Consider the following 68,354-nt stretch of genomic DNA (forward strand, 5'->3'; position numbering starts at 1 on the left):
ACTAGCTGTTCTTCCAGAGGTCCTGAGTTCAATTCCCAGCAACCACATGGTGGCTCACAACCATCTGTAATAGGATCCGATGCCCTCCTCTGGTGTGTCAGAGGAGAATGACAATGTACTCACATACATAATTAAATCTTTTTTAAAAAAATTATTTTATGCATGTGAGTACATTGTCTTCAGACACACCAGAAGAGGGCATCAGATCTCATTACAGATGGTTGTAAGCCACCATGTGGTTGCTGGGAACTGAACTCAGGACCTCTGGAAGAGCAGTCAGTACTCTTAACCACTGAACCATCTCTCCAGCCCCACATAAATCTTTTTTTTTTTTTTTTTTAAAGGTGGAGAAAAGATTGCCAAGGACACCAGAACTCAACCACTGGTCTCCATACACATGCAGGCACACAGTAAAAACAACAACAAAAAGAAAACCAAACATCTGTCCACTTCTTGAGGCCTTCAGTTTAACCTTTTATTGATACAAAGGAGAAAGGACTGGATCAGTTTAGCCTTTGAGTCCAAGACTCTGCCCACCTTCCTCCCATCAGATTAGCACCAAGTGCAGGTTTTTGAAGCCTTCAAGCCTGAGCAGGCTCTCCTATTACACGACCTTTCATTTTAGAGAAAACTTTTTATGATGAAAGACCTGACCTTGGTGGCTTGGGAGGAGACAGGGGAGAAGGGTGGCTGGCAGGATTATGTTCCTGGAGCTACCCCTTCCTGAGGAGCAGGTAGAGCTGAGGCAGGAGAATGCAGGCTCTCCTCACCCAGATTCATCATGCCCCTGCAGAGCTGCCGTGACAGAGGGAATGGGGACAGGCAGGGACGGGGAGATGGGACAGGACGGTACAAATAAAGGGCACATTTGGGGAAGTGAAGGACCAAGGAGCTCAGTCTTGCTGAGCCTAGTGACGGAGGATGGGAGTCAGCAGTGGCCCTAACCAAACCCCAGTGCCCCCTCCCTGAACTGGAGCTATCACAAGAACCTTAAGAAAGAGGCTTGCCGGGCGGTGGTGGCGCACGCCTTTAATCCCAGCACTTGGGAGGCAGAGGCAGGTGGATTTCTGAGTTCGAGGCCAGCCTGGTCTACAGAGTGAGTTCCAGGACAGCCTGGGCTATACAGAGAAACCCTGTCTCGAAAAACCAAAAAAAAAAAAAAAGAAAGAAAGAGGCTTAAGGTCGGAAAAGAACAATGCAGAGGTCTGTGCTGAGGACTGGAAGCCATGGCCCGTAGGAAGGTCACAGCAGTCTCCACTGACAACCAATGTCTCCCAGAGTTATTCTCACTGAGGGAGTGAGGGCTGTTGGCAGGCCAGTTCCATGCCCACTGCCCCCAAGCCTCGGGCCTTTGTGTCTGAGGTCAGACTTGACACTTTGGCCCTCAGAGTTCCTCATGGACCCGCTCTTGGTCCTCATCTGACTTCAGCTTGAGTTCCTCAGCTGTGATCTTGCCGTCCTGGTTTCGGTCCTGGTTCCGAAACATGTCACTTATGGTTTTGTCTGGGTCTTGCCCAGGCATGAGGCGTCCTTTGCCTTCATTCACTTGAGCCTTAATGAAGGAGGAGAACTGGGGGAGGGGAGAGCAGAGGAGGACAAGGCGGTAAGGACCATGGTCAACAGCTGTGGATGGCCTTGGGAAGGGGTCCCAGGTGCAGGCCCACATTGTTTCCCCTGGTCTGGTACCCAGAGGATTCGGGTCTAAGATGGAGGACAGGCTGCATGCACAGTGTGCAGGAGGGAAGGCACGGACCCACCTCTTCTGGGGGTACTTCTCCATCTTTATTAAGATCCATGTCTTCAAAAAGGCTAGCAGGAGGATCCTGATACCACACAAACAGGTAGCCTGTGGGCAAGCCATCCTCTCGGGATACCAGCTCCACCTCAAATAGCAGCACGGCACTGCCAGGGACACCCCGGGCTAGAGAGAAGGAGGAAAAAGAGAGCAGAATTCCAGTGAGACTTGAAGCTGAGCCTTAACGCAGGCCTCAGTGTTCTCTTATGGAAGGGGCATGGGGTGTTTAACCATCCTAAAGGTTTCCCTGATCCTACCCACCAGTCACCAAGGCCAGAGACGGATAGGAGCAAACCATAGGAATAGACATAGAATCTGAGTCTCTGTCTCTCACCTCCGCTCTCCCCATGGGCCAGGTGTGGGGGCACAATGAGCTGCCGCCTCTCTCCTACACACATGCCCTGCAGGCCCCTGTCCAGACCTTCAATCACTTTGTTGGCTCCAAGGGTGATCTCTTGAGGAGCCTCATAGTCGTGGCTGTGGGGAGAGTGGATTCCCAGGTCAGCAGCAGAGGCGACTGAAGGCTCATCTCTTTCAATAGCTCTATCATTCTAGAATGGCAGTTCTTTCTTTCTCCAGCTTTACACTCCCCTTTCTCTGCATTTTACACTATGGTTCCCTGAGGCTCAGTGAGATGGGGAGTAAGAGACTGTAAGACCCAGAGAGAGGAGGAGGAGCCTGGCAAGCCCACTCACACCTAAGCCCACCATCTGCCCAGCCCTGGCCCTGTCCAAGAACCCACGACGAGAAGAGCCTGGTGCCGTCCAGCAGAGAACAGTTGTAGTGGTAACGAATGAAGTCCCCTGTCTTGGATGTCTCATTGCAGCTCTCAGGAGGCCGGGACAGTGTCTTGATTTCCACAGGGTCCGCAGGGTTGTGGAAGTCAATGACGTGCACATCAAAGATGAGAACAGCTGAGCCAGGAATCTTGTCTCCTGAGGCCACATGGGGCACAGTTAGCTGTGGGCTCTGGGTGGGGACAACTCACTCACTCCATGGGGCCCAGGCTGGACACCCCTTTCCAATCTCAAGAAACCATGCAAGATCAGATGGCATGTTCCAGAATGAGAGCTCCCTGCTGCCTACATCTTACTGTTGGAATAATGGGACAGACAGGCAGGAAAACCCTTGTCCACACAACACCTTGCAAGCTCCCACTAACACCCTGCTAAGAGGGATGCCCAGTACATCAGTGAGGAGCCCGAGGCTCCCAGAATCTCCCAGGCCTCTTTGCTCAGTGGTGCTAGGCTGTCTATCCTTAACTATTCTGTCCCCAAACTCAGGCTTGCTGTCCTTCTTCACTATGGATGGGGGCTGGGACCTAGAGCAGAGAGTCTGCCTGGTAGGGATCCAATGGGTGAGCAAGTATAAGCTACATATGTTTGGCCAACAAGAGGGACAGCAATCCCAGGGGTACAATTCAAAGGAGCAGAAAGGTAGCCTGGGGACCAAACCCTACCTGTCCCATTCTCCCCATAGGCGAGGTGAGGGGGCATAGTAATTCTCCTTCGCTCCCCTATGCATGCGCCTTGGAGCCCCTGGTCCATCCCAGGGATGATGTAACCCTGCCCGATATAGGTATTGTAGGTGTGGTTGCGGGAGTAGCTGCAATACAAGGGAAGGGGTGGGGAGGGAGTCAAAGAGGCCCCACCCCTTCCAGGCAGTTCAGAGTGCCCCTCAGTCTCCACCCTCCCACCTCAGGACCCCCCCCCCCACACACACACACACCTGGAATCAAAGAGGGTGCCATCCATCAAAGTGCCATTGTAGTGGTAACGCATGAAGTCCCCTGCCACAGCTCGCCGGACACAGCCCTGGGGCAGCTCCAGCGTCTCCAGCTGGACCGTGTCCTTCGGATTGTGGACATCCAGCAGCAGGACATAGAAGACCAAGGAGGCCTGCGGGGGTATCACAGTCCCTGGGGAGGGCACAGGGCTTGAACCATACAAGTGGGGAGCAAGCCCAGGCACAGCAAGTGGGGGGAGGACTCATGCAAAAAGACCTACTCTGCCTTCTACCTCCTCCTCCTTTGGTTGTCCCCAGAGCCAGTTACCAACCCATACTGAGCCTCAGTGTGAATCAGAATAAAGCAATCCTGTATAAGGAGTGGAATTTCATCTCTACTTGTCCTTGGACAGTAAACAACCTGAACACTTCTATGTGGAGCATGGTCTTGTGGAGAACCCCCTCACCATAGCCTTTCTCCCCATAAGCCAGGAAGGGAGGGATGATGATCTTCCGTTTCTCTCCAGGGCACATGCCCAGCAGCCCCTGGTCCATGCCTTTGATCAGCCAACCAGAGCCGATGTAGGTATCATAAGTACCTCCCCTGCTGTAGCTGCAGAGAATAAGGCAGAGACCCTGTGGCTGGAGGTGAGAGAGGCAGGGTACACCAGGGCTCCCTTCTCTTGGTCACAGTTCCCATACCCTTAGGACTACCACCCCCCCACCCCCGGTTCTACCTGCTGTCAAAGGCAGTGCCATCCAGCAGAGTGCCGTTGTAGTGATAGCGCACAAAGTCGCTGTTCTGTACCATTCGGGGACAGTGGGGAGGGCGCAGGAGGATGGTCATCTGCACCGTGTCTGCCTTGTTCCACACGTCCAGCAGGACCACGTCAAAATAGAGGGTGGCATCAGGGGGGATGAGGCCCGCTGTGGGGAAGCAGTAGAGGCGGGGTTTACAGAAGTCCCCAGCCCAGTTGGAGGTCCCCAGCCCACTACTTAGCTGTATACCTCCTAACCTCCTATTCTACCTGCTGTGCCTCTGACTCCTCTTTCTTAGCCAAGCTGTGACTCTGCCCTGGGCTCTGTATCCAACTCTTCTCATTCCAGAGTGAACCGACGGCCACAGATCCCACCAATCAGATAGTGGGCATTGTGACCTTGGTCTAGTCACCCATAACCTTTGAGCCTCAGTCTATTCCCGCCTCCTGCCCCCACCTCCCACACCACATATCCATCCCCTGGCCTCTTACCCAAACCGATGCTGCCGTAGCCTAGATGGGGAGGCACAATGAGGCGGCGGCGCTCGTTGACACACATGCCCATGAGACCTCGGTCCATGCCAGTGATGAGGCGGCCTACGCCCACAACGATGGCCACCAGGGTGCTCCGGTCATAGCTGGGGGAGTAAAGAGACAGATGAGCACACGTGCAGTCACACAATGCCCGCCGCTCACAGTCTCATACACACACAGGACACATTGCAAACACATGAGTTTCTCACTTCCTCATTTCCCAACTCTTTTGGGCATAGCCCTTATATCCCTCTTAAGGTAACAGGCTGGCTGGGTATGGTAGCTCACACTTTTTTTTTTTTTTTTTTTTTTGGTTTTTCGAGACAGGGTTTCTCTGTGTAGCCCTGGCTGTCCTGGAACTCACTCTGTAGACCAGGCTGGCCTCGAACTCAGAAATCCGCCTGCCTCTGCCTCCCAAGTGCTGGGATTAAGGTAAAGTAGGAAAGTCCATTCTAAACTTACCCTGGCTTTTGTCCGTCTTCACACGTAAAGAGAGCGTTCTTTCAAGGAAAGAGAGATTTGTATCTGTGCGTGTGTCTATGAGTGTGTGCACACTTGTTTGTGGTGAATGTGTGCACCCCTGTGTGCATATGCAAAGGCACCTAAAGGGCATTGGGTCTCCTCATCCATCACTATGGCTAATCTTTGGAGGTAGGTTATCTCCTTGACTCGGTATGCACAGGATGCCCAGGTCCTCATGATGGTCCAGCAGGCGCCCTTAACCATTGAGCTATCACTCCAGTCACCCCCATCCCTGCTCTTTGAGTTAGGTGTCATTTGTAGTACTGGCTGTCTCGGAATTTTCTATGTAGCCAAGGATGACCTTGAATTTATGTTCTTCCTGCCTCTGCCTCCTGGATGCTGGGATTACAGGCATGTGCTCCCATTCCCAGTTTATATGGTTCTGGAGGCCCAACCCAGGACTTCATGCATGCTAGGCAAGCAATGCACTGGCTGAACTACTCTTCCAGCCCCAAGAATGGGATAGTAAACTTTTAAAAAAGATGTATGTATGTATGTATGTATGTATGTATGTATGTATGCATGTATGTGTATGTATGTGTGTGTATGTATGTGTGTGTATGTATGCATGTATGTATGTATGTGTGTATGTATGTGTGTATGTGTGTATGTATGTATGTATGTGTGTGTATGTATGTGTGTGTATGTATGTATGCATGCATGCATGCATGCATGCATGCATGTATGTATGTGAGTGTTTTGTCTGTATGTTTCTGTACCATGTGCATGCCATGTCTATGTACCATGTGCCTATGAAGGGCAGAAGAGGGAGTCAGATCCCTTGGAGCTGGAGTTACAGATTGTTAGGAGCCATCATCAGAAGAGTTCTCAGAATGAAACCCAGGTCCTCTACAAGAACAAGTGGTGAACCATCTCTCTAAGACCGGGAGATTCTATTTTGGTTGAAGATAGCCAAGGACTAAAAAAGTTTTCCAATTTCAACTTTTAGAAACTGTGCCCAAGCCAGGCTTGAGAAGTCCCCACCAAGGAAGATACCCCCAGCTCCCAGACCATCCCAGTTCATCACTGTTGCTGGAGGGCTGAGCATGGTGGTACACACCTTTAATCTTAACTTGGGAGACTTAGGTGTCCCAATCTTTGTAAGCTGGGACCAGCCTAGTCTACATAGCAGTTCTCAGGGCAGCTAGGACTACATAGTGAGATCCTGTCTCAAATAGGGAGGCTGGGGATGTCTCAGAGTTTAGAGCACTTGTTGCACTGGCAAAGTATGTGGGTTCAAGTCACAACACGTACATGGTGGCTCACAACCATCCAGTCTTTTTCTGACTTCCTTGAACACCAGGCATGCCCCCAGGGTGCATACATACATAGACACATAGACACATATATACATACATATATTCATACAGGCAAAAGATTCATAGACATAACACAAACCTTTCCCAAAGGCTACTGGGATGTGCTCCCAGCTCTCTTCCTCATCTTGCCCACAGCACAGGCTATGTCTGCTCTGTTTCCTTTACAATGCTATATAAAAGCCAATGGTGCCAGATGGTGGTGGTACACGCTTTTAATCCCAGCACTTGGGGGCAGAGGCAAGTGGATCTCTGTGAGTTCGAGGTCAGCCTGGTCTACAGCGTGAGTTTCAGAATAGCCAGGGTTACACAGAGAAACCCTGTCATGATCCACACACACACCCCCCCCCAACAAAACAAAAAGCCAATGCTGTGCACAGAATTTCTCTGAGTTAAACATCATCAGGCTTATGGTTCTGCCAGAGTCTAAGCCAATATGTCCTGAACCCACTGAAGGCCTGCAGGCCCTGTGGAAGCCACAGTCATTCACTGTCACCGTTCACACCCTGAGGAAGGAGGTCGTGTTCCCATTCCGTATTTCAGACAAGGAAAGTTAAGACTCCTCTTCTGTCACAGCCTGGATTTGAACCCAGGGCCTTACACTATGGAGAAGGTATTCTCATCCACTGTACCAAAACACTTCCCTCCAGAGTCATGACCACTAATTGCCTGTGGGCTGAACTGTATATTTCAGAGAGGAATCTGAAAGGCCACTTTTCTTTGTGGTGTAGAGTTTCAAGTGTGATAGGGCCTGAAGTTTACCTTATAGCCTGGAAAGAGGCTATCACGAAGTTCTGATCTGTCGTTTCCCCCCCCCCCCAAAACCAAAGGATGTCTGTCTGGCAGACCCAGGTCCTGGGTCAGAATGGAAGCCTGTCCTATCAAGCCAAGGCTAGAAGTGTTGGCTGCTAAAGCCAAGATGGAGGAGCTGAATTCCCAGAGGCTTGGAGAAGGAGGCACTAAGATTCTCCAGGATGGCATGTCAGACTTTGTGACACGTGGACAGTTTGGTCACAGCACCAGCTATGGTCTACCCCCAGATTATAATGCCCACTCTGCTTAAGGGCCTCCCTAGCTGCTCTAGGGCCCTACACCCTAAAGAAAATGTTATTTCTCTAGTATCCAACCACAAAAGTATAGAAAACTGGAGATAGAAATACACAGGGAGCCGGGGTGTGTTAAAAGGGAGGCGGCTGACCATCCATCCACTCACCTCAGGGTTTACATGTAGTAAACTTGCTATCGTATTATTCGTGTTTAAGCCATGGTAAGTAAGTGTGGCACTTCACCTGAGCATCAAGTATTCCAGAGAATTAGGAGGCAGCGGGGGCGGGAGTCTTTTGGGAGTTGAAAATTTGGTATTGATGACAAGAGACATCCTTTGAGGTGCTTTTCCCAGGATGCTGTTTGTGGCAGGATTATGGAAGGACTACTGGAATGCAACCCTTAGAAGGGGCAGCATTCTCTGGAAGCTCAGGAAAGCGGTGCTGAGTCCGGGAGTGTCCAGTCTCTTACCTGGAATCAAACTTTTTCCCGTCTTCGAAAGTGCCATTGTAGTGGTAACGCACAAAATCTCCCATCTGCACTTCTCGGGGGCAGACCCTGGGGATGTGGTATCTCTCGATGACTACATCCTCCAAGGGGGCTCCGGCCGGGCTGGCACGACCCAACCCTCTCTCCAAGGTCTGTAGAAGCAGCAGCAACGGCAATATGTGGAGCCGGTGGAGGGTGTGGCTGGGAGACCCTACAAGGAACATGGTGCCCAGACCCGGGACGCCGGCAGTGAGTGCGGACGCCAGCCACCAACCTTCTTCCCCCTCCTCTCAGAGCTGACTCCCCCCCTTCCTGTCCTCTCTCCCCACCCCGCCCTGGCGGGTCTACGTGGAATGGGGGCTGGGGAGACTGAGCTGGCCGGGCGGGATGATGTTTTATCGTGGACTAGAAGGAGGGGGCCAGGTTGAGAGTCTCTGAAGTGCCAGGGATTTGCCACAAAGATCTCTGGTTCTCCCTCCCCCAAAACTCCATCCGGGGTTGAGACCCGGGGCCAGGCCCAGAGGGAGGTTCGGGGAAAGATGAGAAGTTGGAGTGGACTTCCAAAATGAAAAAGTTTTTTTTTTTTTTCCAGAGTCTCTGGGTCCTAAAGCCGGTTGGATAAATCTCTAGCTTTTCCTGGCACCCCAAATCTAGGCCCCTTCTGGTGGCAGGTGAGAGGCTGTAATCTGAAGGCTATTTCAGTTCTCCGCCCCAAGTCTCTTCCGGCAGAAAGTTGGGGGGAAAGGAGTTAGGGAGAATGTTCTCTAGGTGAAAGGTTGTTTTTGTCCTGCAAAAGCTGCAATAAAGACACAGGAATCTTGCACAGTCAGGAGGTTGATGGTGTCCGCACTAGGTGTGCGGGGCAAACACGAGGTGTGTTCCTCCTCGGCTGTAGCGCGGGTGTTTACTAGAGGGTGCAAAGGGGACTCTGGGAGTAAAAGACCAACTTCTGGAGCTTCATCCTGAACGTAGGCAAAGTGGACAGAGGTAGCACTTAAGGAGGGGGACACTGCCGGTGGGGAGGGGCTTGTTAGGCGTGAAACGTAGCCCCACCCACCCATGTCTGCCAGGGAGGGATAGTGGTGGTGTAAGCATGGGTGGTGGGGGAGGTCCAGCCCACGTAGCGGACTCGAGCGTCAACTGACCGTCCGAAAGAGAGCGTCCCAGCCTCCCGGCTCTTGCCCGGGGCCCGGCGCTAAGACCCAGGAGGAGCTCCGGGGGGTGGGGGGTGGGGCGGGCTGGAGCCCGACGGTCTCCGGGTGCTCCGTGAGCCTCCGGGGCGCGGCGCGGGCATGGCTCGCGCGGCGTGGGGGCTGCTGTGGCTGCTGCTGGGCAGCGCCGGGGCGCAGTACGAGAAGTACAGCTTCCGAGGATTCCCTCCGGAGGACCTGATGCCACTGGCCACGGCCTACGGCCACGCTCTGGAGCAGTACGAAGGCGAGAGCTGGCGCGAGAGCGCGCGCTACCTGGAGGCGGCGCTGCGGCTGCACCGGCTGCTGCGCGACAGCGAGGCCTTCTGCCACGCCAACTGCAGCGGCCCCGCCGCCTCGCAGCCTCGGTCCGCGCCCGGCTCCGACGGCGACAACGATGGCGATGGCGATGGCGATGGCGAGGACTGGGCGCGCGAGCTGCGGCTTTTCGGCCACGTCCTGGAGCGCGCCGCCTGCCTGCGGCGCTGCAAGCGGACGCTGCCCGCCTTCCAGGTCCCTTACCCGCCTCGGCAGCTGCTGCGCGACTTCCAGAGTCGCCTGCCCTACCAGTACCTGCACTACGCGCACTTCAAGGTGGGCGCGGCCGGCCCGGGCCGCCGTCGAGTTTCCCTAGACCGTGAGGCCCGCGGTGCATCCGAGGCCCCACTGACCCACTCCCCACGCTCCTCACCAGGCGAACCGACTGGAGAAGGCGGTGGCTGCGGCCTACACCTTCCTCCAGAGGAACCCCAAGCATGAGCTGACCGCCAAGTATCTCAACTACTACAGGGGGATGCTGGATATCGGAGATGAGTCCCTCACAGACCTCGAGGCCCAACCCTACGAGGTGTGGGGAGAGAGTGGGAGGGATGTCTTGCCTTGGTGTGCCTTCCTACCTCTTCACCCAACACACACACACCTTATGAGCCTTCAGGGTTCCCTTGACACCCTCCCTTCCCCCTCCCCCCCTCCCATCTCATGCTCCTCTCCAGGCTGTGTTCCTCCGGGCTGTGAAGCTCTACAACAGCGGGGACTTCCGCAGCAGCACAGAAGACATGGAGCGAGCCCTGGCTGAGTATATGACCGTCTTTGCTCGGTGTCTGGCTGGCTGTGAGGGGGCCCACGAGCAGGTAGACTTCAAGGACTTCTACCCAGCCATAGCAGGTATCTACCATTCAGACCGTGTGGGTGTCCCTCACCCACAGTGCTCTGGCTTCCCAGATCTTCTAAGGTCTCTTAATACATGGCTATGTCTTGGCGACAGCATTCAGTAGATCTAGCAAAGTGCTCGGAAGCTACACACGAGTTAGGCCTTTTCTGTCTCCAGTCTGATGAGAGAAATGCTGGTATACATAGTAAATTCTGGGACAGCTATAAAGAGAAATAGATAGTCTCAAAAACAAACAAACAAACAAAAAACTGGGCATGGTGGCACATGTCTTTAATCCCCGAACTCAGGAGGCAGAGGCAGGCTGATCTCTGTGAGTTTAAGGCCAGCCAGGTCTACATAGACAACTAAAGCTATATAGTGAGACCTTGTCTCAAACAACAACGATGAAGATGAAGAATTGACACCAGGCAGGTGTGTGCAGTAAGCAGTTCTGGGTGGAATCATAGCTAGTCTTTGGATCCATAACCACAAGGCCCCCTCAAAGGGGGTAGAGATGAAGCAGAAAGAACTATTCTTAGGGCCCCATCTACTTGTCCAGGACTCTCTCTTTGGTGTCGGATAGGGGTTCAGTTATAGGAAGAGTGGGGAGCAAGTGCTTCTCAGCCCCCATGATATACTGTGTGTCAAGCATTTCATACATGTTAACCCATGAACTCTTGACAAGGGAAGCAGGCTCCATAGCCAATCTTGGTCTCCACAGGGGTTCAGGGTTAGCACACAGCAGTTCATAACGGCTGTATCTTTCCTAGATCTCTTCGCAGAATCCCTGCAGTGCAAGGTGGACTGCGAAGCCAACCTCACTCCCAACGTAGGAGGTTTCTTTGTGGACAAGTTCGTGGCCACCATGTATCACTACCTGCAATTCGCTTACTACAAACGTGAGCTTCCGGGGTGGGCTGGGTAAAGTGGGGTGAGGGGCTAGGAAAGAACAGTACATGGGGGTTCCCAGAAGCATGAGAATGTGTCTCTTAGATGGAAGACTCTGGAAAAGGGGAGGAAAGGCTAAGGGTGGTGGAGACATGGGAAGGAACCCAGGCAGAGCGTATGGGGCAGGTGAGAGACCTCAAGGAAGAATCAGAGTAGACTACTGGGTCAGCGACACTGCTCAGCCCTCATCTCTCCTCTTACTAGCATCATGCCAGTGGCATTCCTTAGACCCATTCTTCAAATGAAACTGAGGTTTCTAAAGGGCAAGGGACTATTACCACCACCACCACCACCCCACCACCCCACTCCCCCCCCAACCCACCCCCGTGACTAGGGATTCACAGGGAGGTCCTGCCATCCCCTGGGATTAGGGTGGGACAGTCCAGGGTTCCTACAACTCAGGGATGTCACACTTCAGGAGATAGAGCTGTGAGTGGAGGAGGGGCTGAGGTCAGGGACCAGGAGACTGACTCTTCCTGGGGGCTGTGGCAAAGATGCCGTCCCAGCGCAAGCTGTTTATCTAATCCCTCTGTGCTTCCAATCCTTTGTCTATAAAATGCAACTGATGGAGAGTGTCAGTGACTCACACTGCCTAGTACGAGGGCAACACCCTGGGCCTGCTGGGTTGTGTTCCCTTGGGCGGGGTAAGGAGCCAGCACATATTCTGGTGGGTCGAGGCAGTGGGTTTAGGTTGGAAGGTGGGCGTGGGGTGGGGTGAGTGGATTGCCTTTAAAGGAGAACAGGGTCCCCCTTTACTCCATCCTGCCTGCAGTGAATGACGTGCGCCAGGCTGCCCGCAGCGCTGCTAGCTACATGCTCTTTGACCCCAAGGACAGTGTCATGCAGCAGAACCTGGTATATTACCGCTTCCACCGGGCTCGCTGGGGCCTTGAAGAGGAGGACTTCCAGCCCCGGGAGGTGGGCACTGCTCTCATGTGCACTTTTGTGGTTTGGTTTAAAAAAAAAAAAAAAAAAAAAAAAAAAAAAAAAAAAAAAAAAAAAAAAAAACTTGGCATCCTTGGAGGGCTGGAGAGGAAGGGAAAGAATGAATATGGTCTGTGGCTAGAGTCTAGGCTTCGGCAGAGTGTCTGGGATGTGGAAGGGGTGCAGTTAGGTGCCCACACAAGCCTGCTTCCACCTCAATGCTGTCCTTTGAGTTCCCCACCCCGCAATCCCCCGGAGTCTGTTAGCATGAACCAGTGAGAAAACCCCTTGGGAGTTTAGAGCAAGGCTGGCTAATATGGGCCCCATAGTGGCATCCCTGCTACCATTCACTGCCTGTGGCAGACATTACTAATGTCATAGTGGCATCCCTGCTACCATTCACTGCCTGTGGCAGACATTACTAACTCTCCCTCCTGGAATCCTCAGAATCCTAAATCCAGTGTTCCTAGTAGCTAGGATTATTCTTCGAGCTGAGCCATTTTCTCCTGGGCCCCGAGTCCCGAACCCGGAGCCTACTCTCTGGCTGTAGGGTCCACCTCACCCTGTCCTTCCCTCTCCCTAGGAAGCTATGCTCTACCACAACCAGACCTCTGAGCTTCGGGAGTTGCTAGACTTCACACACATGTACCTTCAGTCAGATGATGAGGTGAGTGGCTCCCCGTAAGAGGCTGGACCATGATGGGGACACGTTAGGCTCTTTTCCTGAGGCCACTGTGTGTGACAGCTCCGGCTGTTGTGAAGGAGGGGTTTCCTGCTCCCATCTGTACCCCCTACCCCTTTCCCACTGCCTTAGTGTTCCCACAGCCCTTTCTCTGCTTGTCTCAGGCCTATGTTTCTTGGGACACCTCCCCCCCTCAAATGGTAGCTCCTCTAGGGAGCCCTTGCTGGATGCCCTGGCTTTCTTCTGGGCTTACACTGGCTTCTCCGCCTACCTGGCCTGAGACATGGAGTTACTCATAGTCCTCAAGCATCTTGCCATGGCCAGCTGGCTTCCTCAACAACTGCATCCTAGGATAGGAGACTAAATTATCCCCAGCCACAACACCTGGCATCTGCTCATGCTCAGAAACTGAGTTTGAGCCAGTGGACAAATGGCTGAATGAATGAATGATACTGGGGAGAACCAGTTCAGAGTGAGGGTTTGGCAGCCTGGGTATTTTATCATCATCATTATTATTATTCCATGCATTGGTGTTTTGCCTGCATGTGCGCCTGTGTGAGGGTTTCAGATCCCCTGGAACTGGAGTTACAGACACTTGTGAGCTGCTGCCATGTGGATGTTGGCGATTGACTTCAGGCCATCTCTCCATCCCAAGGCCTGGGTTTCTTAAGGGATTTCTGTGTGGTTTATTTATTCATCCCCTCAGTACATTCCCTGTACTCACATTCAGTGAACTCAGGAGCAGTCTTTGTCGTCACACCGGGCTGCCTTAGGTGTTGCTTCTCCCAGCTCTGTCATTTGCCAGCCGGTTGGCCTTAGCGTAGGTCTTAAGTAGCATAGCAAAACCCTGCTTTTTATGAGAAGAATGCCCTTTGACTTTTATTGTGGTGACAATTAAATGCGGTTATTTAAAGCACATAGTACATGCAGCTGGCACTCCATAGATGCTCAAAACCTGCAGTGACAGTGATGATTGTCACTCTGGGTCTGCTGTTTGCCAGATGTCAGGCTTGGGTTGCAGTAAGTGGCTCAGAGAAACAATTTCCCAGAGGTTCTCATGAGGGGGGCACAGCTACAGAGACCAGCATGGGTATTGGCGAGGGTAATGCTTGAAGGCTTCAGTCTAGAGTGGACATGTGGCTTTGGTGGAATCCACGGGTCCATCCAGGTCAGGGCTGCCAAGGCATTCCTGGCAGGAGAGCAAGAGCCAGAAGACAAAATGCACAGACTAGCAGTGTTCTCACCGGGTGTGGGGCCAAAGGTGGGGCTGAAGTGCAGGCGGTGCTGACGCTAGCACCCCGCCTGCCTCTGCTGGTCGAGCCCCAAGTGTCACTCAAGGAAGGAGTTTCAGAATGGAACCAGCAGGACAAACCCTGACATCCTGTTAGATGCTGACACTAGGGAGGGGAGAGGTCTCGGCCGTCTGGGGCCTAACTGTTCAACTCCTGCCAGGACCACACCAGGAAACCTGCTAAAATGGGTGGGGCTTGAAAGATGGGGTAAGGGGTGTTCTGATCTGAAGGGGAGTCTATTTGGATGTGGGTGTGCTGTGACTCAGTTTCTCCTCCAACCCTGGGCTACTCTAGATGGAACTGGAGGAGACAGAATTGCTCCCGGAGCCTGAAGAACCTCTATCTGATGCTGAGTTCGAAGGCGAGGGCGACTATGAGGAAGGCCTCTATGCCGACTGGTGGCAGGAGCCGGATGCCAAGGGTGATGAGGCTGAGGCTGGTCAGTATTGGATTGTGCTGAAGGGATAAGAACACAGCTTGTTATGAGCACTGGGGACAGGGGTTCTCTCTTGGCACTACAGTACCAGTGGAGTGCAGGCAGGTGCTGCCACCCTGCTCCAGGGTGAAGCCTGCTAGTGATCTACTCTCCTGTTAGGGTGGTACTCAGACAGCTGTTGGAATAGGCAGACTAACTCTTGCTCTCTCTTTCCTTTTCAGAGCCAGAGCCTGAACTGGCATAAGACGGTGACATGGTGCACTCTTCAAGCTCAGGACATCTGGCTGGGAGCAAGAACTATTTATTAAAACTTAAAATAGCCAGGTGTGGTGGCACACACCCTTAACCATGGCACCTGGGGGAGGCAGAATCAGGTGGATCTCTAAGTTCCGGGCCAGGCCGGCCTACACAATGAAATCCTGGCCAGTCCAGGCTACATAGTGAGATCATGTTTCAAAACAAAAACAACAGAGTGTGGTGTCATACACGTTTAATTCCAGCAGTTGGGAGGCAGAGGCAGGTGGATCTCTGTGGGTTCCAGGCTAGCCGGACATAGTGAGTTCCAGGCCAGTCGAGGCTATGTTGGAAGACCCTGTCTGAAAATAAAACAAAAGAAAAAACCTCAAGAGGGACATAGTTGGCCTAGTTCCCACTCAGATTCTACTTTACCTCTCTTGGTGCATCCTTGAACCACAGACTGGTGACCATATGGCTGGTTGGCAAGTTAGTCGTTGAGGTCCCTGTCTCCCTTTCTGCTCCTGCAGAAGTTTTCAGCTTCCGGCTTGAGTCTCACAGGACCAAGGCCAGTCAGGTGGCGGTTGTGTCTGAGCTGCCGAAAAACATTGTGAAAAACATTGGGCTTAGAGCTCTGGTGCTCAATAAATGTTTATTGTTGAATGAATCATAACACCTGAGGCCAGTCTGCAAGGTGGAGATGTGTGGGTAGAGATCCTTGCCTCCCTCTCTCTGCCAATCTTCCCTTATCTGTGCAAGTTGCCAGTTGGTGTACCCCATGGCCTTGGCAGGTCCTTTACTCCCCTGACATCTGATTGAGAGCTGGGGATCCCCATTAGCTGTGAGGAACCTCAGACCTGCCACCAGGGGGCACAAGGACACAGGATTCCGTGAAGCCTCTGGAAGAGGGTGGTTTCAGATTTCTCATCAGGGATGTCTGTATTTTTCTAGTCCCAGGCCATTCTTCTTGGGGCTTAGAAGGATATGAAGAGGGGATTAAAGACATTTACTACATGTTTTCCTTTCCTGGAATTTCCCTAGAATTAGAGCAAGCATGCCCAGTCTGGCCACGGTGGGAACCCCAGCTCAGTAGCCACAGGAGCCCCAGGGATATGGTTTGATGACTTTGGACTTCTTGAAATGCAGGACAGCCAGAGCTCGCTTGTCCAACCTTGCATTGGTACTGGGGGTCAGGAGTCTGGAGGAGTGGGTGCAAAGATGTTGCCCTAGTAACTACTGCCCCTACTGCCATTCCATTGCAGGGAGTTAAGGACAGAGGGGCACTTTCAAGAGGAACACAGGATCAAGGCCAAGAAGGTGACAGTTCTGCCTTACACTATACCTCGACAACTCTTATCGAGCAGAGGCCTCTGTGATAGAGAGTGGAGCTGACCCAGGGAAGGGCATGAAGTTCTCATAGACAACCCACTGCTCCCAGCTGCCAGACGGCCAATCCTGGGACTCACACACCTCTGTGTCCTACAGGACTGATGTCCCATCTGTCTCTCTCCTAGGCTCTACTCTAAGTTTATTGGCCTTTAGAGGTAGAACTGGGTTCTGGATAGGTAGCTTTCCTGTAACCTCCATCTCTATCATAGGAGAATCCAGAGTGGTTTCCTGACAGCTTACCAGGTACCAGGATGGCTCTGCCTACCCTCCCCTTCCCAGGCTGTTGCACTGTCAGCATCTAGTGGGCCACCCCCTGCTCCAGGGAGGGGCTGCCCTCCAGGGCTGGCACCACATGCTGCAGGGAGCAGGATGTGCTTGAACATGTCTGCACAGATGTGGGCTGCTGTGAGCACCAGCTCTGGAATCTGGACTGCAGGGTGTGGGTCTGAAAAGTGCCTGTGGGTCAGAGTGCAAAGACTGGTGTGTGTGTGTGTGTGTGTGTGTGTGTGTGCCCAATATGAGCATGCACTTGTGTGCAGAGGTTTGAGGGTGCCCAGAATGTCTTTCAGTGTGTATGTCTCTGTTCATATACATGTGTGCCCAAATGTGTTTGGGGAGGGCTCCATTGATCCACACATTTATTGAGTACCTTTTATGCACCGGGCATGCTGCAGGTTGCTGGCCACATGATCATGAGCAAAGTAGGCCAATCACCCCGCCCTTCCAAAGTTCTGTTCCACTGGAGGCAGATGGTGAGCAATAGATCTTAGATGAAGTGTTAGTATCCCAGGACTCAGGAGGCAGAAGTCTTACCACAAGTTCCAGGTCGGCCAGGACTACATAGGAAGACTCCATCTAAAAACAAAAATTTAATTATGCTAGATATATTAGGTAAGAAAATAGAGCCAGGTAAGAGGGACCCAGAATGCTGAAGGGTCTCAGATGATGTGTGTGACTATGTTTGAGTATGTATCTGAATGTGCATGTGTGGCTGAGTGTGCATCAAAGTTTGTGTGTGTGTGTGTGTGTGTGTGTGTGTGTGTGTGTGTGTGTGTGTGTATTCACATACCTATTAGTTTTAGCAACCCCTAGGAATCCTGTCCAGGCCCTTGGCCAGTCCAGTATGTCTCACTTAGCTCCCCTTTCTCAGGGAGCTGGCAGCCCCTCCCATCTCTCCCTAATGTGAGCCTCTCCCATTGCCAGGCCAGCTGGCTCCCCAAACCGGTGAGACAGAATCCCAGCCGGTCTCCGCGTGGGCCCTCCAGCCCATTCTCCCAGCCCCACCCAGTCCACATGCTCTCACCTCTCCTCACCACCCCACCAGCTCTTCCATTCTCAACAGTATGCTGGGTGGAGATGTAGGATGAGCAAAACACTGGGCTGTGATCTCACACAATCAGACCAAACTCAAGAGATGCCACAGGAGTGTTCTGGATCCCATCCTTATAAAAGCAGAACTCTGTAGTGCAGGGTTCCTCCCAGGTACCAGACTTGATCATTGTTACCCTCAAAACTGCCTCCTTATTCCAGGTGTGCTGGAGTGATGTTCAGAGAAGGGAGAGTGAAGTGTTATGATCTGTAGGTCAGATGGAAGGGAAAGGCCCTGGGCTTGGGGTTGTCATCTTGGACCAAGGAGAATGAGTTATTGCACCCCTACTGTGTTTAGCCTACAAGGAATTTGAAAAGTGAGAGTGGGGAAAGGAAGAGGGGAAGAAAAGAAGGTTGAACAGACAAAGAGAAGGGGAAGGAACAGAGAGAGAGAGAGTCCTAGTGTCAGGCCCATGGGATGTAGGTCTCATGTTGAGGGGCCTGGGACAGAGTTGTTGGGGTCACATAGGAGAGCAGCTTCCTAACTTCTGAGAGTGATGGTCAGCAGAAGAACAAGAGTTCCATTAGCTCTCCCAAATTCCACTAACTTCCCTTCTCAGCTTGAAAATAATTTTTTGAGGCCTGGAGAGATGGCTCAGTGGTTAAGAGCACTGACTGTTCTTCCAGAGGTCCTGAGTTCAATTCTCAGCAAGCACAGGGTAGCTTATAACTAACTGTAATGGGATCTGATGTCCTCTTCTGGGGTATCTAAAGACAGCTACAATGTACTCATATATAGATACAAATAAATTAAAAACATTTTTAGTCACTCAAATTTAGTAGTAGGGTGCTGTTTCCACTTTTATGGCATTAATGTTAGTACTGACAAACTACTATGATGGGATCAACCTTGAAAACAACCCTTAAGAAGGCTAGAGAGATGGTTCAACAGTTAAGAGCACTGGCTGTTCTTTAGGAGGACCCGAGTTTGATTCCCAGCACCCACAAGCCAGCTCTGTACAACTGTAACTCCAGTTCCAGGGGATCTGATACCCCATTCTGTCATCTGCAGGTACATGTGGAACACAGACATACTTGCAGACAAAACACCCAGACATATAATACAACTTTTAAATCTAAAAAAAAAAAAAGTTAGAATCCTTAATGTCTCATCTGATATTTCCTGTCTCCGAGAATAGAGTCTCTTTTGGGAACAAAGAAGGGACCTTTCTCCATGTCAGATGGTCCTGTCAAACTGGCTCTGGACCTAATAACTTTACTTATCGAACACTTGGTAACCATCTAGGGCCTAGGGCCATCATCCTTGTCTCCTAACTCTGGCCTTCCCCCAGGGCCTCTTTTATAGTGTCTCTTCAAAGTCAGCCCTGGAAAATGGCCCTTATTTCATGGATAGGGAAACTGAGGCCCCAAGAGTCTGGGATGGACTCCAGGTCCAGACCTAACTCTGATCTGGACTAGAACACAGCTCTGGCTGCTTCCCTTTATGATCAAGTTCCTAGATGACTGGAGACTCATGGGAGTATACTGGGAACCACAGCAAGCAGCCCCAGCTGAAACAAAAATCCCAGGCCCAACCTATGGTCCGATCACCTCATAATCACTACCTCCCTGGGCCTCAGCTGGCGCCAAGGGTTCCTGGATAGCATCTCTTTTGTCCCCTGAAACAGCCCTTGGTATAGAAGCACCTATTCTGCCCATGACTCAGGTGGGGAAACTGGGGTGAGATGGTGCTTACTTGCTTGCCTTCCTCCCACGTACATATGCTTGACCCCTTGACTACCTGGAAGAACTCTCTAAGGTCATAAGAAAAGCAGAGGCCAAGGGAACTTGACATTTTCCATTTGGGGTCATCACTTCCATCTTTCCTTTAAAAAGAAAGAAATTCATCAGGCTGGGGGAGGGAGGGTCTATCTCAGAGACTTTGCGCATCCTGCATGGAGCTCTTGAGTTCCATTTTCAGTACAACATAAGCTCTACAGAACTGTAAAGCCAACGCTCTGAAGACGGAGGCAGGAGGTTCAAAAGTTCGAGATCATTCCCAACTACATTGCAACTTCAAGGCCAGCCTGGGCTTTCTAAAATCCATCTGGAAAAAGAGGAGGAAGAGGGACAACTGCCAAGTTCCTTGGATGAAGTCAGAGGTGACCGTGCCTGATTTCCTTCTTTGCCCCTTAACCATTTGGCTAAATTCTTAGGGTCTTCCTGGAGGAGGAGGCTGGTAAGGAATGGGTTCAACCAGTCCAAGTGGGAAGTATAGCTCGTCTCCCTGGCTTGCCCAAGTGTGTTGTGGGTGGGGTCATTTAAGGGCCCCACAGTCACACAGAAGCATTACATTGTTTTGTTATCTTGGAATGAGATTAGACGCTCCATCACAGACCTAGGGTCAGGCCTGGAAGTCAGAAAAAGCTTGTCTGATGACTTTAACCTCTGGTAGTCATTTCCATCACTGTGCTATTTATTGATTTTTAATACATTGGTATCCTCAAACACGGCAGAGTCTCGTGGTGTTGGGAGCTCCTGCTCCCAACCTCTCACACTCTCCCTTCCAGATGGCTTCCCTCCTTCACTCTTATCTACAGCTTGGCCCTGCCTCTCCCCCACCCATGCCCTTCCCCCCTCACTACTTCCAGGTTCTCTGTTGGGATCATAAATTATCCATGAGCCGTTAAGTTGGCTGCTGCTTCAGCTGGAGCTGAAGTGCTGATGAAATATTCAAGGACCTCGACTCTCACATTCCCCAGGGGCCCGGCCCTAGATTCTGAGTCCTGCCCCAATTCCTACTGAGTCACTGAGACCTTGGAGGTGTGCATGCCTGCATGGTGGTCTCTTTGCTTCATCCAGCACTGTGCTGTTTGCTGGGTCACCATCGGTGGTGACCTAGAGGAAATAAGGTCCAGGTCTAGGTCTAGAGCCTAGGAGGGTCCCCTAGGCATCTGCAGCCATCCATCAGCCTCCCATCCTGGCTATCTAACCCCCAAATGTTCCACAAGTCTTACTTCGGATGACAGAAGTCAAGCTTGAAAAATCAGTCCTTGCTTCCTTCTCCCCCCAACCCCCAGGACCCTCCCCTCCCTGGGTTGAAAAGAGAGGTTGTTTGGGAGATGACCCAGTGAACAGGAAACAAAGGTTCTGTTTCCAGCCCTGCTATGCATTTGCTCTTCATGTGGCCTTAGACAAGCCCCTCTCCTGGCTCTAACCTCAGTTTTTCTCAGGTGTGCATGGGAGTGAAGATCCATTTTCCCCCCAAGAATTCCAGTGGAAGAGATTGTGTGTGTGTGTGTGTGTGTGTGTGTGTGTGTGTGTGGTGTCCTGCAAGCAAGTGTGACCAAATACACAGGTGCAAGCTTGCTCTGGAGTGACAGCCTGTCTGTTTGTGGGAAGAGCTCCTGGTTAGCACAGGCATTTCTCAGGGCTTGTAGAGTGGAGGGTGGAGGGAAGGGCAGGCAGGCTGGCAGGCTTGGCTGGGCAGGTGGAGCCCCACCTGTATCAGCCTGTGGAGTCGCCCAAGCCAGGAGCAGGAAGCCGGGTGACTCAGGTGGCAATGTCTCAGTTGTCCCTCCCTTCCCCCTTAAAACTACTCAACTGGGATCTGCTGGCGGTCGCTCCAAGAAACAGTTCTCAGAAGACCCACTTGAGAGCATACCCATGTCACAAGCCTGTCCTGAGACTTCACTAATGGGGGGTTGGGGCAGAAGGAGAGCAGCTGTTCTGGGACTTCATTCTAGAAGGGTTGTAGTGAGTAAGGGGGATAGCCCAGGACAGACATTCTCTAAAGAGATCCAGGGTTCCTCTGGGCTGCCCTCCCCCCCCCCCCCCGCCCCCCTGGTATCTGGCCCTGGCCTGTACTATTTCTGTTTCCCTATCTCTGTTTTCTTGTCTCCCTGTTTTCTTTTTGGCATTCCACCCCGCCCACATGCCTTGCTGCGAAGTGTCATGTCTGTCGCTAGAGCTACCTCTGTAATTAGGAGCCTTCCTTGGCTGGGAGCACACCCACAGGACTAGCTGTGGGCAGCATCTGGCCTCGAGGCCGCTCCACAGAACCAAGTGGCACAAAGAAGGCAGGAGTGTACCCATTCCCTCCTCGAGACTGCTCCAGCTCTAGCTGACGTGAGGATCCCTCCAGTGGGGCGTCCAGAGACTTCCAGGGTCTTCTGGCTGCTTGTGTCCCGAGGGATCCAGCCTTGAAGGGGTCTTGCCGAACAAGCCCCGCCCCCAGCATCCATGGGCAGGGGCTAAAGGACCTGCGGAGGTCATAGATAGGCTACAGATCGATATGAGTTTCCGAGCAAGTGAGCAATCTGTTAAAAAAGCAATCCCAGTACAAGAGAACCCCCACAATGACCACCAAAGGCCAGGACGGACTTTAGAATTCTTGCTCTGTCAGAACATGATAGCCCCAGGGAGACTTGTTCCCAGCTTCCAGCCCCTGAGACTACCTTCCCTCCTGTCTTTTCTCACAACACAAAGCCACCTCTGGCCCTACACATGCATGAAGACACAGGAGTTTTCGTGTCCCCAGCTGCATCCTTCCTTCCCCACAACTGAACTTGTGATTTCTTTGACTTACTACCCAGAAGTGCCAGAACCTTTGGGACAAAGGGTTGTAGTAAAAGATTCATAGGCTTAGAAGCACAGTCCATGCTGGGCAAGGAACAGCAGGGTTTTGGGTACCTGGTCTGCAAGGGGTTTGAGTTCTGTGCAGCCTTCTCCTCTAGCTGACCCTGGGTGGAGACTCAACCTCAGGAAGGACAGAGACGAAAAGCTGGAGCTTTCAAAGGATAGGACTGGGGACAGAAGGCCTCTTCTGCCGTCCTAAGGATGGCTCTGTACCTGGAATGATAGCTAAGCATGCCCATGACACCATTATATTTTAATAGCCAGGGTAAAGGCTTCTGCATGATTCAAAGGTGGGTATTCCTTAGCCCACCTGAGGCTGAAAGGTCTTTGTATATGTGTCTGAGTGTGTGTGCATACCCCACCCTCTGTGTGTGTGTGTGTGTGTGTGTCCTATAGGTCCAAACACAGCCGCCCATGAGGAGAGCTCTCCACATCATAAAGATTAAGTTCACATGAAGAACGGAAACACAGGCTGGTGAGATGGCTCAGTGGGTAAATATGTTTTCTGTGCATGCCTGGCAACCTGAGTTGAGTCCCCAAAACCCACGTTAGAAATGAGAGGAGTTGTCGAACTTCTCAACGTTGTCGTGACTGTCACAGGCAAGCTATGACACACCCACCCTCATTGTGTATACATACAATAATTAGAAGAAGAAAGAACAGAAACTCGCCTGCTTCCTTATATGGCCCAGAGGCCTATCAGGAGGCATGAGGAAGAAATGACATAAGCAGAGGAGGCGTTCTGACTGCTCTGGACACTATCTGATTGACGGTCACCTTTGCCTTAAAGAGGCTCTCCAATGTACGGTCCCTCATCTTGATCATTGGCTTCTGTCTCTGGGGCACTTGGGATGGGCTGGTTGGTGCTCTATCACTCCCGACTCTCAGGCTCCAAAGGGCTGCAAGGTTGAGTTAATCAGATATGTCTTGGTGGCCCAAGGTTTTTGTGCCTCCTGAGCTCCAGGCAAGAGAAATGAGGTTAAACTACAGGGGTAGGAGTTGAAGCCAGACATCAGAAGAAACTCACCACTGTGATAAAAAGGAGACAGGGGCATTAGCTATAAGGGAGACTGAAGAATTTCCCTTTTTTGGAGATTTGTCAAATACAAAAATTCTTGCCTTTAAAGGCTGGGAAGCAGAAGGTTGGGTTGGATGCCCTTGTGCCCTCTCCTTCAAGTTCAAGCTGCAAAGGAGACCATGGTCGGTCACAGCAATGCTTAGCCCCCACCCCACCCCCCTTTCCTCCAGGAGACCAAATCCCCTACGCAAAAGAACTGACTCCAGGAACGACTATTTTCTGATTCCTTTATGTATCCTCAGATGCAGATGAAACCCCAGTGTTTGGCAGGCACATAGTAGGAGATTAAGAAACACAGGAAATCCATCCATCTGGGGAGAAATTGGCTCTGTCTTCTACATTGGAGCCTCTACCCGGGGGTTTAGCTTTGGCCCCAACAACGAGCTGTGGCTTGTTACATACTAAGACAAGCCGGGGTGCCTTCCGTGGACACAGAGTTTATTTAGAAACCCCACTCCTTTCTCCAAGTCCACCTAGGCTACTCTATCCCTCTCTACAGCCTTCTCCTGCTGCCAGTTGGCTGAAGTGAGGAGAAAGGCAGCAGAGAACCCTGCAAGGGGCTCGGAAGCAGTGTGTGACTGGGTGGGAGGAATGGGCGATGGAGGAACCCTGGCAGAGGCAGCAGCTTGGGACTGTGAGCTCTTCCTGAGCTCTGGGCTGATGGCTGTGGTGGGTGGCAAGTAGGCAGGTGGGGGCATGAATTAGGTAGAGATACAGATCCCCAGGTAAGCTGGCAGGGGTGGGAGTCAGGGATACAACGGAGTGAAGGGGTCCTGGCAACTTGGCATGTGCAGCTACAACTGGATCAGGGGTGCTGCTATCTACCTCTCCCTCCAGGAAGATTTATTGGATGGAAGAGAGCAAGTTAAGCCTCGTTCCTTTCTCTGTTGGGGGAATGTGGTCAAAGATACTGTTAGGATATCTTCATCTAGAGTTATTTTAGCCCATAAGCGTGTGTGCCTGTGTGCGTGTGTGTGCGTGTGTGTGTGTGTGTGTGTGTGTGTGCACGCGCGCGCGTGCATGTGGTGTGGTGTGTGGTGTGTACTTTCAGGAAATCCTTTTCTAAACAGCCACTCTCCCAACTCCTACCCACACAAGCTGTTTCCTCTTGTCACTGTACGCTCTCTGAGAGTTAGGATACTTTTAATTTTCTGTGCAGCCATGGTCTAAAGTGGTGCCCAGCATACAGTTGGTGCTCGGTACCTGGTGTTGAATGGATGGATGAATGCCTATAGATCTTTGGTTCGTGTCACAGCCACAACAGCAGTCGTCGAGAATAGGAAGCAATAACCCCATCTTCTTAGGCTACCTTCTGAGTTCTCAACAGCATTGCCCATTGTGAAGTGGCTTGCCATCCCCCCCTTTTGTTTAGACCTGTGCTCCCCTTCTATCTACTGTCTGATCCCTCCCCCAAACCCACTAAAGCTTCTTTACACCACCATTTAATATTTGATGGAATTGCTGTTCTTTTGTCTGTTTTTCCCTGGAGTGGTATCCACTCCCCCACAAACCCCCCAAAACCACATATTGACCCTTCTGTTCTGGGACTTGAAATAAGGTGTCCAAATTTAGACTGTACCATATCTCCTAGTCTTGTGATCTCTTTGGAGCTTATTTTTTAAATCGCAATTACATTTTATTTACTTTTATGTGTGTGGCACTTGTGCCAAGGCTGGAGATCAGAGGACAAAGGACAACCTGTGGGACTTGGGTGTCTCCCTCCACCAGGTATCAGACTCAGGTCGGCACATTTACACAACTGAGGCATCACACAAGCCCATTTAAAAAAATATTCTCTTAGTGCGGATCATTTTGAACCCTCCTTGTAGACCAGGGTGGCCGCTAACTCACAGAGATCTGCCTGCCTCTGCTGCCCTGAGTGCTGAGGTTAAAGGACCGGGGCTGCTCCGGCACTTTTTAAGAAACTATCTCGAACTGACCATCTCATTGGTTTGAATACGGACATTCCTCAGCTGTTTAAGTGCTACTACAAAGCTTATTTCATTTAATCTCTCCAACCTAAGATAGATAAAGCTAATGAGCCCACTTTACAGAGGAGATACAAGGTGAAAGGTACACTAACTGGCCTAAGGTCATACAAAGATTAAGGGGAGAACCCAAACCCAGGCCTTCTAATTCTAAACAGAAGGGAACAGGGAACACTCCATCTTTTGTAGGGGGGGAGAAATCCCAACCTAACACAAAGCCTATGAAATGCTTTACAAACATCTTATTACTACGTTGAGGCAAGAATGAATAAGCCTGACGCTGAGTTGGCTGGCTAGTGAAGGCGTCAGTCCTTTCCCATGCCTCCCCCTGACTCACCTGTTGGACAGGTAGGGGGAAGGGGAGAATAATGAGTCTTACCTGCTCAGGGCTAGGGTGGGGCAAGTCACGCCCCACCTGTTTCATTGGCTTTTTCCTTAGTCTTACTGACAGCCCTCTGTCCAATCATAAGGAAGAAACTTTCTATTTGCCAATAGATGCAGAGTGAGGATGAGACCTCAAGTTGGCGTCCACCCCAGAGCCGACTGGCAGTCCCTGGGGCCAATGGTGAGCGCATAAACAGAGGCGGCCGTGGTAGAGGTCCCGGAGCGAGGCTCCGCCCCTCGATGGGATAGTCAGGCTGGGCAGCCAGTGAGATAGACTCACAGGGTGGGAGTATCCCTAAGGGGCGGAGCTTCGAGGGGGCGAGAGGTGTGGCTTGGCTGTCAGGTCCCTTTGCCTTTTGTTCCGTTACTGAGTTGCTGCCTTGGCCAGAGTCCGGAGCAGCCGCCGCCCGAGCGCGCCGAGCTCAGTTCGCTGCCCGCGCCGGCTCCCTCCCGGCCAGACCCGACACCGACCCGGCTCGGCCCGGCTCCACGCTCAGGTACACCCGATCGGAGTACAAATCACTGCGGGCAGAGTAGGGACAGCAAGCGACCGAGAGGCTGGTTCCAGCGGTTTTAGGGCAGGTGAGGGCGGGTGCCAAGGAGCGCATCCTACACCAGCGACAGGGGGCGCTCTGGGGTCCGGGGCGCGGGACCCTTGGGACAAGCGATCTGGGTTGGAGCGCCCCTCCAGTTCGGTGAACCGTAGGTCTGAGAAGGGCGAGGAGGAACTAGGGCAGGTGCCTCGGAGTTCGCGCCTCCCACAGGGCCCGGGGATCTTGCCCGACACAGCCTCCCTCACTCTCCCCTGGAGCTGACCGAGCAGACTTTGACCTGCTCCGCCTAGTCGCGGAGCCTACGGTGACAGGAATTTACCGCTCGGGAAACTTGCTGCCTAGTCTCTTTGGGGCCACCCTCACCCCACCCCACGCGTCATCCTCGCTTTCCCTCCCTCCCTACTCCCCCAGGCCTGGGTGGGGCCCTATTGTCTGCGCCCAGCTTACCCAACTGTGGGGGCCGAGTGCACATTTTCCCAGAGACGCGATTCCCACCTGCTGAGCAGAGCAGGTGAGCGCTTGGAGGACGGAGGCCCTGCCCAGTAGCTCCGAGCTGGACCTGTGGCGCCTCCCTCCGCTCTAGTGTACGCCGGTCTATGCCTTCTCCTACGGAGGTGGGATGGGGTGACAGGGGAACTAGTGAAGGGTCTGGGTTCCGTGCTCTACTGATGTCTGACACCGGTGGCTTGGCCTGGAGTCTGGGCCGTTTAGAAAAAATTAAGAAGCACTCGCCCAGTTTTAGTAGCTGTGGTTTCCAGAGTGTTGATAGGGAAACAGCCATATCTTTTGATTTCTACAAGCCATTTATTGTTGAGAAATCACTCCAAACAAACTTTCCAGGAGAAAGTAACCATGGGAGCCTTTTCTAAGATTTTCCCGTCTGCTTGTTGAGAGCTGATTCTAGGCTTGGTTGTACTTCTTGGAAGCCCCTTCCCCCAGTCAGCTCCAAGCTGAGCATAGACCAGTGCCTGCGCGCTTTGACCCTGTTCTCCCTGCCCCCACCTCCATCCTGTTTGCTAGGCCCCTAAGGCCTGAGGTAGGGACCAATGGGGGTGGGGTGGGGGCGTTGCTGAAAGGGGAAGTGTCTTCTTCCTTCCCCTTTCGCCTCCTCCCGGGACCACCACACCCCTTATATGAGGTCTGCTAAGTGTCTCTCCTCCCAGGCTCTGCCCCTTCCCCAGGAATGGGGTTGGGGCAGGGCTGGGCCAAACTAGGAAGATTAGGAAGAGTGATTAGTCTTTCCCTAACTCCCCCATTCCATCCCCCATTTTATTTAGCTGGCTGACAATTGAGGCAGGATAGCATAGGGCAGGAATGTCGCTTGCCATTCGCTGGGTTTCTAAATTATGAAGGTGCATTCTTTCTAGAGGACTTGCCAGAAGTCCCTCCTCCACCCACTCTTTTCCTGAGTGTTTGGCGGGGAAAGTGGGACAGGAGGAAGTCTTTGCTGTGGAAGGCTTCTTCCATGCCAGGCACCCTCAGGCTGAACAGTGTGATCACGCCCTCCCCTTGCCTCCTGTGTGCTGAGAGCTCTTCTCTGGCTGCGGTTGTGAACTTCTACTCGGGGTTCTACTCGGGCTTGCTGCACTGGTTTATACAAATCTGAAGAGTGGTCTTTTCATGGGCATGTGGAGCCCAGCCTTGTTGGGGGGACAGAGGAAGAATGGCAACATTAGCCTAGGGCAGAGGGAAGATTGGGTCAGGGTCACCTGGAAACCGTGGTGGTGCTTGGTTGGAGAGTGGGGGTGGGGGACAGACTCTCCCCTGGAGTAACCCCCTTAGGACCTGTGGGTGCTAAGATATGTGTGACCACCTCCAGGAAGCATGGCGGGGCGGGGCATGAAGTTTAGGCCCATGCAACCTGTCTCCCCCTCCTCTCTGTGCCAAGGTGGAGGAGGGGGAGAGATTGTAACTATGTGAGCTAAATAATTCCTTTAGCTAATCTGGTTGGTTTGAGGATGTGATGAAAAGACAGTTCTGAGGAAGTATGGCTAGGAGCTGCCTGGCCCAAGCTGGGCTTCTGACTGGACAGGAGGGAGGGGAAGCAAAGGTAGGATCCGATTAGTCATTTCTTGCCAGATCAAGTCTGGGCTTGGGTGACAGGAGCCTCCCCCGCACCCGAGCTCCACCCCATTCCCTCTGGAGCCGCTGTCTGGCCGGCTAAGGTTGAGCTTGGAGAAAGCAGCCTGTGGGAACGGAAGGTCAGGCGGAGCCTGACTGACTGTTTTCCTTCCTGGGGGCCCATAGGCCATGGCCCGTGAGAGAAAGGCCTGTCCTCCTGCAGAGCTACTTTAGAACCAGGTGACAGATTTGGCTGGTCCACAGAAGGACAGTGATCTGGAGAGGTAGTCGAAGGGAGCAGCTTTGAGCGCTGGGACTTGCACTGAGCTAGCTTGAATCTCTGAGCAGTGTCTCCTTACCTGGGCAGCCTGGGTCAAGGCACCTTGCTTTGTAGGCTCAGTGACCTACGAATAAATAAACCTAGCACCCAGGAAGGACTTGATGATTGATGGTCACTCAAAGCCAGAAGATGATCTGGTACCACACTCTTTCACTATGGTTCTCTCTAATCATGTTTACAGAGGCAGCGGCAGATAATGTTTCCCTCAGAAACTCAGGGAAGGTTAGCAACTTGCCCGACTAAGCTCAAACCTCATTCTGCTCTTTGGCTCCACTACAACTCTACACTCGGGAAGGATTTCTCCCCCACCCCCCACCTTTTTCTTTTGGGTGCTAAGGAGCAAATCCAGGACCTTGTACAAACTTAGACAAGCACTTTTCCATGGAGTCCATCATCACCCATGGAAGCACCCTCACCTTCCTTTCTTGACAGTCTCACGTAGGGTAGGCTAGCCTCTGAGGTTGACCTTGGATTGTTTCTTTTCTTTCCTTTCTTTTTCCTTTTCCTTCTCCTCTCCTCTCCTCTCCTCTCCTCTCCTCTCCTCTCCTCTCCTCTCCTCTCCTCTCCTCTCCTCTCCTCTTCTCTTCTCTCTTTTCTAAGATACGGTCTCAATGTGAAGTTCTGGCCAGCCTAGAACTTGCTATACAGGCTAGAGGGAGCCTCAGACTCACAGAGATCCAGCAGCCTATGCTCCCTGGGATAACAGGTGTGTGCTGCCATGCCTGACAAACTTTTTAAAACATACATTAATGTATCATCCTATTTACTTACTTACTTACTTACTTACTTACTTACTTCGTGTGTGCCTGTGTGTTTGAGCACGCACAGGACACAGCACATCTGTGGAGATCAGAGATCAGAGAACAACTTTCAGGAGTGTTCTTTTTTTTTTTTTTTTTTTTTCTTTCCACCCTGTGGGTCCTGTGGATCCAATTTAGCGTTAACCCAGCCAGCCATCTCTCAACGGTTCAGACTCTGAACTCGTGATCCTCCTGCCTCTGCCTCTCAAGTACTGGAATCATAGGCATGCAGCACTGTAACTAGCTTATACCGTGCTGGGGATTGAACCCAGGGCTTCATCTACGCTAGGCAAGCGCTCTACCTCTTAAGCCCTACATGGAAGTTTTCTACTGCCCCTTTTGGAGGGCCTCAGCTCCAAGGATAGAAGGGAATTTAAGAGAGCCCTGCTAGACGTGTGGGGGTGGTGAAGGCGGGACAGGTTTGTCAGGTGGGAGTGACTCATCACCCTGGCTGCCAGCTCTCTGAAACTTTGCTGTGGTCCGTAGTAAGGCATCTCCTCAAGACCAGGAGCTGTGAGGGTCTAAGTTAGGCGAGACCAGAGGAAAGGACAGCATGGCTCAGAGCTTTCTGGGCTGAACCCCCGATAGGATGTGGGTGGGAGCTACCTGCTTCACTGGTGTCTGGGGCTTTGCCAAGTTTGAGTGGGGGTGGGGCACTCTCTGGGGAATGGAGACACATGAGTCAGATTTAGGCTTGGGTGAGAATCCTGCTGGATCATGCCAGGTAGCATTGCCAGGCTGCTCAGAGAGGAGTTTTCTACTGTCCTGTCCTGGCTGGAGACCCTGCAAACCACCACAGGAGGGTCTTTCTGTGGGAATAGGGTGAGGGGTTGTGGGAGGTGCCTGTCAGCCAGAGGGAGGGTTTGGTGGTGCATGGTCTTCTTAGACCATGACTGATTTGGGCTCCTCCGCTAACCCTGCACCTGGCACCAGAATGGGCAGGCCTGGGAGTGGGGAACTGGGGATAGTGGGGTTGAGCCTGTGTACCAGTACATCCTGAAGACTGAGGCTCCTACTACCAGATCTTAAGATCAGCATGATTAGTGATCTTAGAGAAGGGAGCCCTAAGCAAGAAGCCTTGACTGAGAAGCACAGAGGGAGCATGAAGTCATTCTGGCAGACTACCACACAGGTTGACGGGCTTGTAGCTTTCTAGTGCCCTGAGGCCAACAGGGACAAGGTGGGTGGGGTTGGAGTTGGGACACACAGATGTCTTTATGAAGAGGCTAGACAGAGAAAAAGACTTCCTATCCAGAAGACAGTATCAGATCCTTCCCCCCCTGCAAGCAGAGCTATAGAGGATTGTGAGCTGCCATATGGGTTCTGGGAATGGTCTGGGTCCTCTCCAAGAGCATTAAGTGCTCTTAACTGCTGAGCCATCTCTCCAGCTCCGGATGGGAGGTCTTCACTTCAAAAGGAGAAGCAGGTGGAGGCCCATAGTAGTCTTCTCTGGAGAGGGCCACCTTTGCCCAGGAGGCGCTTCCTGTGGGTGAACAGTCAGTCTGAGACCTACTGAGTCCTAGGAGGAAACTTTTTGTTTGGGGACTTTGGGAAGAAGAACCACAGGGCCGAATGGAAAAGCAGCAGCTGGCAGCTGGCTGGCCCAGTAACTCTCTGAAAGAAAACGGTAGTGAGATGGGCCAGGACAGGTCACTGGGATTTGTGTGTCTGCAGATGACAGACACCCTGAGGCCTTTCTCTTGGGATGTGGTTGACTGTTCCATTTTCCAGCAACTTCCTGGGCTAGGTTTGAAGAGAGAGAGAGAGAGTTCTTTGACTGTCTGCTTGTGCTAGCGTCCTGGCCTCTTAACTTTTGGTTGGCCATAGAGGAGGGCGCTCAGCTTTCTCTGTGGTTTCCCTGTGTGGAGAGAGATCTTATGTCTAGTGATGGCGAGAAGAGGCCAGGCAATCAACAAACTGCCTCGCTGTGAGATGCATATTAGTTCCTTTTTGTTTTTTGTTTTTAAATCACCCTTTTTTTTTTTCTTTCTTTTTTTTTTTTTTTAATATTATTTATTTTATGTATGTGAGTACACTGTTGCTGTCTTCAGACACACCAGAAGAGGGCATCAGATCCCATTACAGATGATTGTGAGACACCATGTGGTTGCTGGGAATTGAACTCAGGACCTCTGGAAGCAGTCAGTGTTCTTTCTTAATCGCCGAGCCATCTCTCCAGCCCTTGTTTTTTGGTTTTTAAAGGCAGAATCTCTATGTATCCCTTTCTGGTCAGGAACTCACAGAGATCCACCTGTCTCTGTCTCTGAGTGTCAGGATCAAAGGCATGCTCCACCATGCTCAGTTTATCTATTTCTCTCTCTCTCTCTCTCTCTCTCTCTCTCTCTCTCTCTCTCTCTCTCTCTCTCTCTCTCTCTTGACAAGGTTTTCTGTATAGCCCTGGCTGTCCTGGAACTCACTCTGTAGACCAGGCTGGTCTCCAACTTTTGCCTCTGCTTCTGGAGTGCTAGGCTCAAAGGCATGTACCATCACCAGCTGGCTGATCGTCATTTTTTTTTTTTAATTGAGGAATGTCCAGAAGTTTGTGAGAATAAAAAGTTGTCCTTAATTTGAACTGTGTGAGGCAGCCACCTTGAACCTTCCTCTCCTCCCCACCCTCCCATCCTCTGCTCCTGACCTCCTTCCACTTCCACATGAGCTCTGTATACAGTGGTGAGCTGCTTTTATTCCAGCACAATACTGGGATTAGAACCTAGGGAGGGCTTCCGGGCATGCCTTACAAGCATACCTCACTGATAAGCTGCTCATCCAGGAAGCTCTCCCATGCCCTCACCAAGGGAAGTTTTCATTTTCCAAATATGTATTTATTTCCCGTGTGTGTGGGTGTCAACCTGCATACAGGTTGAGGTCAAGGGGCAACTTGCAAGTTCTCTCCTTCTCCTATGTGGATTTAAACTCAAGTCATCAGGCCATGCTGCAGGCACCTTTACCTGCTGAACCATCTTAGCAGCCCCAAACCAAGGTGTTTGCATGAAGCCTTCTTGCAAAGCTTTTGCTTGCTGCAGCCCGTGTTGTCAGTGTTGGGACTAAGGGTTCAGGTCCCTCCTGTCCATCCCTACCCCTGCAACCTCCTACTGGCTGGCATCCCACTGCTGTTAATGGGGCTGCCTAAGCCCCAGTGGTGCTGGCTATTGGCTTGTAACAGCTGGAGTAATTTTCCACTCCCAGGAGTCCTGGTTTGGGCTCATCTGCTGGCTTAGGATGCTGTCCTCATCAGGGATGCAGCTGCAGCTGGAGCCCTCCATTAGGGGAACCCTGAAGTTCCCTAGGTCAGGCCACTTGGCCAGGCCACTTCCCTCTGCTACATATCCCCTCTGTTTTCCCACCCGGCTCTGTTTGCTTTGGGAAGCAGCCCAGAAGAGAACAAACAGCAGCTAGGTCATGGCCTGAGCCTCTCCCACTCCAGACCTCTTCTCAGCCACGGTCTGGCCTGGGCTGCCCTCCAGGCTGGAAGTGAGAATGTTCCTTTGGAACTTCCCTTGTCTTCTCCGGTCCTCATCATTGGCCGTGTCCAAGTAGCTCCTGCTGTCTCTCTTACCAGTGTGGTCATTCTGATGATGGAAACCATGGTGTCTGCCCAGGAGTATCTCACCATGGTAGAATGGGACACTGGGGAACAGTGAGGGGTTCCCTCCTGGAATCAGCAGTCTCTAGAAGTTTCTATGTCTGACTGTGCAGACCGGGACAATGTGTGTTTCTTCCTGTCCTTGGGACTGCTGGCAGTATCTCAGCTGGATCCGGGGCACTGAGAAGGGAAGCTTAGAGCTGGTGTCCTCTCTAAGCCCTCACCCTGAGGTGGGGACTGTTCTGTTTGGCTACTGCTCCAGGTTGAAGGAGAGGCAGGGAGGGTGGCAGCTGTGTTCAGATCACATACAGTCTGAGAAAAAGGGGTCCCATGATTAAGTAAGTGGTTTGACTTGCCAAAAGGCCCACAGCCAGTTAGGTTGTTGGCTCTGATGGAGACCTTTTGCAAAGATGCTTACCCCACCGCTCCTCTCCTTCTCTGATGTAAGCCTGTGGATCTGGGTGTGCATAGGGTACCACCCTCTAGCCCAAAGGACCTCTAGGAAAGCCCAGCTTTGCCTGCCATGTGTTTGTGCCATGCTTTGCTTCTGCACCCAGGTCCAGCACAGCCTCTCAGGCAGCCTGTTCCTGAGTCTATTTCTAGGTGTTTTACAGTCACTTTGCAGGCCAGCCTGGCTGTGCCTGTTGCTTGACTGTCCCTGCAGGTGCTGGCTAGGCCTCAGGCTGCTGTCACTCTTGGTAGGGTTATTTTTAAAGATAGGACTGGGCGTCATTCTGCAGGACAGCTTGGATGGAGGGTGCCTGGTGCCAGCACCCCAGCTGGCTGTACTGAAGAACAGGCGTGAAGGGCGGGGCTCTTACCCACCCCCTCTGGAGCCAGTGGGGGAAGGGCCCTTTGTATACCCTTCAAGGGCCTGTGTCTTCTCTCTTCCTGCCCTCCTACTCCACCCTGTGATCTCTAAGCTGGCTTCTTCCTCCCTGCCACCAACAATGGAGCAGAGTCGCACTGCTAAACAAAGGTCCCCCTTTCAACTAGGAAACCCGCCCTGTCTCTGTCTCTGCCCATCTCTGGCCCAGTGCCTGGGCAGAGCCCCACCACTGTCTCATCCACTTCCACCCTAGTTCTGTCCAGGGTCATTGCAGAAGGTCTGACCTGTGTGTCCAGGGTGAAGAATGCTGAGACTGAACTGGGTGCGGCCTCTCCGCCCTGAGAATGGCCAAACCTGTACTTTTGCTTGTTGTGGAAGAATTTCCCAGGCTCTCTTAAAGAGTTGTTAGGGAGAAAGGTGAAGTTGATTGACCATCCTATCTGATGGTTGACTACCAGCCTTCCTGCTGCAAGAGTAGCTGTCTCTGTGAAGTGTTCTGCTGTGCCCCCTCTCTGAGCTGGTTTCTACTCTGCCTTGCCTACTCTTAGCCTTCCCTTCACTGACACGGGAGCCCTAGCGTCTTGTTAGAATCTGGCACATCAGTGCTTCTTCTGAGATCATGGGGCCTGTCTTTCTCAGGTTAAAAAACACCCAAAGCGGCTGGAGAGACGTCTCAGCGGTTAAGAGCATCTGTAGCTCTTCCGAAGGACCCGGGGTTCAGTTCCCAGCACTCATATGGCAGCTCACAACGGTCTGTAACTCCATTTTCAGAGGATCTGACACCTCACACAGACATGCGTGCAGGCCAAACACCAATGCACTTTTGTTGTTGTTGTTGTTGTTTTGTTGTTGTTTTGTTTGTTTTTCGAGACAGGGTTTCTCTGTGTAGCCCTGGCTGTCCTGGAACTCACTCTGTAGACCAGGCTGGCCTCGAACTCAGAAATCCGCCTGCCTCTGCCTCCCAAGTGCTGGGATTAAAGGTGTGGGCCACCACTGCCCGGCACCAATGCACTTTAAAAACAAATAAATCCTTCAAAACAAAACAAAAACCCAAAGATTCCCAGCATATATGGTAGAGCTGAGATCCTAATCTGATCCCAATCCCACCAATGCGTAGGTGGGAGGTCCTCCACCTGTGAGCACCCTCATCCTTGCCTTCCCCTTCCTCCCCTTGGTCAGAGGCTCAGCTTCTCCCACTCTCTTTTGTTGTTGTTGTTTTTTGAGACAGGGTTTCTCTGTGTAGCCCTGGCTGTCCTGGAACTCACTCTGTAGACCAGGCTGTCCTGGAACTCAGGAATCCACCTGCCTCTGCCTCCCAAGTGCTGGGATTAAAAGCATGCACCACCACTGCCCGCTCTCCCAGACTCTTAAGAGGTGGACTAAATCCCAGTCCACAAGTGAGGCAGACCCAGCACTGAAAATGCCACCATTTCTGCACACGGAGCCTCAGTTTCCTCACCTACAAATTGGGAATCAGCAAAGGCCTACCAGCAGGGTTGGAATTCACTGTCTATTAGAGAGCTGGATGCTTGCCCTCTGATATCCTTTGACCTCTGCCTGGCCCTGGGCAGCTTTCCATCCCTTTGCTTCCCTTGGCTCCAGGCCTGGCCAGCTGGGCCTGAGACCAGCCCTTATGAGTGAACCCCTCTCCTGAGGCTACCCTTGACTGCAGGTTCCCTTCTGAGTTGAGACTGGTCCTTGGTTTGGGATGAGCCTTCTTCCGACTCTTGGGTCCTAGATGGATGGTTGCATGGCTCTCTCCGTGGAAGGCAGCTTTGTGGTTGGGCTGGGGGCGTTCATGCCTACAGGGGCAGGTCTTACCTTCTTGGACTGTACACTTCGCCTCCATTGGGCACTGGAGGGTCAGCGCCGGTGGTGGATTTCACCTTCTCAAGAGCTTAGGGTTCAGTTTTTTCCTCTCTCCCAAAGATGGCTTCTGGGACCCACTCTTTCCTCCCAAGCTCCTCAAGTCCTCTCTTTGGGAGCCACCCTTGGGGGCAGAGGACAGGTTAGGGGGGAGAGAGGCAAGATTTTCTTGAGCTGGCCCCCTCCAAGCTCCTGATTTCCTGCTGCTCACTGCTTGAGCTGGGAGGAGGGGCATGTAAAGGCGAGGGGGGGCGTGAGGGGGAGGTATTCTAAAATAGCTACTCCAGGCAAGTGTCTGGGAGCAGCTGTGCACATCTGGTGGCACACAGCCTGGCTGTCGGTGGCCTGGGCCTGCTGCTGTTGATCAACCCCAAACGAAACTCTGAGTCACCCAGGATGGCGGGAAGGGAGGAAGGTGGCAGCTGGGAGCTGGTGCTGCTCCTGCCTCTGTCTGTTTTAGGACTGCTGGTGGCAGGGGAGGGGCTGTGTGTCCCAAGAATGGCTGGGAGAACATTCATCACACTTTCCTTTTTTTTTTTTTTGAAACAGTGTCTCCTTTTGTAGCTAGTCTCCCACTGGTGAATCTTCTATCCCAGTCTCCCTGGTACTGGCATAACAGGCGTGTTCTACCATGCCCCTCTGTCGTCATGCTCTGAAAGGTGGGGCCGGGGCTGTCATTGGGAAGAGGCCCAGATTCTCTTTGTTCCTGGGGTGGCGCCTCTCAGTATACCAGCTGCCCCACCCTAATTTTTGCAGGTCCCCCCATCATGGTAGAACAACCTGTTTGGGAGATGCTGGGCACCACCCCATTTTATGAGTGGATTAGCCTGGGCTCTGTTCATTCTCTGAGGCAGTGTTGGAGTGTAGAGGCAGAAGCCTTCAGCATCAAGCTTGCTTATGCCTGGTCCCTCCCTTCCCCTGGTCCCATTTCTAGACAGTTTCCATCTCTATAAATTGGGGAGCAAAGCTGTGAAACCCATGTGCAAGGCTGATGGCATTTGTGAGGGGTCTGGAGGCATGTGTGAGGGGAGTCAGCACATAGTAGGCCCTTAGACATTCCCTTGTCTCTCTCCATGACTGCCTGTATGTAGGTGGTGGTGGTTGCGGTAGGGTTAGTGTCCGTGGGAGAGGGTCCAGACAGACCAAATGGGGGTCCATATCAAATAGGTACAGATTCTCATGAGCCTAAAGTGGCCCCAAGTCCTCAGAGCAGGATGAGAGTCCTCAACTGCACTGACCACCCAGAGGCCTGCCCCAGTCTGTGCTGCTAGCCTGGGGTTCCAGGAAGTGGATGATGACCGAACACTCTAGGGGTGAGGCAGTTAGGACAGCAACAACCTGGTCCCCAACAGTGAACACCTACTAAGTGCTGTCACCATAGCACACAGTCTTTCCCAAGCACTGTCCTCACAGCATTCAATTGAGTATGGTGGAATGTGAGTTTGAAACAATGAGAGGTGGATTGGCTAGGGTGTAGTTTGCCAAGATTTGAAAGGGTAGAGCTCAGCATGCTGGGAGAGCTGGGACTGGAAGAGAGGAAGCCCTGGTTATCTTGACCTTCTGGAATAGGAGATTCAGGAACTCTGAGGAGCCCTGGGCGTCCCAGAGAAACCTGTCGGACAGCTTCCCTGCCCCACCCAGTCTCTTATCCAATGGCTGAGGGTGTGCTATACAGACTCTGCAACCTTTCCCAGGGAACTCCAGTGGAGTGAGGGCAGGTCTACAGAACCCAGCAGCTGTCTGAAACCTTTCGTTCCTCTTCCACTGGAAATGTTGGGCTGGGGCAGGCTGGTGAGTGAGCCTGGGCTGGGCTAAAGGGATCTGGCTGTTTCCTGTGTCCACACCAGAGCTGGAGAATGCAAAAGCACAGAGCTTATCCATAATGGCTCTTCCACAGTCCTACTGTGCCCCAGGCTTCTGGTGGGGAAGCCCCTTTTTGGGCTGGGTGCCCTTTCACTTCACTCCTGCACCTTGCTGTCTGCAACCCTGAGACAGCAAGCCCTAGAGGCTTCAGGGGAAGGGTAGATTTCAGGGATGAGGGCTACAGCCGAGTTGAAACTGGGGGCAATGGTGTCCCTCTAGGCAGCTGACATTGTGCTCCTGTTTTGTCTTCAGCAGCCACCATGGAGGTGATGAACCTTATTGAACAGCCCATCAAAGTGACGGAGTGGCAGCAGACATACACCTACGACTCAGGCATCCACTCAGGCGTCAACACCTGCGTGCCCTCTGTCAGCAGCAAGGGCATCATGGATGAGGACGATGCCTGCGGCAGACAGTACACACTCAAGAAGACTACCACCTATACACAAGGGGTGCCACAGAACCAAGGTCTGGACTCCAGGTTTTTTTCCTTTTGGGTTTTCCGAGACAGTGGTTCTCTGTGTAGCCCTGGCTGTCCTGGAACACCTCTGTAGACCAGGCTGGTTTTGAACTCACAGAGATCTGCCTGCCTCTGCCTCCCGAGTGCTAGAATTAAAGGTGTGCACCACCACGTCCAGCTTCCCAGTTCCCACTCTTAAGGTCACGGGAAGTCTGAAGGGAACATGCGGCTGCCCAGAGATAGATAAAGAAGTCACTCCAATGAATTCTGAATGTGTATGGAGGCATGGGTGCTGACTCAGGGTGCCGCTGGAGCCCAGAGCTCTTGGCTTCTGGGATCTTAGGAATGTAATAAGGAGACTTTATTGCTACCCCTCGGAGTGGGGGTTGGAGAGACCTGGGGATTACTGGGAAGATATATTCTTTTCACTCCAGGAACCTCATGTCTGATGAGAGAGACAGGGAACAACCTACCTTACCCCCTCCCCCCCCCCCCCCGACACACACACACACACACACACACACACACCCCGTGCTCAAGCTTAGACTGGGCTAGCATGTGACAAACAGATGTACTGAGGACAGGCATGGGGTAGCTGACTCAGTTGTAGGTTTCTGTCACAAAGGCAAATATTCTACCAGTCCAGGTGTTCCCTTCCCTTCTGGGACAAAGGTCCACATGACTTTAGGATTGTCATTTGCAGATGCCCCCGGGGCTCTAAACGTTCCAGAGGATGAGATTTGGGGCCTGGACAGTTGCAGGATGAGTTGTGGCTGATTAGGACTCCATGAGCTAAGCCTCTGAGTCCCAAATCTCCTTGGCTGTGCAGGCAGGAACCTCTGTGTGCCTGGCCGGGCCAGTGTACTCCTAGGAGCTAAAGGAAAGCTTATAGGTGGGAAAGTCCTGTGGAAAGCCTCTCCTTCCCTGTTAATTAGAGAATGACCTTGTTCCCGCCTTTTTACTGGGGAATTGGGACATTGGGACATTTACCACAGCAGGACTATATGGGTTTTTTTTTTGTTTGTTTGTTTTGGGTTTTTTTTGTTTTTTTTGTTTTTTTTGCCCCAACCTATCCAGAGGTAGGGCCCAGTGTTTCCCTTGAGGACTCTTGTACCTGCCTTCTCAAAGTCAGCCTCTTGTGCTGTCTCTTGATTGGCTGTGTGATCTTGGCTGGTGCTCTGGTCTCCTTTTGGCCCCCTATGCAGGGAGAGGGTTGCTACTTTGTGGAGGATGAGTTGTGTGTAATTAGAATGGTTTAGCCTTTCTCATCTCATGACTGGCTGCCCTGATGGTTACAGGTGGAGGAACAGCTCTGGGCTCCTGAGGCCACTGCTTTTATGACCTTGGCGTCCGGTGTCCTGCAAAGTGGAGATAGTGTTGTACTTGCCTTGTGAGATTATTGTTGGCAGATTAAGTGAGGAGAAACAGGCCTAACACAGTGTCAGGCACACAAGGACTCCACCGTTAGCTCTTCTTTTTTGTCGTCATTTATGTGTGTGTCTGTGTAAACATGTGCACAGGTGTATGCGAGGGGAATCCCTGGAGGCCAGAAGGAGTCCTATGTTATGTATCTTTTAGAGCTAGAGTTACGTTGTTTTTGAGCCACCTGGTGTGAGTGCAGGGATCGGAACTCTGATCCTAATGATAAAATGGCAAATACTCTTAGCTACTGAGCCATCTCTTTAGCCCCTGGTTTTGTTTTTGAGACAAAGTCTCATGTAGGCTAGGCTGTCTTAAACTCACTGTGTAGCCAAGGATACCCTTCAACTTGTGATCCTCTTGCTGCCACTTCTGGAGGAGTATAATTGCATGAGCGTGCCACCATGCCCACTTTTATTCACCGCTGGGAGAAGAACCTCGTTAGGCAAGCATTCTACCAACTGAGCTACACATCCAGCCAAAGCTCTTAGTAATTATTGCTGAGCTGGCCGTCGTAGCAAAAGTATATGATGTCCCAGTTACTTGGAAGGCTGAGACAGGAGGATTACAAGTATAAGATCTACCTGAGTATGAAGTAAGTTCAAAGCCAATTTGGGAAACTTAAAGTATTTTTAATTTTTTAAGTGTTTGAGTGTGTGCCTGCATGTATGTTATGTGTATGCACAAACACTGGGTGCAGTGTTTATGGTGGCCAGGAGAGGGCGCCCGAACCACCCGGAACTGGAGCCACACGTAGGAGATAGGAATGAAACCTGTGCTCTCTGCAAGAGCAGTATGTGTTCTTAATGGCAGAACCATTTCTCCAGCCCCTAATTTTTTTTTAAAGGCTAGGAATATAGCTCAGTGGTAGAGTGCTTGCTGAGCAAGTATGTAGCCCTATCTTTACTTCCTAGAACTATTCTGTAATAAATACATATATTGCTGCAGATATTTTTGTAATGATAGGTGTCAGACATGAGTCTTTTAAAAGCAAGTCACAGCTGTGATCTTAGTTGTCATAGAGTTGGGCGAGCCAGATGAGCCTCATGCTATAAATGGGATGATACAGGCAAGGGTGATGGTAATCCCCTAGGGCCCTGGTTAGGTTCAGAATCATGAGGGATGCCCTGTACTTTGATGGAATACAAGGCAGCTCAGAGCCATGTCTTCAAGGCTTACCTTGCTCTTCAGGGTCCCCATAAAATCTCCTGTAGCTCAGTCCCTTGTGTCTTTTGGCTTTCAGGTGATCTGGAGTACCAGATGTCCACGACGGCCAGAGCCAAGCGGGTGCGGGAAGCCATGTGTCCAGGTGTCTCAGGCGAGGACAGTTCTCTACTATTGGCCACCCAGGTGGATGGGCAGACGACCAACCTGCAGCGCCTGGCCGAGCCATCCCAGTTACTCAAGTCGGCCATTGTACACCTCATCAACTACCAGGATGATGCAGAGTTGGCCACCCGGGCTCTACCTGAGCTCACCAAGCTGCTCAACGATGAGGACCCGGTCTGTGAAGGGCCTGGAGGTGGGGGTGGGATAGAGCTGGCTGTCCCCAGAGGGACGGGTCATCTAAGCTCTGTGGAAAGATGCCACATCCTTTGCCTTCCTTTCCTCTATGGAGGGGGAGCCTGGGGCTATCTGCTCAAGGTCTCACACACTTCCTCCAGGTAGTGGTGACCAAGGCGGCTATGATTGTGAACCAGCTGTCCAAGAAAGAGGCATCCCGCCGTGCCCTCATGGGCTCACCGCAGCTGGTAGCGGCGGTGGTGCGTACCATGCAGAACACCAGTGACCTGGATACTGCCCGGTGCACCACCAGCATCCTGCACAACCTCTCCCACCACCGAGAGGGGCTGCTGGCCATCTTCAAGTCTGGAGGCATCCCTGCACTAGTCCGAATGCTCAGGTACTTGCTTCTCGGTAGCACCAGAGCCAGGGGCTTCCCAGCATCCTTTTCCTGGGCTTCCATACAAGTTGTAACAAAGAATGGTTGAGAGTGCCTAGAGGCAGAACAGCACTGAGGGCCGAGCTTTGACAACTGAGTATACTTGGTCAGAGTAGACAGTAGACGAGGGACAGGCTATCCTAGCAGGGGAGAACAACATGGCTGGCTCACACCCAAGTGTTTTGTTTTTTTTTTTTCCTTTCCTTTCCTGACCTTGTACAGATGTGACTGGGAGTTCTCTGAGGGGTGAAGCTGATTTCACTCCACTCTCATCCTCTCCCAGAGCTTCTCCTATGTGACCTTACACACAGTAGTGACTCAGCTGTCCAGGGACCTAGCATGTAATTAGCACAGCGCGGGACCTCAGACGCGGGAGTAGAGAGAAGATGAGCTGTGTGCCGACGTCTTTAAGAGTGGGGCTGCCTGGGCGTGGGGTGCTCTCCTTTAATCCCAGCCCTCAAGAGATAGAGACATGGAGATCTCTATGAGTTCCAGGCCAACCTGATCTATACAGAGAGTTTTAGGTTAGCCAGGGCTACATAGTGAGAACCTATCTTTTAAAAAAAAAAAAAAAAAGAAACAAAGAAAAAGGTGAGGTTGGGTCTGGGGGCATGGCTCAGTCAATACACACTCATTCACATTCACCAACATACACACACACACACACACACACACACACGAACAAAATTAAAAAGGGTTTGTGCTTACAGAAGGATGAGATTTTGGTAAGGGTATATTTGCATGAGGGTGTTGATTTAGGGTGAGCTTTCTGGATGTAGTGGGGACTCCTTCCAGACCCACATTCAGGCCTGGGCTCTGGCAACTGGCTCACACGGGTTCTGCCTGTTCCTCAGTTCCCCCGTAGAGTCTGTCCTGTTCTACGCTATCACCACACTGCACAACCTGCTGCTCTACCAGGAGGGCGCCAAGATGGCGGTGCGTCTGGCAGACGGGCTGCAGAAGATGGTGCCCCTGCTCAACAAGAACAACCCTAAGTTCCTGGCCATCACCACTGACTGCCTGCAGCTCCTGGCCTATGGCAACCAGGAAAGCAAGGTGGGTCCCTCCACCTAAGCCCACAGCATCATAGTGGCTTCCGGCCACTTCTCGGAAGGAATATTGATGTGTATACACAGATGTCTCTTACCCTACTTCTGAATTCTTCAGAACTAATAATTTAAGGATGAGAAATAATTAGGGATCTGAATATAACTCAGTGGTAGAATACTGCCTAGCATCCTGAGTGACCTTGAATTCAGTCCTTAGAATTGAAAAGGGGGGCAGGGTGGAGAGATGACTTGCAGGCCAGAAGAGGGTGATAGATGCCCTAGAACTGAAATTACAGATTGTTATAAGTCACCATGTGGGCGCTGGGAATTGAAGCTGGGCTCTCTGGAAAAGCCACCAGTATTCCTCACTGCTGAGCCATCTCTCCAGCCCTCTCGGTGTATTTTAGACAGGGTCTCACTAACCCAGGCTAACCACTAATCCTACATCTTCTTGTTTCTGTCTCCCAACTGCTGGTGTGAAACACCAGACTTGGCAGGGCTAAAAGGGTCTTTTGGTTTTTATTTATTTACTTTTAAGCACTTCTAGACTTACTTCATGGGTTAGCTCTCTTTCCAAAAGGATTACAATTCATCACACCACCATTGGTGGTAATGCCTGTGACTACCTCTCCTTTGCTATATCCTTACCAGCATTTGATATCATCATTCCCCCCACCCCAGATGTCAGCTTGAGTCACAAAAGCCATTTACACCTTAGTGGAAGCTTCGTGACAGCTGCATCACCCCCACACATGCCTTCTGTCTTACACTCAGCCTGTCTCTCCCCCCCACCCCCCAGCTGATCATCCTGGCCAATGGGGGACCCCAGGGCCTTGTGCAGATCATGAGGAACTACAGCTACGAGAAGCTTCTGTGGACCACCAGCCGTGTGCTCAAGGTGCTCTCCGTGTGTCCCAGCAACAAGCCTGCCATCGTGGAGGCTGGTGAGTGTGAGAACCCGCAAGGCGGCTTGTGGGGGAAGCCAAGGGTAGACTCAAACCTTAAAAGCTCTTGGTACTTTTCTGGAGGACCTAAGTTTGGTTCCCAATATCCACATCCAGTGGCTCACAACTGCCTGTAGCTCAAATTGGGAGGGTCTGATGCCCTCTTCTGATGCGGTACTCTGCATCCGGTCTCATCCCTACCTCCCTACACACACACACACACACACACACACACACACACACACACACACACCAATCTTTAAAAATAAAAGCAAAGAAAGAGCGGCCTCTGGGATCAGGAGGTTGAGGGCAGGGTCCCTGCCCTGTCAATCTTGCTCCCTTGAGGCTGACGAGCTCCTGTCCCCTCCCCAGGTGGGATGCAGGCTCTGGGCAAGCACTTGACAAGCAATAGCCCCCGCCTGGTGCAGAATTGCCTGTGGACTCTGCGCAATCTCTCAGATGTGGCCACCAAGCAGGTGAGAGAGGAGTCTGAACGTGGGCCAGTCTCTTAAACTATGCCAGCCTTCCACCTGGGCATATGACCTCTGGGACCTGAGTCCTCTTCCTTCATGGCTAAGGCAGTAAAGGTCTAGATGACCATCACACCTTTACTGGGGGACTTTCATCCTGCTTAGGTTTGGAAAGGGAAGAGGAAGGGACCTGAGATCTTTAAGTTGGGGTTCAGGTGAGGGGACAATTTGGGCCTAGACCCTGGTACGGGACAAGTACTGTAGGGGCTGGAGAGATGGCTCAGCGGTTAAGAGCACTTGTCTGTGGCTCTGGTTACAGAGCATCTGATGTCCTCTTCTAGCCTCTGAGGACACCAAGCCCACACATGGTGCCCACAGATATACAGGCAAGCAAAACACCCATATACATAAATAAAATATTTATGTATATAAATATTTTAATATACAGAGCACTGCAGCTTCAGGGCAAGTCTGTGGCACCACCTTCTAAGCAGACTTCCGTCCCTTATCACCACACCTCTAAGCATCCTCCATGGAGGCATTTGCATGGCCTCCGTGGACATGAGCCCTCAGTCACCTAGAGGGGGAGCAAGCAGCCCTGTTGGTTGTGGAAGAAACTGAAGCTCGGACGGAGTTAAGAGAGTCCCTGTTCAGAGCTAGTAAATGGCAGAGCTGGCATTCTGACCTGTGACGGTTATCTCCAAGACTGATAGCCTTTCTGACCCACTGCCAGCCCTACACAGCTCTCCTTGGGAGAAGAGAGGTTTTTGAATTAGGAATAGGAATTTTTTTTTTTTTTGGCTTGGGGGACCCCTGGTGTGACAGAGAAGGTCCAGCAAAGTAAGAAGTACAAAGTAAGCTGACAAAGGCTGACGCTGAATCCTAAGACCCCTTGTTAACTTCCTCTTGACCAGGGGCCTCCTGCGGCTAGCCGGAGTGAAGCACACAGAGTCTGGGCATAGAGGCAGGCCTATAGCTCTGGGTCTCTGGAAGGGCTCCAGCCCTTCTCAGCCTCCTGGCTCTACTGCTCCAGGAGCTGCTTAAGGGCTTCCCTCAGGGCACAGGAGGCCATGAGGTCTAGGTTCCCAGCTACATACAAGCAAGCCCAAGCCCTTCAGCCTACCCATTCCCATTGGACCTATTAGAGAGTCTGTCTAGAGATGGCGTGTCCCTTACCCTTCGTGCACTTCTTGTCTCAGGAGGGCCTGGAGAGTGTGCTGAAGATCCTGGTCAACCAGCTGAGTGTGGACGATGTCAACGTCCTCACCTGTGCCACGGGCACCCTCTCCAACCTGACCTGCAACAATAGCAAAAACAAGACACTGGTGACGCAGAACAGTGGCGTGGAGGCACTCATCCACGCCATCCTGAGAGCCGGAGACAAGGATGACATCACAGAGCCTGCCGTCTGCGCCCTGCGCCACCTTACCAGCCGCCACCCCGAGGCTGAGATGGCCCAGAACTCTGTGCGCCTCAACTATGGGATCCCGGCCATTGTGAAACTGCTCAACCAGCCGAACCAGTGGCCACTGGTCAAGGTACCCAGTATAGGCCACAACCGCTGCTGTGGGGGGTAGGTGAGGGATGTGTCCTCTGCTCAGGGTCAGAGATATGATAAGGGTGCAGGAAGAGCAGGACCTAGGTAACAGGAAACAGCTCTTACATCTGTTTCTACTTCAACACTGTCTCTGCTCCAGAGACTGAGACTTTTATCCACTCCCCCCCATTTGTTTTATTATTTATTTTTAAAGTCTTATTAGAGTTGTTCACTTATTATTTTGATTTTGGGAGAACAAGGTCTCACTCTATAGCTCTGGTTGTCCTGGAATTCTGTAGACCAAGCTGGCCTCGAACTCACAGAGATCCTTCTGCCTCTGCCTCCTGAGTGCTGGGATTGGAGGTGTTTGTCACTCTTCCTGACTCTGGCTAGTCCCTGAGATGTAGCCCAGGCTGGCCTTAGACTTGCAATCCTCCTGCCTCAGGCTCCTGACTGATGAGAACACTATAGACATGTCCCACCTCAGCAATCTAGATCCCTTTTTTTTTTCTTTAAAAAAAAAAAAAGTGCAGTCTCAGGTATCTCAAGCTAACCCCAAATTGTAGCTAAGGACTAAGGATCACCTTGACCCTTGATCCTCCTGCCTCAGTCTCTCCCAAGTGCTGGGGTTATAGTTATGTGCCACCATACCCATTCTGTGCGGTGCTGGGGATCAAACCCTTTGTGTATCCTAGGCAAGCATTCTACCAGCTGAGCCCTAAAACTCCAACCTTAGGTCTAGGTTCTTTCTGTTCTGTGCCTACAGTCCCACCCCTAAGCCCCCAGTTCCAGCTACAGGAGTAGCCAAGATGCTCCTTACACTGCAGTTGTTGGCGCATTAGGATTAGGATTCAGAAGAGATAACAGGAGAGACAAAATACCTAAAGCTGGGAAGCTGGGAACCCCTAGATGTTCAAGGACTACCCCCTCCCCATCCCCCATTCATTACTGTCTTCTTTCTTGCCAGGCGACTATTGGCCTGATCCGGAACCTGGCTCTGTGCCCAGCCAACCATGCCCCTCTGCAGGAGGCTGCAGTCATTCCCCGCCTCGTCCAGCTGTTGGTCAAGGCTCACCAGGATGCCCAGCGACATGTGGCTGCAGGCACCCAGCAGCCCTACACAGTAAGAGACCTTAGTGGTGACTGGGGTAACCTCCTTGGGCTGTGTCCTAGGGGTTTATGTGTTTAAAGGAAGGAGTGAGTTGACATTAGTGTCAACTCTAGGGACTGGTGATGGTGTCAGGGTCATGGTGGGGAAGGTGGCTTTGTCCAGGGCCACCTGTCCCCATCATCTTACTTCATGTCTTCTCATGCAGGACGGTGTAAGGATGGAGGAGATCGTGGAGGGCTGCACCGGAGCCCTGCACATCCTCGCCCGGGATCCCATGAACCGCATGGAAATCTTCCGGCTCAACACCATTCCCTTGTTTGTCCAGGTGAGTCCGGTACAGGCGGGCAGGAGATCTGTCCCCAGACACTCCTGAGGGGTTTGGGATGTGTGGCCAGGTGTAGTCTAGGTCTGTGTAGAAGGGCAGATACGTGGCTTTCCAAGCTTAGAAGTGAGAGAGGAGGTCACAAGAGTCTTCTTGACATGCAGCCACGCAGACATGAAGAGCATCTGCATGTTCAAGACAACACGAAAGGCACAAACATGGAACATAGGAGCGAGCCCTCAGCACGCCAGAGCTCATTAACACTGGTCCTAGCAGGGCTGTGTGCTCGGAGTCAACAAGTGGCTCCCAGGTGGCTCATAAGCAGACAGGCTCAGCCCAGGAATTTACAGAAATGAAATTTAGCTCCCAACGAGAGGCTATTTTCCATTGTCAAATCGGCCAACTTGAGGGTTGGATAAACTGAGCCTCTTGTGCCCTACTTGGGGGGAAGGGCAGCCTGGGAGCTATCCTTTGACCTGGAATTCAAATCTGACTCTCTCTTGGGGGAAATCATTTAACATAACCTAAATGGACAGAGATGTGTACAGAGAGATAACAATTGCAGGCACAGCTGTTAAAAACAAGCCCTTTGTCTAATGGTAAGGAAATGGTTTTGAAGGAAACAACTGGGTGTGGTGGAACCTGCTTCTCATTCCAGCACTGAGAAGTGGAGGCAGGAGGATTAGCCATGCAACGCCAGCCTTGGATATAGAGTGAGCTCAAGGCTAGCCTGGGTTATATCTTTGACTTAAAAGACAAAATAAAGAATGGTAGTGTATGATGTTGTACTGGGGTGCCTGAGACTGGAGGATTGAGAGACAGTTCTAGGGTAGCCTGGGCTAATAGCAAGACCTTATCTTTTAAATAAAACAAAACAGAAGAATGCTTTAATAGGTCACACAGTCATATGCATGAGGTCTCTCAAAAGGGATGCATTTGTTTTGCTTTGTGGTCTTAGGGATTGAATTTAGTGCCAAGTATTCTACCTCCGAGCTACACCCCCAGCCCAAGATTTTTTTCCTTTGAAAAAAATTTTAATTAATTAATTATTATGTGAGTACACTGTCACTCTCTGCAGACACACCAGGAGAGAGCATCAGATCCTATTGCAGATGGTTGTGAGCCACCATGTAGTTGCTGGGAATTGAACTCAGGACCTCTGAAAGAGCAGTCAATGCTCTTAACCACTGAGCCATCTCTCCAGCCCCTGAAAATATTTTTTATTAAGTGTTTAGACTGAAGGACTCATCCCACCCCACCTTCAGAGGTAATGGGTTGTTTTTTTATTAGTGTTATATCCCTCTTATTCGTATGAATTCATAGGTTCTCAGGACAGGCTTTGAAATAATACACAGAAAAATGCCTTATTCTACCATGGCAGGCAAAAAAAAAAAAAAAAAAAGGAGGAATCAAAACTATTAGTGGGGTGGGAGATGACTGTCAGTGAGGACTTGCTATTCATACATAAGGTGCTGAGATCAGATCCCAGCACTCAGGAGCTGTAGCACGTTTTTAACCCGAGCATTTGGAGGAGTCACAGGAGGAATGAGCCTAGCCAGACCAGGAGCTGCAGGTTCAGGGACAGACCCTGCCTGAAAAAATGAGAAGCAACTGAAGGGAACACATGACTCCGACCTCTTTTTTTTTTTTTTTTTTTTTTTTTTTGGTTTTTCAAGACAGGGTTTCTCTGTATAGCCTTGGCTGTCCTGGAACTCACTCGGTAGACCAGGTTGGCCTCGAACTCAGAAATCCGCCTGCCTCTGCCTCCCAAGTGCTGGGATTAAAGGCGTGCGCCACCACTGCCCGGCCAACTCCGACCTCTGATCTTCATACACAAGTACATGCACCCAAATCCACATGTGCCCCAAAACACAGTCACCATGATACACACATACAGATACACACGCAAAAATATCTGTAGCAAGACTGGGTGTGCAGACCTTTAATCCCAGCACTAGGGAGGCAGAGGCAGACTCATCTCTGTGAGTTCAAGGCTAGCCTGGTCTACAAAGGAACTTCAGGACAGTCAAAGCTATTAAACAGAGAAATCCTGTCTGGAAAAACACACACCCACACACTCACACACCCACATATATAATGGTCTGCTTGTGTATAGTATACATATATAGTATATAGTATATTTGCATATATGATATAATTATATATAATATTATTAAATCATATAGTATATAATAATAATAGGACTGTGATAAAATGCATTGGTCATGTGCTGACATGTTAGCAGAGGCTATGTCTGCTCGGGTATTAATGGCTGGTCTGGTTTTTTGCCCTTTCTTTATGCTTTCCTTGGCTTTCTCTTTTCTAAGATGGCTAGACGGGGCAGGGCTGGGCAGTGCTGTTAGTAGGCAGCCTGTTTTGCCTCACCCCTCACCTCCACCCATGTCCTCTCTCCTAGCTCCTGTACTCCTCTGTGGAGAACATCCAGCGTGTGGCGGCCGGAGTCCTGTGCGAGCTGGCCCAGGATAAGGAGGCAGCCGACGCCATTGATGCAGAGGGCGCCTCTGCCCCTCTCATGGAACTGCTCCACTCCCGCAATGAGGGCACAGGTGAGGGACTGTGGGAAAGTGCCAGAGGGAGGAGGCTGGGCTCTGTTCCTCCAGCCACAGCAGAGACAGCCTCTGACTTGGTCTTAACTTCCCTCTCTGCCCAGCGACCTATGCTGCCGCTGTCCTGTTCCGCATCTCCGAGGACAAGAACCCAGATTACCGTAAGCGAGTGTCTGTGGAACTCACCAACTCGCTCTTCAAGCATGACCCAGCTGCCTGGGAGGCTGTAAGTAATAGACTGGGCTTGAACATCTGATTGTGCAAGCTGCATACTGCACGCCACCCTCTGAGGAGGCATAGCCGACCTCAGAGAGGTGACCTCTAACTCAATATTTACTTCAAGGCTGATTTTGAACCCTTAATCCTCCTGTCTCTACTCCTCAAGTGTTGTGACTAAAAGGCATTAAGGCATGGGTCTCTATGCCTGGCTAGATTTTTATTTTATTTTGCAATGGAATCCTTTATAGAGAGTCATGAGCCACCATGTGGTTGCTGGGAATTGAACTCAGGACCTCTGGAAGAGCAGCCATTACTCTTAACCTCTGAGCCATCTCTCCAGCCCAGCAGTGGGAGTTCTTTTATGACATAGAGATAGCAGATCAAAGCATGTCTAATTTTTTATTTTTATTTGTGTGTGTATGTGTGTGTGTGTGTGTGTGTGTGTGTGTGTGTATGGTTTTGTTTGTTTGCTTGGCTATTTTTCAATACTGGGAGTCAGATCACAGGATCTGTATACACACTCTACCCCATGCTGTATCTGTAGTCCTGGGTGGTGTTTGGAGCTAGTCTTGATATCTATCTATCTATCTATCTATCTATCTATCTATCTATCTATCTATCTCGGGCTGACCTTGAATGTACGATGATTCTCTTGCCTTGACCACTGAATGCTGTAATTAACAGGAATTTCCATCTCAGTCTACCCCTAGCTACCCTGGACTTCACACCAATCCTCCTGCCTCAGCTTCCTAAGTGTTGGGGTTGCAGGCATGACCCACCCACTGTTTCCAGCTACATATCTCTTTTGGTCACATGAATATAAAGGATTTGAGAATGTGGTGTCTGAGTGTGTGTGTGTGTGTGTGTGTGTGTGTGTGAGTGTGTGTGTGTGTGTGAGTGTGAGTGTGTGTGTGAGTGTGTGTGTGTGAGTGTGTGTGTGAGTGTGTGTGTGTGAGTGTGTGTGTGTGTGAGTGTGAGTGTGTGTGTGTGTGTGTGTGTGTGTGTGTGTGTGTGTGTGTGTGTGTGTGTGTGTAATGAGACTCAGGAACTCAGGGCCTTGGCCATGCTACACAGGTACTCTGTCACTGGCCCACACCCACATCCCAGGTTGTCTTGCTTTAATTTGCATACGGGTACTAAGCAGCCAGTCACACCCTGTGTCTACATCTCTTCCCACCACCCCCTCCCCATAGCTTTTCTGGCCTGTGCTTGCCCAAAGCATTCAGGTCTACACCTCTACCCAGGGCAGGGCCTGGTGACATGGTGCTTTCCTTTCTTCCTCCTGGGGGTGGGGGTGGGGGAAGTCTCCTGGCCCCTTGTTTGGAGCACCTCTGTTGCTTGGTGGAAAAGCAGCCCAGAGGATCTTTTCCAACACTTCCTATGTCTTTCTGTCCTTCCTCAGGCCCAGAGTATGATCCCAATCAACGAACCCTATGCAGATGGTGAGTGTGTGGAGCCCTAACCCAGAGCCTGGGGCTGTGTGGGTGAGTGAGAGTGGAAACTCACTGTAGCCAGGGTGTTCCAGTCTAGATTCCTGCTGTGTGTTGGGGGAGGTGGGATTGGAAGTTAGGTCCACAGCTACTCTTCTACCACGTGTGGACTGCAGATAAACCTTCCTTTCTCATCCCCAGACATGGATGCCACCTACCGTCCCATGTACTCCAGCGATGTGCCTCTGGACCCACTGGAGATGCACATGGACATGGATGGAGACTATCCCATGGACACCTACAGTGATGGCCTGAGGCCTCCCTACCCCACTGCAGACCACATGCTGGCCTAGCTGGCTCCACCTCAGTAAGGCCCCTTCTGGAAGCCTTGCCCTCTGCCTATAGCTGTGGTTACAGTGGCACTTCCTTTTCTCTCTGGTCTGGTGGGGATCTTTCCATTCTGGGCTGTAAACCCTGGCTCATTTGGGGGCGGGGAAGGAGTGTGGCAATCCTGTTGATCTGTTGTGCTCTGATGATGGTGAATATTATTACTGACTAGGTTTTTTTTTTTTTTTTAAGATTTATTTATTTTATGTATATGAGTACACTGCAGCTGTCTTCAGACATGCCAGAAGAGGGCATCAGATCCCATTACAGATGGTTGTGAGCCACCATGTGGTTGCTGGGAATTGAACTCAGGACCTCTGGAAGAGCAGTCAGTGCTCTTAACTGCTGAGCCACCTCTCCAGCCTTGTTGACTAGGTTTTACTCCTGTGGCCTGAAATTCACTATGTAGCCCACGCTAGCCTCAAGTCTGTGGCTTTTTCCCAGCCTTAGAGACATCACCATGCCCAGTGTCACCTTTTTTTTTTTTTCTTTCATAACACTGGGGACTGAACCTATTGTGCCTTACGAGGGCTAGGCAAGGGCTCTACCATTGAACCGCGCCCCTAGCCCTGGTTTTGCCTTCTATTATATCGAGATAGTCTCGTTAAACTGTCCAGGCTAGCCTTTAACAGTCTGGAGTCCAGACATGCCTTGAATTTAGGATCTTCCTGCATCAGCCCCCTCAGTAGCTGGATTACATACAGGCCTGCACAGCTTGGGGGGAGTGCGGGGGTCCATCTTTATATTTGTCCCTTGCTTGCCTAGGCTGTGCTATTCCAGCTACTTCTAAGCAAATGAGAAAAAAGGCCAGTTTTTTCTGGGGTCATAGGCAGATGTCACAATAGTACCCTGAACTTCTGGGGAATACAGGTCTGTCTGTCACATACCTGACCTCTGTGTCCACATCTCCACAGGAGCTGTTTCTCACCTGGAAGGCTCTGGAGAGCAGACTGTGGGACGAGACAGAAAAGTACCTGAGCCCCCGGGAGCCAGCCTGGACTTCCTGCTGAACACATGCTCAGAGAGCTCCTCTGTAGGGATTTTGGGATGGTGTCTGCTCCCAATTTTCTGTCCTGGGCTGGGGATCCAGGCTCAGCACTTTCTCCCCTTCCCCACCATGGCTATGGCCACTAAAGCTTTAGACTCAGCCTGTGTCCCTGCACAGCAACCCTTTCTGCTGACTCCAGCTGCCTGGACCCCCACCCCAGCCCCAGGGCTTCCTTTCTTTTTCTGGGTCAGTTTCCTCACTGAACTTGAGCTTCCAACTGCCCTGACCTCCTGGGATATCCAAAACACAGGTTCAAGGCCCCAACCCCTGACATCCAAAGATTCTTTTGAAAAGTTCAGGGACCTTCTTGGGGATCAGGGGGGAGAGTGGAGACATTAAGTGCCCCTGCCAGGACCTGCCCTTCCCTTCAGGATGCTAAATCTACTTTGCCCCTCCCAAGGAGGGAGCTCTTGGTGAGGCTCCCTCTCACATTGGTCCACACTGGCCCATCACCTGCAGAACTGCTCTAGCTCACCCCTCTGGTGTGTGGTGAGGGGCTTTCTTCTCCCCCTCCTGTTTGACTCCCACCACCTCCTACACATGGGTTTGGGGGGCACGGAAAGGGAAGTCCCCTCAGAGAGTCTTATTATCAATGCTTTATGTTTTGGTTATTGGTTTTTCTTTTCTTTTTGTTTTTGTATAGACCAAAGCAAAGAAAATAAAATAACACAGAGATCCAGTGGAGGCTGTTAAAAGCATTGTGGTGTGGTGTAGGGAAGTAAGGGGCATAATGGGGTGACATACCTCTCCTGCTGTCCCCCCTTGGCTGAGCCTTGCATGTCCTCGGGGTTGGATGAGGCAAATGGAGAGAAGTGAGCGTTTGCAGAGCGCGAGTCCATGAATGATTTAATTCCGTGTTCACACAGAACTTTAGGGGTCTAGGACACAGGATAGGTGACCAAGAGCTTCTGATGTAGGGACACACCAGGCTGTATTGGTTCCCAGGGAAGCTCCTTGCTGGCTTCAGCCTCTGCTGCCCTGCTGTAACGTGGATGTGACAGATGTCCCCTATACCCTAGCTCTCCATGGCCTATGGCTTACTAATACAGTCTACTTGTTGGCCAGAAGTGGGCACACCCCAGCCCCTGTCCTCCTCTCCCTCATGACTCCTTGCTGCTCACAAACCAGTAAAGCATGCTTCGCTTTCATGTTTCCTGGTCTTTGCTCAGGCTGTCCCCTCTACCAGAAAAGCCTTTTCTTGCTGGCCCATGCCATCTGTCTCAGCCTTGCCCCAGGAGCCCTGATCCTGGGTTAATCCTGGCACCACCTAATGCTGTCACTGGACACAGATGTCTTTTGCCTAGTCCATGTGACGCTTCCCCACCGGCAATGCTAAGTTCTTTCCGAAGTAGGCTGGTCACCATGACCCTGGCAAACCCTGAGAACGGGAAATTCCCGGAACCTGCTCTTGTGGGGCCAGACATCTGTCTCCTATACCTGCATGGAGCCCAGGCTAGAACCTGAGGGTCACTGAGCATCAGGGTAACACCCTGCTTCCCTGCCCAGCTGACTACATTTGAGGTTAAAATAGGAAAAAAACAAAAAAAACAAAAAAACCAGGAAGTCCAGGAAGAAAGAAGTGGTCTGGGGTGGAGGCAGGGAGTTAGTTCAATCAAGAGATGGCTGTGCCATCAGGCAGAGGTGATGAGAGACAGCTGAGTGCCCCAGGAGGAGGAGCTGAACACCGGGAGAGGAGACCGGGAGAAGAGACCGGGCGGGAGAGGAGACCGGCATACAGAGACCACAAACAAGGAGGTCATTTAACAGTAAATACTCTTTATTTAACTGTGCTCTATGTTCAGGGACTGGCTGAACGCTCAGTCTGGGTAAGTTGAAAAGAATCTGGAAAAGAAAGAGCATTAGATCCTGTGAATGGGTGTGGGAAGCAGCACATGGGCCTGAGGTGGTGAGAGAAGATGTTAGCCAGGCATGGTGGATGCGGTAGGATTCTACATCTGATGCTCCCTGTCTCCCGAACCCAAGTAGAAACCAGAGAGTGTGCTTATGTTATCTCTAGGTGCCTAGCATGAAGCAGTACGATCTAGAGATGCCAAGGAAGATAGCAAGAAGTCTACCCACCCCAGAAGAGGATGAGAGGTGGCTATGAAGGGAGAATCACAGTGTGTATCCCCATGGCAGGCAGCAGGGGCAAGGGATCAGAGAAGGTAGCAAAACCGTAGCAGAAAGGTTGAAAGTTAGTCTCTAGCATTAATGGTCCGGTTCTGTTTACATGTAGGAGCTATGCACAACCCTGAGAAAACCAGACACTTGGAACCTTGATTTCCTCATCTATAAAATAGGGCTGTGGCCTAGCACAGGGTACAGCATGAGTTTGGTTTGTGCCCAGGCTCTGGGGTCCCCACACTCAGAAGGAACCATGTATGGCCCATCTGCCTAGTGTCAGGATAAAAGGAGAAGACGCAGAAATTCCAGGCAGAGGGTAAATGGGGTTGGAGAGACGACTCAGTACTGGCTGCTCTTTAGCAGACCCGGCCGGATTCCATTCCCAGCAGTCATGTGGCAGCGCACAACTGTCAGTAACTCCAGTTCAAGGGAACTCTGGCCTTCATGATGCACAAGCATATATTCAGACAAAATAATCACGCAAAACCAAAACAAAACCAAACAAAAACCCCAGGGGTGGGTGGGAGGAGGGCAAACTTGATTCCCACAGATTTCACTCCTTTAATTCAAAAGAAATATTTACCTGCTGTTTACTGGAACTACACCACATGACCAGCCTTTCCATGGAGGAAGTTAAGAGCTGTCCCAGCTCTGCAAGGCAGCCCCTGGTGAATGTCAATCAAGGCTCTGGCAGTGACAGGAGATGCGGAAGCCATTGGGCACATCACCATCGTGGCTTACCACAGAAAGGGCTGCTTCCTGTGCTAGCGGCAGAGAGACGGACTGAGTGGGTATCTCTAGGACAGAAAGTGACTTGAGTCAGGTGGCAGCTGTGTTGGAACAGCCATGGCCAAGGAGGAAGGGCTCCTCTGTCACCCACAGTCCCATAACCAAGTCAGCGACTAGAGCAGAGACACACCTATCAAAATGGTAGGTGACACTCCAGTGTGAAGAGAAGACAGTCGGCTAAATGACAAGCCCAGTGCCCTCAGACTTAGTGATGGGACAGGGGCAGAATCCAACTAGACAGATTTCTACAATGAGATTGAGTGTCCTTTTAGACTATTTTAGGTATTCGTGTCACAAATAGAACTCAGGGGTCAGGCTTGGTGGCAGCTGCCTGGACCCACTGAGCCATCTCACTGGCATACTCAGCCTATTTTGTTTTTTTTGAGATGTGTGTCTCTCACGGAACCTGGAGCTATCACTTTGGCTAGACTTGCTGGCCTGCCAGCCCCGAGGGTCCTTCTATCTCACTGGACTCTCACAGGCACTGGACTCGAAGGCCTGCACCACTATGCTCTGTTTTTACAGCTTGAACTTGGGTCATTAGAGCAAGCCCTTCACTAAATAAAATTATTAAAACCAAATGTCATGGTGCAGGAGAGGCAGTTCAGTGGTGAAGAACACTTGCTATTCACAAACTCGGGTTTGGTTTCCATGCAACTCCGTCTCCATGAGATCCAACACACTCTTCTGGGACCCTCGAGCAACTCCACATGTGTTCATATCACACACACACACACCAACATCTTTTTTAAAAAGTTATTAAGGGAGCCTTACACTGAAATTTTAAATCACACCTATAAGACTTCATCCCAGAAACTGTACACCTTAGGCTGTCGAGTTGATTCAGTGGGTAAAAGTGCTCGCTGCCAAGCTGAGTTTGACCCCTGAACCCATTTGATGAAATCAAGCTGTCCTCTGATCTCCATTTGTGGGCCGTAGCATGCACATATGCACCCACACACACATCATGCAAAGTTTTTTTTTAAGGTTTACAGCTTCATTTAAGAGAATAAAAAAAAATCTAAGTAAGAAAATAATTTAGCTGGAACCCTAAATTCTTTAGTCTAACCTGAAGCCATCTATTCACATAGAAATAGAAGATAAAGTTAGGCTGTCCGAAAATGTGGGGACAATTTGAGAAATTCAGCTGATTCTCAAGTTCATAAAAACTAATATATCCAGGTGTGATGTCAGACCTCTGTAATCATAGCACCTAGGAGGCTGAGGTAGGAGGATCAGGAATTGCAGAAGACATCCAATAAAATTAGTGCCAGGGAGTGGTGGCAAACACCTTTAATCTTTGCACTCTGGCAGAGGCAGAGGCAGGCTGATCTCTGAGTTTGAGGCCAGCCTGGTCTGCAGAATGAGTTTCTGGACAGTCAGGGCTACACAGAGAAACCGTGTCTTGAAAAGCCACATAGACACACACATACACACAAATATTTATGTATAGATTGGGGTTGGTGGTAGGTACCTATAATCCCAACTAAAACAAAAGGTTCTAGGAAGGTCAGTAGTTCGAGGTCATCCTTGGCTACATAAATTTAGGGCCAGCCTAGGTTACATGAGACTGATTTCTTGGAAAGGTGGCTGGGGTAGATAACACATGCATGTACAAGTCAAACATGTGTTATCACATGAGATTTACTATGAACCATTGGCCCATGTATTAAGAGATAATGATGATGAAGGCTGAGAAGCCATAGAATTTGTCATCCATCTGTACGTCAAGACTGAGAACCCAAGTGGTGTCTTTCTGTTCAGGTCATGGAAGGCCTGGGAACCAGGAGAGCCTGGATTGAAAGTGCCAGTCTGGGGCCAGGAGGAGAGGAACTGAATTGTCTTGGCCCAAACAATGAGGAGAAAAAGAACAAATTCCTTCCTCTTTCTTTTGTTCTATTTGGGCCCAACGGGAAGATGGCCACTTACACAGAACATAGCAGGCTCTTTGAAGGAGTCCCTGGGTTGGAGCGCTTACCCTTCATTCCTTCCTCCTTTCAAGGATCCCCTAGGGGCCTCCTCTTTGCCAGGCTTTCCTCAGGGCTCTGGGAATCTCAATACCCACTTTCCTTATCTATTGGTAGAAATATGCTTTGGGGCCTGGGAGACAGCAGTGGCCACTTCAAGCCAGGAGGAAATTAATGTCTTCCATATCCAAGCATGGGGTGGGTGGGATGGGGTGGGGGACCACTAGGTAGACCACTGACACACTGTGGCCCAAGCAGCAAAGACTCCGAGGCCCTGACCTGGAGGGAAGAGTGGTGGGAAGGGACAGTATTTTGCTGTGCCAAGCTAGGACAGCAACAGCCACCAGGTGTCAGTGGTGTAACAGTCAAAGCTGGTGGTACATTCTGATCCTGGAGACCTTGGTAGTGGGAGCCACTGTTTGTGTATTGACTGGAAGGCACAGAGACCTAAGGGTGAATCTGTCCAGGGACTATGCTTGGAGAACTAATAAGAGGTCTCCATCCTACCTCAGCCTCCTTTCATCCAGTCCTGAGCTCAGGGGTCATTTGGGACAACCTTGAGACACGTAGTAGGGCTTTTTCCTTCTTTCTTTCCCTCCTCTTCTCTTTCTCCCTACTTGCCTTCTCTTTCCTGTTTTGAGATAGGGCCTAATATAGCCTAGACTAGTCTGAAAGTTACTATGTAGTTAAGGGTAGCCTGAAAGCTACTATGTTACCCCACCTCCCCATACCCTTACTTCCTAAATGCTGTGATTACAAACATGCCACCACACAAGGCTTCCCCTCTTTTCTCTCCCTTTCCTTCTCTTTTCCTTTTTCTTCCTTTCTCCCTCTTCTCTCTTGTCTCCTCCTCCTCCTCTTCCTCCTCCTCCTCTTCCTTCTCCTCCTCTTCCTCCTTCTTTTTGAGATGGTCTCTCTACATAGCCTTGGCTGTCCTGGCACTCATCAGTCTGGCCTTGAACTCACAGACATCTGCCTGCTTCTGTTCCCTTTGTGCCGGGATTAAAGGCTTCACCCCTCTTTCTTTCCCTCTGTCTTTCAACTGAGTCTTTAGGTTCACACCATGACATCCCACCAGCAAGGTTGGAGATACTTTTGACTTTTGAGGCTACCAAAGCCCAGGGAGCCTGCCTGGCGTTTGATTTGCAAACAGAACTGGCAACACTAGTTTGTGGAGTTCTGATGAATGACAAGAACCATAACACATATCAGCCAATGGCCACAGTTTTGCCCAGTGTGTGAAGGCCAGGAAATGATCCTCAGAGAGGTTAGAAAATGCCCCTAAGGCAGCACAACTAGCAAGAGCTCCAGAGCTGGCCTTTGAATGCCAGATGCCAGACTCCCTCCCTCCCAAGCAGCCTCCCTCATCCTCCACAACTGGGACTGGGTCCAGGCCTCCATTGATGTTTTGGTCCAGTGGGTTCAAACATGGGCTGGGTAGCCTACAATGCCCTCTCATACCAGGAAGGAGGAGTTCACAGCACCTTGTCACACATCCCCCGAGCCAGAGATGTCCCTGCCTATCCTGGGACCCCTCCCCCAGGACAGAACTACCAACAGAAGTGGGGCTTGATGCAATCTTGTAATCTCAGCTGCTTAGAGAACAGAGGCATGGGTATTCTGAGTTCAAGACCTGCCTGGACAACTTAGTTACCTCAAAATGGAAAGGAGAGGCCTGGGAAGATGGCTCGGCAGTTAAAAGCGCTGAGAGAAGATCTGCCTTGCGGAGAACATCAGCGGTCTTGAACCTCTTAGCTTTTGCCCAAGTCTCGGGATAAAGTGGTTCGACAGCCCCCTCCCCCCCAAAAAAAAAGCAGTGGGTCCTCTTCCAGAAGACTTGGGGTTCTATTCCCAGCACCTACAGGGCAGCTCACAATTTTCTTTAACCTCAGTTCCAACACTTCCGAGGTCCTCTGGCTCCCGAGGGCACCATATGCTCCTGAGGCCCTCTGGCACTGCATGCACCGATGCACACCACCTCGCACGCACGCACACCCAGAGTCTATCCTTAGATTCATTCAGTAAATATTTATTGGATGCCTAATTATAGTCCAAAGCATACAGAAGTAAACAAAACAGACGTTGCCCTCGTCGTTGGTGAAATGGGGAAACTGGAGCCGGGAGTTAACCAAGGAGTTGGGATAGGGAATGGAGGCTCAGAGCAGGAGTAGGGAGAGTTCACAAGCCCCTGCGGGCGGGTGTCGAAGGTCCCAGGGCAAGAGCCAGAGAGGTGGTAGGGACCACAGGGGTTAGGAGCAGAAAAAGAATTCCCCCTGAGACCCTGGTCCTTCTGCCTCCAGGACGCAGCACCTCTCTGTCCCCTAGCGCTTGCTCTCCAGATCCTGGCATTTTGTCCTTCCTGGATATAGCCAGCAGGGGGCGCAAGTCACAGACAGCCGCTTCGCGCAGGTGCTCTGACTTGCAGAGACTGAGCTCCCCTGGGAACTCTTGAGCCCCAAGAATTTGGTTGGATTTCTGAGAGGAGGCGTAAAGGAAAGGGGAAGAATGCTGAGAGATAGGAAAAGTCTGGTCCTCTGGAATTTCATCCTGTGAAGATTGTATGAGGACAGGTTTGTGCTGGTGCTGGGTTTGAGTAGGGGCTACAGTGGCCGTTGCCTGGCTCTGCCTGGGTGACAGGATCCAGGTGATCGATAGAGCAACCCTAGGCCTGTGGAAGTCAGCAGGGGAATGGCCAAGAGGAGGTCTCATCCAATCCCAGTCCTTGGTCATTCAGAGAGGAGTGCTGGGGCCTTACTCTGGGCCTAGCATTGACCCTCGACAACCCTACTGGTGACTTTTCCCAGGATTAGGCCAGGAAAGGAGGCAGGGAGAGGGATCTAAACTAGGTGCGTGCTACCCAAGGCTGAGAATTAGAGGAAATGTGCCCCAAAGTTCATGGGTGGGGGTAACCAGGTGTGAAGGTTTTTGTCTCCCTGGTCCGGCTTCTGCCCATCGAGAGTTGGAGAAGTCACACTGGGAGAGACAGCACAAGGACGTATATAAGACAAAGATGTCTCTATAACAGAGAGTGAGCAGGATCAGAGTCCCTTCTGGCTCTCCTGGCAGTGCTGGGCCCTGGAGAGGCAACAATAATGACTATTGCAATCATGGCTACTGCTTCTTCGTCCCTTTTCACTCTTGCAGGGCTAGGGGTGAGGCCGAATGTGAGCTGGCACTGCCCTCTGGAGGCCACAACCAGAATTGCATGATTCTAAGGCACTGACCTAGAGGATTCTCCAACTAATGTATTATCTTTGTTTCTTTTCCCATTTTACTCAGACTTCCCAGGGGCCTCGAGACTGCTTCTACATGCATGCACACGGAGATGTCTAATGCAATTCAGTGAGCTTCTACTGTGAGCTCTGTTCTGTGTTTGCTGTGGGCTGCAAGTGTCCAGGCACAGAGACTGCCTGAAGGGAGGAGCCTTTGGCAGAGCCCCGAAGCCGTAGCCTCATGAGAGATGAACGGTCCAGATGTTAAAAGGAGCCCCCTCTCCTCCTTCACTGTCCACAGTAAACACTGGGATTGCGTCTCCTAAATTTTTGCTGACAATGAAAACATGTATACTGTGGGGAAAGGCAGTCTATGTCTGTGACCCCAGCTCTTTTAGAGGTTGAGGCAGGGGAAGTAAAAGTTTGAGGGGGATTAGTGAGACGTATCATCAGTTTAGAGGACTATTTTTCTCTTCCTGAGGTTCTGCCTCTGCGTCCTGAGCTCTGGGATTAAAGGTGTGTGCATTCCTACTTTTGTTAATAACTTAAGGTCCCCAGTCAACTCACTGGCCTAATAAGTTAAACTAGGGAGCAATCACTTCTTTGTCTTTGGTTCCATATCTGGGGTGAACAGACATTTGTTCACATCTCCCTAGGAAGAATCACACAATTCTCCAGCCCCTCACCCACTGAGTCCTCCTCCAAAGTCGATCCCCCGGCTCAGGCTCTTTTCAGCTCCCCTGCCCCATCTACTTCTTACAGTTTTCTCAGAGACAAGTGTCACTCAGTGAAGGGACTCTAGGCAGGCCTAGTGTGCAAACATGGCTCTGCCCTTCTCTCCCATTCTATCTGTTAGATGTTATTCCAAGAGCTAGAGACCAAGGTCTATTCCTTTATTTGGTCACTTCCTCCTTCTGAGGCTGACCACCAAAGTATTGAAGTCCATCCCTCAAAAGTGTATATAACTACACTGTAGATGTCTTTAGATACCAGGAGAGGGCATTGGATCCCATTACAGATGGTTGTGAGCCACCATGTGGAGTTAAGTGCTCTTAACCGCTGAGCAATCTCTCCAGCCCCAAACTACCATTTTCATATGGACCACATCAGTCTCCTTTGTATCCAGAGGCAGTCCTTTGTCCATTCTTCTAGATAAATTTCTCTTTTCCTCCTTCCTTGTTCTCTTTCCCTTCTCCTTCATTCCCTCTCCCCCTCCCTCTCCCCCTCCCCCTCCCCCTCCCTCTCCCCCTCCCCCTCCCCCTCCCCCTCCCCCTCCCTCTCCCTCTTTCTTGTTTTGTTTTGTTTTGTTTTTTAGACAGGTTTTCTCTGTGTAGCCCTGTCTGTCCTGGAACTCATTCTGTAGACCAGGCTGGCCTCGAACTCAGAAATCTGCCTGCCTCTGCCTCCCAAGTGCTGGGATTAAAGGCGTTCACCACCACTGCCCGACTTCTATCTTTGTCTCTTATCCCTGCCCTTTGTCCCTCTGGGGCAAATAAATCTCCCTTGTGTTGAGAATTTGTTCTTGGGGGTTCTGAGTGGCTATCCATCCTTTCATTCATAGGCCAGTCTGTGTTAGTTTTTGATCCTTCTGCCTCTGCCTCTGCCTCTGGAGTGCTGGGATTGCTTACAGGTGCCTGCCACTGAGCTGGGCCTCTGGGCTTCAGTTCTTTCCTTCTGTTTGTAGCTCACCCAGCACGTGATCCCTAAGACAGCAGAGAGCTAGTCTCTTTGTTCACTGATATGTCCCACACGCCTGTCAGAATGCTTAATAAATGTTTGTTAGGGGTGAATAATGATTGAAAGGTAAGTTAGAGGCATGAGGTTAAAAAAACACGAAGCCCACAAAAACTAAGATGGCTAACGGTTCTGATCATAACAAAAGGCAAGCTTTCCATGTTCTCCCTTCTCTGTAGTGATCCTGGCCTGATTCAACTCTCGACTGCTTTGTAGAACTGTCTTGGGGTTAGCCAGGTGTAACGGCATATACCTTGTGGTGGTTTGAATGAGAATGTCCGGGGGCTGGAGAGATGGCTCAGAGGTTAAGAACACTGGCTGCTTGCTCTTCCAGAGGTCCTGAGTTCAATCCCCAGCAACCACATGGTGGCTCACAACCATCTGTAATGGGATCCGATGCCCTCTTCTGGTGTGTCTGAAGATAGCAACAGTGTACTCATATAAATGAAATAAGAAGAGAGAGAGAGAGAGAGAGAGAGAGAGAGAGAGAGAGAGAGAGAGAGAGAGAATGTCCCCCCCTGTGGACTCATAGGTTTGAACATTTGCTCACAAATAGTTCGTGGAGTGTTTGGAAAAGAATGAGAGGTGTGGCTTTGTTGGAGAAGGTGTGTCACTGTCACTGGGAATCAACTTTGAGGTTTCAAAAGTTTGTACCAGATCCAGTTTCTCCTTTCTCTCTGTCTGTCCCCCTAATCCTCCTCTCTCTGTGTGTCTCAGGATGTAAATCTCTCAAGGCTCTCAGCGACTGCTCCAGTGCCATATCTATCTGCTTCCTTCCATGATAATGGATTAAATCCCTGTACGCCTCCAACTGAATACTTTTTTTTTTTTTAGTCATGGTGTTTCTTCACAGCAATAGAACAGTAACTAAAAAATATCTTTAATACTGACACTAAAAAGACTGAATTTTAAGTTTGAGCCTAGCCTGCCTCATAGAGAATTCCAGGCCAGCCTGAGCTACATAACAAAATCCTGATTCAAAAAGGGGAAGTCAGGCAGCTGGCAAGATAGCTTAGTGGTTAAGAGCACTTGTTGCTCTTACAAGGGACCTAGCATCCGCGTGGTGGCTTACAACCATCTGCAGCTCTTGTTCCAGAGGATTCAACTCCCTCTTCCGGCCTCCCTGGGCACCAGGCAGGCACATGGCGCGTGTACATGCAAGTAAAACACTCATACACATAAAGCAAAAATTAAAAGATCAATGATGGATAGGATAGATGGAAGAGAGAGGAGAGCCAGAGAGAGAGAGGGAGAGAGAGAGAGATCAAAGATGTAGGGGTTGGGAGGGTCCAAGTTTTCAGTAGGATGCCATTTCTCTATTATGGCTCCTTATTATTGTAAGATCTGAGTTTGAAGCAATATTTCAAAACCAATCTGATTTGAAAAGATGATCTTTTTTGAGAAATGGGCAGATGAATCTCTATGGGGCTGATGGGCATGGGAAGGATGCAGGACTAGGAAGGGACATGGGATCAAGGTCCAGCCACCAGTCAGGAATAAGAAGCCCTGGTCCCCAGGGAGGGAGGCTGCTGGAGGGAGACAAGGAGTCTCTGAGTGTACCTTGTACACTGGCAGCAGCCCACACCTGTGCTGCAAAATGGCTCATCAGTGGATGTGTTCCTCCACCCTCAGAGAGTGGGTACTTTCTGTTTTTTCTCTTAATCATACCTCTTTGTGTCTTCCTGAGAACGGTGTGAAATCCATGATTATCTGACTTGTTTTCTTGTTTATCTGTCTCTCCTCTAGACTCCAAATTCCAGGAGAGCAGAGTTGGAGTTTCTCCGGTTCCCTTCTCTGGTCCTGGTGTAGCACAGCATTTGGCACATAGAATAAGGCACTCAGAGCTGGGGAGGAGGCTCAGAGGGGAGGAGACCTTGCTGTCTAAGCACGAGGGCCTGAGTTTCGATGGACAGTATCCATGGGAAAAGCTGGCCGTGGATGCAAGAGCCAGTAACCTTGGTGATGGGAATGGGGTGGGGGGGAGGAGGAGAGGGAGGGGGAGAGAGAGGGGAAGGTCTAGAAAGAGGGAAAGGGGGAGGGGGAGAGGGAAGGAGGAGGAGATAGAGGGAGAGGATAAAAGAGAGAGAGGGAGAGAATAATACCTGTGTCAAAGGAGTAAGATAAAAAAAAAAAAAAAAACTAGCTTCTGGCCAGAGATGTACATATGTTGTTCATATACATTGCTATATATGTACAAACATGTACACACACATGCACAAACACACAAATTAGAATAGGTACTCAGTATGTTTGTTGAATGAATGGATGAACATAAGTAAAAGGAAATGTTGTTTTCGGGGGAAAGGCTTTAAGATACGTTCTCATGTAGTCCAAGCTGGTCTCAAACATACATAGTCCAGGTTGGCTTCAAATTTTCCATGGAGCTCAGGCTGACCTTGAACTCATGATCCTTCTGCATCACTCCCAGGGGCTGAGATTGCAGACGTACACTACCACATGTGGTAAGAAGACATTGGAATGGCAATGCCTCTTGACAGGGTACTGATGGAGGAGCACGTTGATTCTTTCTGAGTTGTTTCTATAGGTCTAGACTGTGTGGAAACCTGACCCCAAATGCACCGGGAGCTTCTTTACTAGGCCAAGCCCTTGAGAATCAGCCCTGTCTATTCCTCAGACAAGGATGCTGGGAAGAAGTGGTACCCAGAGTTGTTCAGCTAAGATAAATGTGTGGATGAAGGGCTGTGCACCGCATGCATGCCTGGTGTGTATTCATTCAACAAACATATCGAGTACCTATTCTAATTGGTGTATTTGTGCATGTGGTGTGTGTGTGTGTGTGTGTGTGTGTGTGTGTATGTTTGTACATGTACAGCAATGTCTATGTACAGTACACATACACCTCTGGCCAGAAGCTAGATAAAAGAATGTACTTGGACCCAGGATGGGGCAAGGCAGGTGTGTGGGATGTGTGTTGGGGTATAGGAGAAGGCTGGATAGCACAACAACCTGAGAAGAAAGAAGGAGCACTTCACTTTCAAAACAAACACACATATTGGAACAGAAGACACACATTTGAAAAGCACTTACTGTTTTCTTTTTTGAGATAGGCTCTCACTCTGTAGCCTTGGCTGGCCTGGAACTTGCTATATTTGAGGAGTATTTAAAAGGCAAATTCGCCAGGCAGTGGTGGCACACACCTTTAATCCCAGCACTTGGGAGGCAGAGGCAGGAGGATTTCTGAGTTCGAGGCCAGCCTGGTCTACAGAGTGAGTTCCAGGACAGCCAGGGCTACACAGAGAAACACTGTCTCGAAAAACAAAAAACAAAACAAAACAAAAACAAACAAAATAAAAGGCAAATTCAAGCTGGATGTGACTTGTACTTCACAAGACTTTCCCAAGAAAAGTCTGAGGCAGGAGAATTGAGGCCAGGCTAGTGGCCTCAATTCTATAACATAGTGAATTTTAAGCTAGCCTGTACTACAGAGTGAGACCCTCTTTCAAAAACAAAACAAAACTGGAGGGGAGGGGGGTTGGAGAGATGGCTCAGTGTTTGAGAGCACAGGTTGCTTTTCCAGAGTTCTTTTCCCAGTTCACAGTCATCTGGAATTCCAGTTCCAGGGGATCTGATGTCCTCTTCTGGCCTCTGTGGGAAACATGCATGCAAGTGGTGCACAGATGTACAAGCAAGCAAAACAGCCATTCACACAAACAAAACCATATGTCTGTGTGTATAGACATACATACATATGTGTGAGAATGTGTAAACTGTCTCTGTCTTCTGTGTAAAAAAAGGTTTGTGTTTGGGTTCCTAGCATCCACATGAAGGTCTGGTATGGTGGCACCTGTCTGTAAACCCCAGGGCTGAGGAGTACAGTGGAGTTAGGTGGATGTCTGGGGGCTCACTGGCCAGACAGTCTAGTCAAAGTGCTAAACCCTAGATTCAATGAGAGACCTTGTCTCAAAAAAAAAATCTGATGTTGACCACCGATTTCTGCCCAGAGACATAGACACATTCATACACCATATACAAAAAATATTAAAAATAAATATTTTTTAAAAGGTAAAGTCAATAGGATTGACAATTTCTGGATGGTGGAGGAGAATGGAGAACATCAAGAACAATTTTGAGACGAGCCCATGAGTCCCCATCTCCTTTTAGCCTGTCTCCCAGTCTAAAAGCACAGAAATGGCTACTGCCTTCCTTCCCTAGCTCTCACCCCTTATCTCAGTTCATTCAGGACTGAGAGCAAGCTTCCAAAGTATCCATTTTTCTGGGGAGCACACGGTCCATGAGCTGAAAAGCACAGGTGAAATGGTGAAGACCAACATCGATCCTTTCAGACTCTGGGATAACGGATGTTTTGGGGCGCGCGCGTGGTGTGTGTGTGTGTGTGTGTGTGTGTGTGTGTGAGTGTGTGCGTGCGTGTGTACACGGGGGTCTTGACGAGTCGTCACAACGAAACATTTAAGCAGGATCCTCTCCGAAGATGCTCTTTTTGGAATGTTTGAAGAACAAGTGCTTGCTTGGACTGTAGGGCTTGCAAATTAGGGTTGGAGATAAAGAACAAGCGAACGCACTAAGATGGAAGACGTCCAGGGGCGAGTGCGGGAGTGTGAGCGCGAGGACCTGTGGATGACACGCAACACGTTGAAAGCCATATCAGAGTTTGGATTTCTCGCTTAATCCACCTGAGAAGACACAGGCGTACTGCCTCCATTCTCAGGTCACCTCGGTCTGTATTCAATGTTGGGTAGGAAAACAGAAAAAGCCCCTGGAAGCTGGGGTGGCGGGAGCGCGCGCGGGGGTGAAGCGGGGGGGGGGGGGGGGCTTGTTTCTAGGCAGAAGCTACGGGTCCCTCTACTCAAGTCCAAGGAATCCGCGGCTTTGGACAGAACCATTCTCAGAAGATGGAAGGGACGAGAAACCTATCACCGTGAACTCGATCCCACAGAATGAGCTAGGCACTGGTTCATCTCCTTCTTTCTTCTTCCTTTATTTACTTCCTATTCCGTCACCGCTGGCTGCTTTCTTGCACGATCCTGAGTCCTCGGCACCACTAATTGATCAACGGTCACCCCCAGCGCCACGCGTGGTACAACCCTGTGGAACCCGCTCCGAGCGCAGGTTATAAAGGTTCGGCTGCGGCAGCGGACTGCGGAGTCAAGATGCGCCCGAAGGAGCAAGTGCAGAGCAGTGCGGGAGACGAGACCGGGTCGGGGGACCCAGCAGCAGGCACCCCCATGACCCAGCCTGCAGCGGGTCCCGCTCCGGAGCCCTCGGCGGAGCCCAAACCTGCTCCAGCGCAGAAAACCCGGTCGGGACAGAAATCAGGATCTCGAACCAAGACAGGAAGCTTTTGTCGGTCCATGATCATTGGCGATTCGGACGCACCATGGACCCGCTACGTATTCCAGGGGCCTTATGGTCCCCGGGCCACTGGCCTGGGTACTGGAAAGGCCGAGGGAATCTGGAAGACACCAGCCGCGTACATCGGCCGGAGGCCCGGCGTGTCCGGCCCTGAGCGCGCGGCGTTTATTCGAGAGCTGCAGGAAGGTAAACTGAGTCTCAGGGATCCTGCACTGGGCACTAGTGCAGGTAGGAGGGGGCCCACCTACTCAGGCGCCCCGCCCCCTGTGGCTCTCAGTTCCACCTTTCCACCACCCCCGGGAGACCACAGTCTGCAGCCTGTTTGGTTTTCCTCTCCCCATCTTTCCCCGCCCTTTTCGGTTCCCCGATTATTGTGGGTGCGTCAGGTCCAGTGCTCTCTCGCGCTTCCCGCACCCCTCTTCGCGCCTGTTGCTGTGGCAGATCTGCGCACTCTCAATGCCCCCTCCCCGTCTACCGCAGAGCCAGCATAGGGGCGGGGGCTGCGGGTGAGCTGTCGGCTGCGCTTTGAGCCTGCGCTAGCCCACAGAACCTGTTAGCGTGGGTGGGTGGAG

General features: G+C 51.1%; 4 protein-coding genes across 10 annotated transcripts in view; 3 read left to right on the plus strand and 1 right to left on the minus strand.

Annotated features, from left to right (window-relative positions):
* Positions 1-461: 461 nt before the first annotated feature.
* Positions 462-8,486, minus strand: Fkbp10 (FKBP prolyl isomerase 10). Its single transcript, XM_034507823.2, has 10 exons — positions 8,166-8,486; positions 4,771-4,916; positions 4,258-4,447; positions 3,988-4,133; positions 3,524-3,713; positions 3,255-3,400; positions 2,538-2,730; positions 2,130-2,272; positions 1,758-1,921; positions 462-1,570 (listed from the first exon to the last, which is right to left on the minus strand). Exons 1-10 carry the CDS (start codon positions 8,405-8,407, stop codon positions 1,385-1,387), a joined length of 1,746 nt encoding a protein of 581 aa, XP_034363714.1. The 5' UTR covers positions 8,408-8,486; the 3' UTR covers positions 462-1,384.
* A 940-nt stretch (positions 8,487-9,426) lies between these two features.
* Positions 9,427-15,712, plus strand: P3h4 (prolyl 3-hydroxylase family member 4 (inactive)). Its single transcript, XM_034507724.2, has 8 exons — positions 9,427-9,967; positions 10,068-10,220; positions 10,366-10,537; positions 11,294-11,422; positions 12,244-12,389; positions 12,979-13,062; positions 14,664-14,808; positions 15,027-15,712. The coding sequence occupies exons 1-8, from the start codon at positions 9,476-9,478 to the stop codon at positions 15,047-15,049; spliced, it is 1,344 nt and encodes a 447-aa protein (XP_034363615.1). The 5' UTR covers positions 9,427-9,475; the 3' UTR covers positions 15,050-15,712.
* A 10,354-nt stretch (positions 15,713-26,066) lies between these two features.
* Positions 26,067-53,304, plus strand: Jup (junction plakoglobin). Of its 4 annotated transcripts, none has more exons than XM_034505632.1 (15): positions 26,067-26,321; positions 37,973-38,188; positions 40,843-41,102; positions 41,264-41,502; positions 42,396-42,597; positions 43,390-43,534; positions 43,907-44,010; positions 45,204-45,542; positions 46,509-46,664; positions 46,858-46,977; positions 49,391-49,541; positions 49,646-49,767; positions 51,163-51,202; positions 51,392-51,557; positions 52,492-53,304. In XM_034505632.1, the coding sequence occupies exons 2-14, from the start codon at positions 37,981-37,983 to the stop codon at positions 51,541-51,543; spliced, it is 2,238 nt and encodes a 745-aa protein (XP_034361523.1). In that variant the 5' UTR covers positions 26,067-26,321; positions 37,973-37,980; the 3' UTR covers positions 51,544-51,557; positions 52,492-53,304. The 4 variants fall into 4 exon arrangements, with proteins under 4 accessions (XP_034361523.1, XP_076791923.1, XP_034361524.1 ...); XM_076935808.1 differs by having other exon boundaries at positions 26,196-26,321; positions 37,976-38,188; XM_034505633.2 differs by lacking the exon at positions 26,067-26,321 and adding an exon at positions 26,837-26,889.
* A 14,211-nt stretch (positions 53,305-67,515) lies between these two features.
* Hap1 (huntingtin associated protein 1) overlaps positions 67,516-68,354 on the plus strand; it is an 8,596-nt gene continuing 7,757 nt past the window's right edge. For 2 of the 4 annotated variants that reach the window (XR_004607153.2, XM_034507667.2), the window contains exon 1: positions 67,516-67,968. Coding sequence is in view for 2 of the 4 variants with exons in the window: in XM_034507667.2 (XP_034363558.1) it covers positions 67,581-67,968 (388 nt within the window). In the remaining 2 variants the exon portion in view is untranslated. The remainder of the gene's footprint in view (positions 67,969-68,354) is intronic. The other 2 variants (XR_004607154.2, XM_034507668.2) reach the window with 1 other exon arrangement.

Source organism: Arvicanthis niloticus, chromosome 6, assembly GCF_011762505.2.
Source record: "Arvicanthis niloticus isolate mArvNil1 chromosome 6, mArvNil1.pat.X, whole genome shotgun sequence".
Lineage (NCBI taxonomy): Eukaryota > Metazoa > Chordata > Mammalia > Rodentia > Muridae > Arvicanthis > Arvicanthis niloticus.

What these genes read in the sequence shown, in the direction of transcription:
- Fkbp10 (XM_034507823.2), bottom strand. Translation starts at nt 8,407, where the DNA reads ATGTTCCTTGTAGGGTCTCCCAGCCACACCCTCCACCGGCTCCACATA. An exon ending in GGCACTGCCTTTGACAGCAG is followed by an intron (nt 4,134 to 4,257) that starts GTAGAACCGGGG and finishes TATTCTCTGCAG; the next exon opens with CTACAGCAGGGGAGGTACTT. An exon ending in TTATGGGGAGAAAGGCTATG is followed by an intron (nt 3,714 to 3,987) that starts GTGAGGGGGTTC and finishes TGCCCTCCCCAG; the next exon opens with GGACTGTGATACCCCCGCAG.
- P3h4 (XM_034507724.2), top strand. Translation starts at nt 9,476, where the DNA reads ATGGCTCGCGCGGCGTGGGGGCTGCTGTGGCTGCTGCTGGGCAGCGCC. An exon ending in CTTCTACCCAGCCATAGCAG is followed by an intron (nt 10,538 to 11,293) that starts GTATCTACCATT and finishes TATCTTTCCTAG; the next exon opens with ATCTCTTCGCAGAATCCCTG. An exon ending in GCAATTCGCTTACTACAAAC is followed by an intron (nt 11,423 to 12,243) that starts GTGAGCTTCCGG and finishes TCCTGCCTGCAG; the next exon opens with TGAATGACGTGCGCCAGGCT.
- Jup (XM_034505632.1), top strand. Translation starts at nt 37,981, where the DNA reads ATGGAGGTGATGAACCTTATTGAACAGCCCATCAAAGTGACGGAGTGG. An exon ending in CTCCCGCAATGAGGGCACAG is followed by an intron (nt 49,542 to 49,645) that starts GTGAGGGACTGT and finishes CTCTCTGCCCAG; the next exon opens with CGACCTATGCTGCCGCTGTC. An exon ending in ACCCAGCTGCCTGGGAGGCT is followed by an intron (nt 49,768 to 51,162) that starts GTAAGTAATAGA and finishes GTCCTTCCTCAG; the next exon opens with GCCCAGAGTATGATCCCAAT.